Below are 65,134 nucleotides of genomic sequence, written 5' to 3' on the forward strand. Positions count from 1 at the left end.
ATGAGCAAAGCTGGCTGGAGCAAAAGCGCTTCAGTTTCTCTCCGAGGGGGTGGTGTCAGCCTTCCCGCAAAATCCCTTGTGCCTTTCACTGCTCCCGCGCAGTTGAACAGCACCTACTGAAGAAGCTATACTGAACAGAGAGTACAATGCTGATGGGAGATGAAAGCAACTGGTGCAATCAAGTGTAGTATTATTCCTGCTGTGTTGCTCTTGCAAAAGTGTTTAGAGTCCGCCTGGTAATTAGTGTCCTGATAGTGAGGTATATAATTAGATTATTTCTTAGCGACGCAATCCTCCTTTCTTTTTCTTTTTTACTATCCTTATCCTTTTCTCGTCATCCATGAGAGAACAGGTGGTTGTAAATTGTCCAGAATATCTTTTCGTAATAGTCCATCAAATCCCCCTTTTTTCGTGTTCATATGAAGGCAGCATCACTTTATGATAATGCTGGGCGCATGATTTGACTAGTTCGGATCAAAACTTTTGATGATGCGTACTTGTGTAGCATGTTGCTCCCAAAGGTAGGTACTGACCAGCAAGCAGGTTTTCTTTTCCTTCTCATTTTTTAATAAAAATCTGGACGCGTGGCTTGACCGTTCATAGGTTGATCCGGTTCGTGATTTCCAGGAGACGGCTAATAGCACCAGTGATTTGACATGTAACGAACATCACACACAGTGACACAGATTTTGTGAGCCTGAAGGTTCGTGGTAGGTCGGAACACGAGTGCAAGGGATGGATCAGTGGAAGTGTGGAACAAGCTAGTGAAGCTGGGAGCTGAGCTGACTGAGGTCTTATTTGTTGAAAGTTGCTTATGATTTATGTTAAAAGTTGTTAATTTTCATAAGAATTTTTTAAATTTATATTAACTTTTCAGAAAAGCTATTCTCAGTCAGTTTATTAGTTTTTAGTTAATTTCATTAAAAAATAGTTTTTTTAGCTTTTTCAAAAGTTAGTAATAAATTATTATATTTGTTTCAGCGAAACAGAATGAAGCAATAAACTATGCCAAACAAAATCTGAATCAGATATTGCTCATGGGACAGTGATCCGTATCCACGAATGCGCTTAGCTCAACCCAGATTCCAAACCAAGATAATAATATTTTTCTGTTTATATGCGTTGAACGTTCTCTGCTACAGTCTCTTTTTTTTAAAAAGAACTCACAAGACCCCACAAGTTTGATTTGGAGGAGCTCAATTGTCCGATTTATTTTATACTGATGGAGTAATAGCAATAAGAGAAGGTAAACAAACGGTCCATGAGGCTAGTAGTAGTCGAAAGCTCTCAGCAACAAATACCCCCATCAACCATGCTAATAATCCAGATTCACACTTACACAGCTTATCACCATCACAAAAGATACAATGAATCATATAAAAGCAATCCAAACAAAAGTAGGTGCGATAAACATGATTCCATTGACTTCACCGCAAACCTTTCATTTTTGGAGGACTGCAATCCTGATAAACTATCCTAAATGTAAATTTTAATTAACAGATTCAAGCCTATTGAAAGAGCTGCAGCTGTATACGAAGTTCAATGTCAAGGGGTTGCCCAAATGACAAACATCTCCTGCCACGAAAACGTCAACTTTTGTCTCATCAGAGACACTACATTCAAATGGATTAATGATGTAGTTTGATGTCAGAAAATGCAAATTTACATTCTACATTCTGCAATCCATACAAGTTTCTTTCAGAAACATTGAGATTGAGCTTAAGAGAACTAGATACAAGTGATCTTTTACAAGGGCTAGAGATCTCGGTGTATTGTTTGCTATACAGCTGCTTCCATCTTGTGTGGAAAATAAGCATTTTCCTGACTCTTTGAACACAATTCATTTCAGTTAATTACATGCCAGGTTGACAGCTTTGATTTCAGATCCTACCTAACAAACAGCGATACTAACAATTGGGAGAACAGAATAAATTCACTGACAATGACAGCGGGGGAGTGGATGCCTAAAAAGGGCACAATATCAACCTGTAGGAAATTCTCCACAGCAGATCCGACAGTCGCACCGGCTGCAAGTCCCCCGACGGTGATCAATGCAGCCTGACCTGCACAAAGGACCACAAAAGTGTTAAGATGTCATGCTAAATCTAAACATGAAGGTTGGCAGAAGAGCAGCGTTAACCTAAATGCAGAACCAGGTCTCCTCCCATTAGTAAGCAATGTCATAATAAGCACAAAAGCAGGTAGGAGATGTTTCTGGACTCTTATGCCAGCGAACCCCACATGCTCACTCACAATCAGCATTCTACAAATGCAATTCAAAACCAAGGTAGTACAGCGAATCAAATGGATGCAAGATCAAGTGACTTAACCTCAAAACTATAGCCGCACAATAGTAATTACAAACTAACAATGGTAACTAATTGTAGATCTCTAAACATGGTCATCTTATATTAGAGCTACTTTGAAGAAGCGAATCAATGTTTGGACTAATTCTGTTTTCAATCCGTAGTGTGTACAACACCAACTAGTGTGGAAATATGATAAGCTTATTATTACTGTAACTGGATAACTGTACTTATTTCTAATGTAAAAAGACAATGTATCCCTTTGAAGTTTGAACCAACCTGTATATTCACCAGGAGCCTGTATCTCTTTGAACCAACTTTTTACTGTCACGTGAAACCCATAAATGGTCCGTGGGCAATATAATTGTAAGGTACACACTACAGCACAATTGCCATGCAAAAGGATGATGCAGCATATTTTGACCTGGCATTCCCATGCATATCTTGGGAAACCTCTGAACCTTATCCAAAAGGCTGACGTTGCATAAGACATACTGGCATTGAATTATGACAACTATATCACCTTTTTGTACAACATATCTTGATTCAAGTAATCTCTGCTTAATCACTCTTACAGCCAACAAGGATTAAGTGGCACTGGATCTAAAACCTTTCTTAGTAGTAAATGAGTAATGGAATATGTAGATTTTGTTACTCTATTCTGAAAAAAATGTTTCTGATAAATTAAACGATTCATGGGCAATTAATACTTCGTAAGAAAATTACCATGCCAACATTGCTTCAAAAAGCAAGATGATAATAAAGGTTTCATATATAACGAACAATATGTTACACATGTAGTACCAGGATGAGTATAACTGGTTTTGCAAAAAAAGAGAGTGAATAATGTAATTCATAATGTCACTGATGATATAGGAATCATTGCAACTTCAAAATTTGGAGGAGCATTCCTATGCTTCTGCAATACAAACTGCGCAATTCCCTAAAAAAAACTGCACAGGTTTGAAAGCTGTACTGTACAGATTCTAAGGACAAATGCTCAAAATGTACCAAGCATAAATGGAAGTGGTGGATCAATTTACCTAAGTTCATATTTTTCTTTGCCAGGAAATACAGTGATGCACCGAATCCTGTTGCTAGGATAAATCCAGGCACATCAGGGCTAGTGTACGTAGATGGTAAAGATGTTGAGCTTCCGATAGCATAGGTGAAAACCATCAGTGCACCATAAACGCTTGATTGGATGCCCAAGCTGCTCGAAGATGGTGCCTCAAATGTAACAGGTGCATTCTTCATGGTTGCCTGCATCCACTGTGGGACTGTGCCTGGTCCTGCACTTTTTACAGTTTTAACATCAGCATAGCGGATGCTGCTATCAACAACCTTTCCGGCCCTCCGCTGTGATAAGCTCTGCATAAGCAGCATGTCATAGGCAGCTTCAACCTGAAACGTAGCAAGAATGGGTGTCAAACAAGGAATTATGGACGCATATGAAATTGGATGTCTTAGTTCATGCGAGGATCATGGATTAGAACATATAAATCTATAAGGCTACAACAGATGCTGCCAAAAAACTTAGCTGCCTTCGTTTCATAGAAGTTCCAATTCTACTCGTCAAGCCATCTTGAAATAGACAGTTAACAAATTTGGTAAGGACATGAGGAACAGCCGCAAGCAAGTGTACTTATCAAGAGGACGACTTGCAGAAGAAAACAAGAAAAAACTGCAGATAGTTCGTTGAACAAGAAAGGTTATAAAGGTCCAAAATCTTAGTAAGTTACGTAAAAAAACCGAGCACTTAGTTCATTGGAACAAGAAAGTTTATAAAGGTCCAAAATCTTATGAAGTTACATAAAAAAACCGAGCAGTAGAAATTTTTGAAAACAAAGTACAGAGTTTTAAACTCCTCCCGTTCGTGCAAAGCAGGTTACTAGTACAAAAGTGGCAATACATACATGATCATCTCCACCATGGATATACAAAGAACATTACCTCTTTGAGGCTTTAAGTTAAGGCACTGCCTAGCATTTTCAGAGATCATGCATGACGCACTGCACATCAAAACAAGATAGTTTAACCAGACCCGATTTGCATGAACCAACAAACAGCCGGTCCATCACCAAATTAATGAGCTAGATAAGGTAATCACCTTTTCCCATTATATAAGGAATTATTCATAAACAAATTTTGCTTCTGCATTTCAAAGTACTAGGATATATCACAGCAATCCACATCGTTTCACGCAGTCCTGATTGATCAAGGTGGCTTCTAATACTAAATTAGCAGCTTCAATCGGAGGTACCAAGCAACCAATAAAGAATAGCATATTTCCCCTGAGCAGCTGAACACAACAACAAAAGGCGGACGCTAAGGAATGGAGAATTCTCCGGGACCTGGGCAACGGCGTCCTGGTCGTCCTTGCAGGAGGCGAGGACGGCGTTCTTGGCGCGCAGGATTTCGTCGAAGGACGCGCCCTCGGCGACGCCGAGCAGCTTCAGCGCGCCCTCCACCGTCATCTCGAACGGCGCCGGCGAGGAGTCGTCGGCGCGGGAAGCCGCCAGGCGCGGCGGCCTCCACCGCGAGCGGGGGAAGGCGCAGCACCTCCCTGCCGCGGCCGTGTACATGCGGAGGAGCGGGCCGCTGCGGCCGCCGCCGCTGAGGGAGAGGGCCGTCGCCGTGGCCATTATTTCCTTTGGCTGCGCTCGCTTGGAGCCTCTAGTCTAGTGTGCGTGCGCTGTTGCTGTGTGCGTCGGCTTCTGCCATCGCGGATGGTGGCATTAAGATTTTTTTTCAAGGGTGGATTCGGCCCCCTTTTTCTGGAGGAGTACGTTTTCTTTGGATAAGCATCTAAAATAGAGCGTCTTTATCCATTGAAAACGGCTTTACTCTCGGCTTTGCGCCTTTGAATGCTACAATGGATTGCTCCTCTTTTTGGTGTCACAAATGCACAAGACTGAACCAGCTAAAAAAAGTAGACTGACTTCTTGGATCATTTGCCAAGAAGCAAGAACCTGAGACTACTATTAATGCATAGTATCAAGTTGCTATATTAAAACTGTCACGTCACATGGAGTGTCAAATTGATGTGTATAAATAATTCCTATAATGCATAGTATCGTATTGTTATTTTCTAGATCTCTAAAACAAATAATTGTTATGTGTTTTGTGAACAAATTCTTCATATCATACAACACAATGCAAGCTACATAGTTTCCAAGTATTGGATATCGCGTCCAATCTATATCGATACAATTTTCTTCCCTCTCATCTTTAATTCCTTCTCGCCATGGTTTTAGTGGGTTTATGCATGGGTAGATATGCCTAGTCTTGCTTTGGGATGTTGGTAATCATAATTGATCAACTATATTCGATTATGGTCTTATACAACTATGATAAAAATTGGTGAAATAACATTTTGTTAGCAATATGAAATTAGTATTTGAGCAAGTGGATGCTTGAGGTCGAAATAAGTTGCACGAGAGTCGGGTTGATGATAGTTTTGCTCAAATCGATTAAGGATCAACTCATGATGGGATCGGATCATGCTTTACAATACAACCACGAGCCAAATTATGGACACGACCTGGCTTAATAATTAGCAATCTTTTCAACGTAATGTAGGTCAGTTGAGAGTATAGAGAAAGAAAGGATGATACTTCCTGGAACTACATGTCGCAATATGGGGGCTCCTAGAGTGGATGGTCTACTCCTATGGCGGCAAAACCTTAGCGGACGAACATATGTTGAAAGATACTTTGTAACGGTCTTGTAGTGATTCCTAGCAGCACACCCCAAAAGTGTGTAAGTGTTTAGTCAACACGAGCAAAGCGGAGAATCATGATTTATGGGTAAAGTATACAACATCTGCAAGTGTAAAATTAATTAATCAGTCGTGCTCACGGTCAAAAGTTGTGACAAAAGTCACACATGATTAGAACTTGATTGTTTGGTTTGGTTTCGGTCAACCTTGGTGTCGGTGTATCTGGAACCGGGGGTCCCTGAGTCCCGAGGCCAGGCCAGCCGTCCGCCACGTGTCACCATCCCGCGAGGTCCCTCCTGCGGGGTGAGGAAAGTCCAAGTTCCGGGAGAAGGTGCTCGGGGCCACAATCCCTGGTCCCCGAGCACCCCAGTTCCCCGATGATCCGCAGAGTCTAAGTACCGGGAAGAAAGTGCTCGGGAAGGTGCCCGGTCACCCCCGAGCATTCTAGTCCCCCGACGATCAAAAGAGCTAAGTTCCGGGAGAAAGTGCTCGGGGGCTGCGTGCGGCAGCCCCCGAGCGCCCGGTTCCCCGAGGGCCAGTGTGAAAGTGCTCGGGAGAGAGTGCTCGGGGCTGCATGTGGCAGCCCCTGGGCTCTCGGTTCCCCGAAAGATCTGTGCAAAAGTGCTCGGAGAGAGAGTGCTCGGGGTTGCACGTGGCAGCCCCCGAGCACTCGGTTCCCCGAAGGTTCGTGCGAGAGTACTCGGGAGAGAGTGCTCGGGGAGGTAAACAGTGCCCCCGAGCACCTGGTACCCCGAGGACAAGGGTAGGCATTCTCGGGAGAGAGTGCTCGGGGAGGTGAACAGTACCCCCGAGCACTCGGTGCCCCGAGGGGCCCGCCGATGAGGTGTCAACCAGTCAGAGGTCCGAGGCCGCATTTAATGAGCGTGCGCGGCCTGACATCCCCAACTGCTCCCGCCGCAGTGTCAGTCCCTGCCATGCTTTGGCAGAGAGGCGTGGGGCCATTAATTGCACGGGTCCCGTCCCGTATCATCCGGTGTGTCTCGGGATAACGTTGCCAGGATCAAGACGTTCCGTCGGCCATCCCGCTGTGGCAGAGGAACAAGACAGGGCAGGCACGCCGGGTTGCTCTGTGGCTGCCCGGTGGGCCCTCCTTACTGCGCTTGTTGCCAGGGCGTTTATGGTGATAGGTGACCGGGCGTGCGCCGCGTTTTCCACCACCCGGTCACTTCACCCAGAAGAAGTGATGACGCCTTTCCCAGTCATGGCGTCTTGGAACTTGTGCCCCCTCCTTCCCGTTCGGGGCATGTCGCAGCCAGCGAGTGCATAAAAAGAGTCGGCACACAGAAGAGACAGACGAATAAACCGAGGCCCGAAGAATCAACAAGCCCCGGATCAACAAAGAAGAGACCGTAAGCATCGAACACAGAAGCACCAAGAACCGAACCATAGTTCATGCCCAAGAACAAGGAGCCTCAAGCTCTTAGTTAGACACAATATTCTTGTAACCAGCACACCCTTGAGGGACTTCCTCAGGGCAGTTATTACATCCACACAGGAGTAGGGTATTACGCCCCCGTGCGGTCCGAACCTGTCTAAATTTCTGGTGCATTTACTTCTTTCTGCACTAGATCATCATCCCCATCCACCGGTCGTTGCATTTACTCTCATTCATTTCTCCGACGAACTTATTCAGGATCATCCCCCTGGCCGAATCTCTAAAAAGGGGTCTCTCGGGATCCCTGCGATAGGAGTTAATCCTCCGACACTTGGTGTCGAGAGTTAGTCTCTGACAATGATTCCGGGGTGTACCAGTCGAAGGGCGTGTGAACAATGCTGAAGGTGTGTGTTCATCAGTGTGTGTTGAACTCAAGAACACCGGGGTTATCCAGGTTCAAACCTTCCGAAGGATAGTAGCACTACATCATCTGTATTTTGTTATGAATGCTTGTGAATCGGTTAGTGTCGGAGGGTTAACTCCTGTCGCAGGGATCCTGAGGGATCCCTTTTTAGAGATTCGGCCGGGGGGATGATTCTGAATTTGTTTGCTGGAGAAATAAATGGATGTAAATGCGATGGCAGGTGGGATAGAATGATCTAATACAGAAAAGAGTTAAAGCACTGGAGGAATTTTTAGACAGGTTCGGGCCGCACTGCGCGTAACACCCTACTCATGTGTGGATGCTATAAATGCCCTGAGAATGTCTCTCAGGAATGTGCTGGTTACAAGAATGTTTGTCTATTCTAGATTCTCGGACTCCTTGTTCTTCGGTGGTCATAGCTTCTATGCTTGTACGAAGGTGTTCTTCGATCTCTGAGCAAGCGCCAGAGAGTTCAAGCGCTCCTCTGTACCAACTCAGACTCAATCTCGATCCCCGCCCCTTCCCCCCTTCTGTCCGCGCCCGCCGGCTCCTTAAATATCCGCCGGCGGTAGCGTGCCCCGAATGGGAGGGCACGAGTTCTAAGGCGCCATAAATGGAAAAGACAGTCATCATGGCCTCTGCGCAAAGTGACAGGGGTTGAAAATACGCCCCGCGCCCGGTCTTCAGTTGTCATGATGGCGCTGGCAACGGGCGCCGTGGAGAGGGCCCACCGGGCAGCCGCAGAGCAGCCCGGCGTGCCCGCCCGGTTTTGTTCGCCTGCCACAGCAACGCGGCAGACGGAACGTCTCGGGCCTCGCGATGTTATCCCGAGGCGCGCCGGATGGCGCGGATGGGACCCGGGCATTAAATGTCCCCACGCCCTTCTGCCAGAGTATGGCAGGGATTGACACTGAGCGTGGCGGGAGCAGTTGGAGGTGACAGGCCACGCGCGCCCTTAAATGCGGCATCGAGCCTTTCACTGGCTGACACCTCATCACTGGACCCCTGTGGGGGCCACTGACAGGGGGCTTCCTAGGCCGTCGGGGAACCGAGTGCTCGGGGGTCACTGTTCATCTCCCCGGGCACTCTCTCCTGAAAACGCCCTCTCTTGGTCCTCGGGGAACCGAGTGCTCGGGGGTCACTGTTCACCTCCCCGAGCACTCTCTCCCGGATTTGACTGTTCGGTTCCTTGGGGAACCGAGTGCTCGGGGGCCACTGTTTACCTCCCCGAGCACTCTCTTCCCGGTACTCGGCTTTCCTGGTCGTCGGGGGGCTCAGGTGCTCGGGGGTCACTGTTCACCTCCCCGAGCACCCCCTTCCTGGTTACTTGGTCTTCGCAGATCATCGGGGAATCTGCATACTCGGGGACCACTGTTTGTGGCCCCGAGCGCCCTCTCCCAGAACTTAGTCCTTTTTACCTTGCGGAGATGACCCCTGCGGGAGGGCGCCACATGGCGGATTGCTGGCTTGGCCTCAGAATTCGGGGACCTCTGGTTCCTGATTCACCGACAGTTAGCCATCCTCCTTTACAAACCGGATCCTACTCTCTTTATATACGAGAGAGAGGGAGAACTTACAAGTAGGTCTTGATTAGCATACGCATGCCTAGCTAGATATTCAACTCTTGGATCATATCCTGGAGAACCGGATGAGCCCAACGCCCTGAGAGCTTTCAGTGTCTGTCCCAATCGTGAAACGCTTCCACACCTGCCTTCGCTTGCCGCTGGGCGCTGGCCCATCCCATCGTCGTGCATTGTGGTCGTGCGTCCCATTTGCCTGGTCGTTCTGTAGAGCCTATCTCATCAGTCGTGCGGTGTTGCGCCGGCCCATAAGGCCCCATCCATAGTGTTTAATGCTACGGGATGGGGCAGTACCCAATTGCGTTGGTCATGACTTTGTTCACAGGATAGGGTTTCTGGGGAAGGAAAATACTTGAGTAGATAGCAATAAATGTGATTAGATGGGTTAGGTAAGGATTGGCTCCGCGACTAGCCCTTGCTGGTCGCGGGATCTCATAAATTCACGCAAGCCTTGCACTGATCGTGCGAGCTTGGATCTAATCGCGCATTGGGACAAGGTTCATGAAATATCCCCATGTCGGTCGTTATACCCCTCGTGAGGCCCGTTAGCTAGGACACCCCCTTACTCAATATTCCGACAGTAGCCCCCAAGCTCCCCCGTGGTTGTAGTCAGGTCTGGTCGCACCACTCGGACCCTGAGGGAACATAGTCCGCGTAGAGAGTGGTCATCGACACCATTTAGCTTTCAGAGTTTGACTTTGAACTTCACGTCACGTGGGGAGGTTAAGCGCCTTGAGAGGAAGAGAGAGACATTGAATGTTTCGGGCCCGAGGGGCTTTCGGTTCCTCATGTGTGCCCCTTTGGACTTCGAGCAGTTTGGATGCCAAGTCGGTTGACATTCCTCGTCACTTCCCGGGGAGAGGTGTCTATGATGGAATGTCTATAAAAAAAACTAGGGTACTGGTGCCTAGGCGTCGACATGCGTGCACAGGGTGACCAAGCCACGACCATGAGTCCCCTGGGTAGTAAATGGAAGGATCGCGAGGACGTTTTCCACGCTGTTTCCGCCTTCCACCCCAGGTGTGAATCAATGTTTGGCTGGGCTATAAAGCAGGGTTCACCTAGCTGGCCACCCATCGATGCCTTTTGCAAAGTAAGAAGACAACACTCCCTGAAGATCATGGTGTTATCCTCCCATCCTTCGTCGGGAAGGTCGATGTTTGGAGGATTTGGCAAGGTCGAAGCCGCCTCCGACGCCGCCTCCGCTGGCGATGGTGCCCCTGAGAGCAGACAATCTCAAGAACCCGCTCGCACGGTTGGAGCTGGCCACCCTCGTGCTTCTCTCACTACAGAGAGGGCCTCCCCTGTTGTTCTCATCCGATCACCGGTCCAAGCGGTCACCCTTGGCGGAGGTTATAGACATCTCCAACGATGAGGAATAGATCGACTGGGACCTTCTATAGGAGATCAACGAAGAGCAGGAGACAGAGCGCGGGTTCGCCGACTTCGGTTAGCAGCTCCAGCAGGGTCTCTGCGTCGGCCATCCTGCTTGGCCCCTACGCAGGTCGTTGTCCAATTCCCGGGGTGACCAGCTGCCACTCCAGGGAAGAGTATAAGAGATTCCTTGACTCGATCAAGGGTAAGTATGGGTCCACATACTTCTGAACCCTTGGAGCTGGTGGATCCCCACGTCTTAAAAAGGTTAGGCGGAATCTTTCTACCAACTATCCGTTAGCCACATGAGTCAGCGGGAGAAGAACAAGCATGTAACAGGATAGTTAGTCTGACCAGATGTAACCATCCAGTCTATAACCAATCATTTCCATGAATGAAAATGTTCTGACCACTTCTTATGGCCTTGCCGATGGCCGAAAGATTATACGGGGCCCTTGAAAGTGCATCTAGGCCCCTTGTGGGTTTTGGCTAACTGATAACAAACGATTAAGGGCTAATGAGTTTATCAAGTTTATAAACAGGTTTTAGTCCTATTGAAAAAGGTTAAAAGAAGTCGACGTCCCTCAAAAAGAAAAGAGAAGCGGCATGAGAAACTCATAGGGGTTAATTTATTTTAATTTTTAATTTGAGTTTAGGAATATCGTACTATAAAGAGAGATGCTTTTTGTAGTTTTGCTAGTGTCTCAGTGCTCAAAATATCTTGTGAAAACTAAATTTTGAGAGACAACATCACTCACGGACATCGGGAAAAAGAGCGGAGTTGTCTGAGCCCGGAGTCTTCGGGTTAGTCCGGAAACTCTGGATTCTGGTAGGTGCCCCGGAGTCTCTGAGTGAAACTCCGAGAAAATGTCTCAGTTTGGCTTTAATTCTGAGCCCGGAGTCTATGGGTTAGCTCGGACACTCCGAACTATGTAAGTATTCTGGAGTCTCCGAGTGAGACTCCGAGAGAGAGTCTTGGTCTCGCTTCAAAGCCTGAGCTTGGAGTCTTCGGGTTAGCCCAGATACTCCGGATGCTGTTAGTGTCCCGGAGTCTCCGAGTGAGACTCCGAGAAAGAGTCTCGGTTTGCCATGGGTGCTTTAGCCGGAGTCTCCAAGTTGGTCTGGAGTCTCTGGATCCTGATGCTTCCGGACTTTCCGGGCATCCTCCGAACTAGTGTTCTAGCCGTTTTTTCTCAAGTATTACCCGGAATCTCCGGGTGAGCCCAGATACTCCGAGTCAGTGTAACGGCTAGTTCTGACAGATTAGATGCGTGAGTTTATGTGGTACCCGGAGACTCCGGTTGAACCCGGATACTCCGAGTCTGTCTGAATAGCACATTAATGGCTAGTTTTTGGGGGAAGGGTATAAATACCTCTTCACCCCCTCCATTTATTACTGCTGAACTACCAGTGAACAAACTCTCTCTAGAGCATTCAATAGCCCTCCCAAACCCCTATAGTGCTTGATTTTTGCAAAGATTTGAGAATTAGGTTTGGAGAGTGAGATTTGGAGCAAGAGAACAACAAGAAAATCTTTGAGCATTTTGAGTTCTTGTCAAGCTGTGATTTGCGTTCTTTTCTCTTGAAGCTTTGTGCTTTTAGACTGCAAGAGGTCACCCGTAGAGCATCCAATCATTGTGGAGTGCCACGGGAAGTTTGTATTACCCGCGAATTGAGTAAGAACCCTAACTCGATCTTTGTGGTTGCTTGGGTGAGGATAAGGTTGAAAAAGATCTAGCTCTTTGTGAGCTCCTCAACGGAGACATAGGCACTACTTTGTGAGGTGGCCGAACATTGGGAATAAATCTTGTCTCCATTTAATTTCTTGCAATTTACTCGTTCAAATTGTTATTTGACGATTTGCCTCAATATTGTTGCTTGCGAGTGTTTGAGTGCAGGTTATTGTTGAAAATAGCTTATACATCTTATAGAGACAGTGGTAACTCGTAGACTACATTAGACTTACTTAAATTTACTTTGATTTCGAGTTCCTGTATAATCCGGATAATCCGGGTGAACTCGGATACTCCGGAACCCGGAGTATCCGGATTGAGCCGTGGTCTTCGGACAATGTCTGATCCGTTGCAGAGTTTTAAATTTCAGAAATAACTATTCACCTCCCCTCTAGTCGACATCAAGGACTTTCAGCCCTGCAGTTTTTGGATCATCTAGTCCGAGCCTCTGTTCGTAGTGTTTAGAGAATTTTCCCTGTGTTGTCACAGCGCTAGGCTCTGATTGTTCCGTCCTGCTCGTCAGTTAGGCTCTCGAAGCATAGGATAGTTCTTTGCATGGCAAGTCTCTTGGTGGCGACCAATGCTCGACCCTAGCGAAGACTTGTGACCTCGCAGTCATTATCCCGGACTATTAGTACCTTTACCATTGCATGAACAGCGATCCCACGTTGTGCTAGAGTCCACGACCAACTCGACATTTTAACTTACTGGTCGCCAGGTCCTGTAGTAGTCGAAGAGTCAATCCGGCGGGGGTCCATTATTGGTTGTGATATCCGTCAAAACAAAGAGTCTAGTCTAACTTACAAGTCTTATTCCACGCTCGTCCGGAAGCTTCTGTAAAATAGAGAAACATGCCCGTCTCCGAGCAACCCTACACGTAGAACTTGCGCAACATGGCTATGTTACAGGAGTTGTGTAATTCACGATCGTCCTCCATGGCTAGCTTGACCGCACCAGGTCGAGTGTCATCGACTACTTTGTAGGGCCCTTACCAACTCGGGGAGAGTTTATTCTAACCAACCTTATTCTGAATTTGTCTAAGGACGAGGTCGTCTACGACCAGTCTCTGCTCCCTCACCTTGCAGTTGTGATAGCATTTGAGGCTTTACTGATATCAAACAGATCCGAATCAGAGCACGCTCACGAAACTCTTCGATCAGGTTTACATCATACTCACGTCGTGCCACCTAGTCGTCGTCTGAATAGTTGGCCACTCGAGGCGATTGAAAGGCGATCTCAGATAGAAGCATTGCCTCTGTGCCAAAAACAAGGAAGAAAGGGGTCTCGACAGTAGCCTTGCTGGGAGTTGTTTGCAGCGACCTGAGTACTGTGGGTAGGTCATCCACCTAGCGTCTTAAATAGCTAATAAGTCGATCAAAGACCTGGGTTTTGAGCCCTTGCAATATCATCTCATTTGCCTTTTTGACCTTTCAGTTGCTCTAGGGGTGTGCCACTAACGCATAGCAAACTTTGATCTCGATCTCTTTGAAGTAGTCCTGAAAAGCACTACTGGTAAACTGAGTCCCGTTGTCCGTAATTATGCAATTCGGACTACCTAACTGCACTACTAGCCCCCGTATGAACTTAATTGCTACTGCGGTGATAATCTTCCTGACGGGCTTAGTCTCTATCCACTTAGTGAATTTATCGATTGTCATGAACAAGAATTCAAAACCGTCTGGGGCTTTAGAAAACGGTCCCACGATATTGAGCCCCTAGGTAGCGAAAGGCTAAACAGAGTGGTACAGTTTGTAATGCTTGGGCTGATAGATTGGTTTGTCAGCTATGGTACCGACATGACTCGCCCCATTTCATTAGCTTGTAAGCATCATAGAGGGCAGTGGGCAAATAAAATCTTTATCACAACGCTTTTCTGACCAGAGTGCGGTACGAAACGTGACTGCCACATATGCCTCCATAGATATCAGAGAGTACCGCAACTAAGGTAGCGTATGCACTGAAATTCACTCAAACTATACTTAGTCAAGAAAGATTTTGAGGACTTTATAAAAGACGATGCGTTCTAGCATGTGTTCTCCGTCGATTGTCAATAAAGTTGTCTAATAAAAATAAAGATTTTGTGTAGTTTTTGCTACGATTTTATTTACTTCTTAACCCTTGAACGACGTTTTCATTCAAATAAATTATGAATATTATTTATTTTACTATTATCTAGAAAAGTACTGTTTATTAAAATTGATTTCTGACTAAATATACAGCTGCTAGGATTGAATTGTTTCTCGTCGGGTCTCGACACCAGGAAAGAAAAAGAAAATAGTTTATTCGGCACGGCAGCATATGCCGGGAAAAGTTCTTGGAAAAATAAATCCCCCTCCGCCGTCCCCACCTCCCAGTGACACGCACCTCGACGCGGGCAGCGCATGGCGACACGCTTCGCCCACCTCCTCCCTCAGTCCCTCCCGTGATCTAGGCCGACCCGATCCGTCGCCCATCCACGTACGCCACGAGCACGAACCGAACCGCGGCAAGGCATCTCAGCGGCGAACAGAATATTTCGCGGTCGGGCTCCACCGGAATCTAGGGTTTCTCCCCCCACGCGTTGCGCGCGCGCTGCCGCCGATGAGCCCGGCCGCGCAGCCGCCGGACGCCGGCGGCGGCGGGGAGCCGGAGGCGTGGTACGGCAGCATCCAGTACCTCATCAACATCTCCGCCGTGGGGTCCGCCTTCTGCGTGCTGCTATTCCTCCTCGTCAAGCTCCGCTTCGATCACCGCCGCATCCCGGGGCCCTCCGCGCTCGCCGCCAAGCTCCTCGCGGTCTACCACGCCACAGCGCCGCAGATCGCGCTCCACTGCGGCGCCGACGCCGCGCAGTTCCTCCTCTTCGAGCGCGCGTCCTTCCTCGTACTCGCGGCCGTCGCCATCGCGGCCGTCGCGGCGGCGCTTCCGCTTAACCTCCTCGCCGGGGACGCTGCCATCGCCGACCAGTTCGCTACCACGACCATCTCGCACATCCCCAAGTCCTCCCCGCTCCTATGGCTCCACCTCCTCCTCACCGCTGCCGTCGTCGCCATCGCCCACCTCGGCATCTCCCGCATGGAGGACGCCCTCCGCATCACCCGATTCCGCGACGGCAACGGCAACCCCAGCGACCCCAACTCCAGCTCCGTTGCTGTCTTCACCATAATGATCCAGGGCATCCCAAAGACGCTGGCCGCAGACAAGACCCCGCTCAAGGACTACTTTGAGCACAAGTACCCTGGCAAGGTCTACCGTGTCATCGTGCCCTTCGATCTCTGCACGTTGGAGTATCTTGTCGAGGAGTTGGGGAAGGTTCAGAACAAGATTTCGTGGCTGGAGGCAAAGTTGGGCGCCCGTGACCTGTTTGATGACTTTGCGCACAACGAAGCTGCTCGGTCAGAGGAGCATTGGTTTGTGAGGAGATGCAAAGAGCTGTGGGCGATTGCCACAGAGAGGTTTGGGTTTACTGATGAAGAGAGGCTGAGGAAGTTGCAGACAAAGAAACTTGTGCTTGGCAGCAGGTTGTCAGATTATAAGGAAGGGCGTGCGCCCGGTGCTGGCATAGCTTTTGTGGTGTTTAAGGATGTGTACACAGCAAACAAGGCTGTGAGAGATTTCCAGATGGAGAGGAAGAAGACACCGATTGGCAGGTTCTTCCCAGTGATGGAGCTCCAGCTTGAGAGAAGCCGATGGAATGTGGAGAGAGCACCACCAGCATCAGATATCTACTGGAATCATCTAGGTCTTAGCAAGACATCTTCAGGGTTGAGGAGGATTGCAGTTAACACCTGCCTAATTTTAATGCTCTTGTTTTTTAGTTCACCCTTGGCAATCATCAGTGGGATGCAAAGCGCAGCGCGGATAATCAATGTGGAGGCTATGGATCATGCCAAATCATGGCTTGCCTGGCTTGAAGGCTCAAGCTGGTTCTGGACCATAATCTTTCAGTTTCTTCCCAATGTCCTCATTTTTGTGAGCATGTATATTATCATCCCGTCAGTGTTGTCGTACTTTTCCAAGTTTGAGTGCCATCTGACGGTGTCAGGGGAGCAGAGGGCTGCATTGCTGAAGATGGTTTGCTTCTTCCTTGTAAATCTCATTCTGTTGCGTGCACTGGTGGAATCTTCGCTTGAAAATTGGATACTTAGCGTAGGGCGATGCTACTTGGATGATGCAGATTGCAAGCAGATTGAACAGTACTTAAGCCCATCGTTTTTGTCAAGATCTTCACTTTCTTCCCTGGCGTTCTTGATCACATGTACCTTTCTTGGAATATCTTTTGACCTGTTGGCTCCAATCCCTTGGATAAAGCATATAATGAAGAAATTTAGTAAGAATGATATGGTCCAGTTGGTGCCTGAAGAAAATGAGGACTACCAAATGATGCAGAATGGTGAAGAAACTAATAATTTGACAGCACCTCTAATGCCTGAGAGAGAAGACAGTGGCTTTCTGAATGGTATTGAGGGGCATGATCTTTCTTTGTACCCGATAAACCGGAGCTTCCACATGCCAAAGCAGAAATTTGACTTTGCACAATACTATGCTTTTGATATTACAATATTTGCACTCACAATGATCTACTCTCTGTTTGCTCCGCTTGTGGTTCCTGTTGGTGCAGTATATTTTGGCTACCGTTACCTTGTGGACAAGTACAATTTCTTGTTTGTCTACAGAGTTAGAGGATTTCCTGCTGGCAATGATGGCAAGCTGATGGACAGAGTGCTGTGCATCATGCAATTCTGTGTGATCTTCTTCCTTGCTGCAATGCTGCTCTTCTTTTCTGTTCAGGGTGATTCCATGAAGCTACAGGCTATATGTACACTTGGGATGTTAGTGTTCTATAAGCTGCTGCCGTCTAGAAGTGATCGCTTCCAGCCATCTTTTTTAGAAGGGATGCAGACAGTTAATAGCTTTGTAGATGGACCTACCGACTATGAAGTTTTTTCACAACCTGACCTGGATTGGAATCTGTATCAATCCTGAAGGAAAGCTCAAGATCAATACATACTTTTGTTTCATTACAATGACATCTTTTATCACTTGAGGTCCCTGGTGCACAACTTAATCACTCATTCTTTGTGTACAGTTTTGTAGATTTAACTCCTCTTTGTCTTTTAGATGTATTTGTTTTGTCGGAAATGACAAGGATATACACTTTAGATCATGGACCTGGTCTATCTAAAATTCATTAGAAGAAAATACTTCAAATTATCCTACACGATGTAGTCATCTTCTTGAAGTTTTAATGATCGAAGCCCCTATAACAAGAAGATTTATGTCACATTTCTGCTTCTCGTCTTTTATGTGTTTGGTATTTCTTATTGTAAATGTCTGAGGCGTATCCGTTTTGAAGTTGTGCTACTGAAAACTACTGTGTATCATGAGTTGACAGGCAAACTGTGACATGACTTTTGAGATTTAATCATGCTTGACAAACATTTTTAGCATGTGCAAACTCGTAAGGAAACATACTGGTAGATCTGAACCCAGTTCTAGGTTTATTCACCCTTTTCTTGTTCCTTCTGCATCTTGTTTGCACTTGGTAATTTGCTATGTATCCACTGTCCACACCGTTTTCCCCGACTCTGCTTAGTGATGCTTTCACAGCTGCTATGGATATACTGCTAATCCATGTTCACGTCTTGTTTTGCCTGGTATACACTGATTCGGCTGTCCGATGTAAGGTGATTATTTGGAATTGTGGATTCTATTTTTTTTTCCTTGACACAAGGTTACTTTTCGTGGATCAGCAAAAATCAGTTCTGATGTTCGTGTCCATCAAGATTGCGGATGACGATGTATATTGTATAGCCAGTACTGTAAAAGTGATGATGTATATAGCCAGCAATATAAATCAACTCTTTAAATTTCTCCTGTTTGTTAACGACTTATGGTCATGTTAGAGATGATATCATGATACATAATTTCAGCAAGTATTTGTGCAAATTTGGAGCTTCGGGCACCAGCTTGCTAATTTCAGTTTTCTAGCAGTGGGACCCAGCTGCAATCGCCTCAGCACGACCCGTTTGCATTTGTTCCATCCAGTGTGATTCAGCAATTTTTCTCTGTCGAATTTGATGCAAGATGGTCGCATTCAACGTCTCTCTGGTCAATGCTCTCTTGCAAGAGAGGTTTGTTGATCATGGCAACAAAAAAAAGAGTGGTTGATCAAGGCAATTGGAAAAGAGATAGGCATAGACAGTGTTATGGATAGTTAGAAGAGAAAACACATAATTATTGATCAAGATATCAGTAAAATTATCTATTAAAATAGCTTTGCAAAATGATTTAAATATGTGGATCTACATCCATGACCTTATGATCGAACATTTTTTTACCAACAACTGCCCTCTTGGTGAAAGAGTCTTACTACTAGGGCTGACATTGGATCAAATTAGGTCTGGGTGGACCATAACTATGTCTGACATGAAACCCGATAACTCCATCTCAACTCATACCTAATTTACTAATCGGGTGGAATCTTAAGCCCGAACTCAAGCCCATCGGATTGTCCTGTGTGGGTGGCGTGGCAGTTGCCGGCGGCGGTAGAAGGGCCGGGCAGCGGCGGGGTCAGGCGATGGTGGTTGAGATATTATAACTGTTATATTATGGGTATCAGCTACTTAATCTATGGACTGATATAGGAGGCACATGAGATCCCGGGATCAGGATCCTACACAAAAAGGACCACATCCTCATCCCCATTGAGATGAACAAGATGTAACCTCTTCCCACATAGTGATGTCCCTCTCGGCAAGTCATCTCTTAAACTGAACAACCCAAGTCCCATTATCCTAGCAATTAGGAACCAAGTCCTTTTGGTAAGCACACAAATAGAAAAGATCAGGGTATTAGGTTTTCAAAGGGGTCTCACCAAACCAAACATCCTTCTAGAAGAAGACATTCCCACCATTGTTGACCATATAAAGGGCTCCCATTTGAATAAATGTCTAACTTTATGAAGCCCTTGTCAAAGCTGGGAAGTTCCATTGTGCTTGGAGGTGGAAAAAAATCTCATCTCACATATATTTCGCTTTGAGTATTTGACACCAAGTGGCTCCCGATCCCTCGGGCGCCTTTTCACTTATATCGGCATCCTCTTCACTTGACTTTGTTAACATGCCATCTCCATCTGTCTTCCATGCTCTGCTTGACCTCCACGTGTTCAGCTAGAATCACCCTTGACTTCATCCGGCCTCCTTAATCGTTCGGCACCAAGCACTCCGCTTGACCTCGATCATCCCACCATCAACCACCAAGTTGCATCCATCAACTGCATACCATGAGACAAGCAAACACATATCTTCGACTCTAATTCCAGTTAGTCCATAATCAATATGCTCAAATGATGTCCTAAATCAATTCAAATCACATCAAAGCTCATACAAAACTGAAGATCATCGAGCCAAATAAATACTAATGTCAATCACTCATCACAAGTAAATCAAAGTATATTTTAATTTGGTTTCTCAGAACCTGAGAAGATTTTCAAGATCCACTTGGTGAGCAAACACTCATTCATGATTTTGGTGTTCAAGATGCACATACCCCCTTAGTCCTTAGGCCGACAGATGGTCTCCTATTTGGCCATATGGTATTTGTTAACATTTTCGGCCTTCCTCTAGAAAAACCTTCATCTTATGGTGTTCATCCTACTATGAGTGCTAGCAGGCAGGTAATAAAAGCCCATCATATACATAGGGAGGCTGGTGAGACAAGAGTTAGTCAAAGTCAATTTACCCCTTGAGGTCAGGTTTTTGCCTTTCCAAGGATCCAATCTATTGACCATTTTGGTGAGAAACCCTGAATGAGCAGCGAGCCACAACTTGTTATCAGAAATGAGGATGCCTAAATACTTCAAAGGTAGATGGCCCAGCTGGCAATTCAGCATGTTGGTCAATCTTTCTTGGTCTCCTTGATCCATCCCAAAAACATACACCTCACTCTTATGAAAGTTGATCTTGAGACCTGAGAGCCACTCAAAGCAATACAAATGAATTTTAAGTTGAGGATTGAAGTGTCAAAACCATCAATCATTAAAATGGTGTCATCAGCATGCTGTATGTGAGTGACCCCTCGCCCCCCAGGCAGCATGTGATCAACTACACCACGAATTAGACCCTTATCAACTGCTTTCGCCATAAGGGCATTGAGAGCATCAGCTGCAATATTAAACAAAGCAGGAGATAGAGGGTCCATTTGCCTCAAACCTTGTTAGGTCTTAAAATATGAGCCCATTTGACCATTAATGTTAATGCAAACTCCCCCCCCCCTCCCCTCTTGACAGATTGCATTACCCATTGGATCCACTTGGAAGGGAAGCCTTTTCTCTTCATAACTTCCTTTAAAAAAGCCCACCTAACCTTATCATAAACCTTCTCAAAATTAATTTTAAGCAACACACCTTGTTGTTTTGCCTTTTTCAGCTCATGAATCACTTCATGCAAGATTACCACCCCTTACAAAATGTTTCTCCCCTTAATAAAGGTCAGTCTGTTACTAAGGACGTTAGTGAAGCTCTTAAAATAACCATTCAGGAGACAAATAGGTCTATACTGTCTGATATTATTAGCCTCTTTAACCTTAGGGATTAGAGTTATGACCCTATAGTTAAGTTTCTTTAAATCTAGTTTACCAATATAAAGGTCATTGAACATCTCAAAGATATTATCTTTCGCCCATTGCCAGAAGACCTTGAAGAAGTAGGAACTGAAACTACTATTAGGTCCAGAGGTAGAATCTCCTTTTGTTCCTTTAAAAGCCAACTTAATCTCCTAGGTAGAGAAAGGTTGAAGCAAGGTAGTGCTATTTTACTTTGACAACCTTCGTTGGTCATCCCAAAACATATCATGGGAACATCTAAAAACATATTATAGGAACAATTAAATTCTACCAGGGAACAATACAGCTGTATCAAAAACATTTTCTTTCAAAAGAAGGTGGAGTAGACGGCTACCACCATTTACTTAAGAAAGAGGGTGCGTGCTGTGGGTTCGCACCCCGGCGGGAGGACTTTCCAACTGAGTTGAGCTCGGTTCGAGCCATGAGAACAATTCAAAACATATCCTGGGGACATCTCGTAAACATATTAGAGGAGCAATTAAATGCTACAAGGGAACAATGCAATTGTCACACGAGAACAAGTCAAAAGATATTATGGGAACATCTTAAAAAATTTATTAGAGGAACAATCAAAATTTATTAGGTAAAAGTGCAGTTATGCCACAGAAAATAATTCAAAATGTATAAGAGGAACACACAAAATCTACTACATGAATAATGCAATTGTACCAAAAAAAACACTTAGAAATATAACATGAAAATATCCTAAGAAATATAACATGAAAATATCCTAAGAAACTAAATTTAAAAATAAAGTGTAGGAAAGTGAAAAAAGTTTCATAGAAACATCAAGAACCAAAATAAAGAAAAAACACTAACATGTATTATGGAAGAAAGAAATACAATATGCATAGAAAAAAAAGCTAAAAAAAGAAAGAAGATGCCTTGGCTAAACATGCATATTATCTAGGCCCAATACCAGTAAAGAAGAAGAAAATCAGTAGCCAACGAAATAATTGGGCCGGCGAAGGACTTCGCGGCCCGACGATTCCCAGCCGTGGGCTGCTGCGCGCGCGGAGGCGAGGGGGCGGCGCTCGGCTTCCCACCGCCTGGGCGGACCGGATGATTGGCGGCGCACAGCACCTCAGCTCCCTGTCTCCCACTCGATCCGGCGGCTTCTTCTCTCACAAAGAAAAACTCGATTCGGCCGCTCCGTGGCCGCCGCGAATCTCCTCCTCCCACCAAAGAGGAAGAGCAGCAGCCGCCAGACTCTGGTGGTTCCACCGAAAAACGGCAGGTCACACTTCCCCCGCCGACGCGTCGATTGGATTGGATTGGTGATCCATCCCAATTTAGGGTTGTTTTGTTTCGTTGGTAAGGAACCCTAACTTGCTTGGATGCAATTTGTTCTGGGAGATAGATCTCTTACCTGCTCTGTGAGCTATCGAATCCAAATTTTCCAAAAAGGAAGAAGGATTGGGTGTTCAACTGAACACCCATGCCCAATGCTAAGTCCGCCCCTGCCCTGGTGATGATGTGGATGTAGTTCTATGTGGAAACAATTATTTGTGATTGGTGATGTTAGTTCTGAAAGGTCTTATGTGTTGGTGGACTAGTTGGGAACTTGGGATAATTAGGCGGTAGCCGGTTTCCAGTTCATTGTGTCTCCTCTTGTCCGATTGATTGGTCATGGTATTGAAATCCACTCATTTTTCTCACAGATAGGACACCGGATTGCTACGGGAAGGATGAGCAAAGGACCAGTTCCATTCCTCAATATTGGGAAGAGAGCAAAAGGCAAGCAACTTCCTCTCAAAAAACTTTGCAGACTGTAGTTTTCTATGGCAGTGCTTCATGCTGTTTCATGCATTCGGCCAATCAATTTCTGGTGTGCTCTGTGTCTCAGTAATTATCTTCTGTTGCGGCTGGTTATAAGAATGCGGTGTTTGTCTGTATTAGAATCATGGGATGACTTTAGAAGAAATTACACTTGAATGGCTTTGCTGGGTGCCAGAGGATATATATGACTGTAATCGGTGATTGGATGCCTGATGCTCATTTTTTCCGGTTATTGCATTTTTGCTGTGTAGCTCCATAGAGAACTATTAATTAATGCCATCACTGTGATGTGCGTAGATGGGTTATGGACAGATAAACAACAACTCAATTCTGTGCGAACCCTATCTATTACTGAACATTCTATAGGATGGGAGACTTCTGTACAGTACATATACATTTTATGCTCAGTTTTGTGTGCTAGCAAACCTTATATATGTTAATAATTCCCGGTATCAAATGCTTGTCTTCTACTCTTCATAGATCTTTTGTACAAGGACTACAGTTTTGACCAAAAGTTTTCTTTGTCAACGTCTAGCAGCTCTGGCCTGGTAAGATACCCATGCTTTTTACGTGTCGTTTAGCTCCTTCCAGAAATCCTATGAATTCATTTTGCTCATAACTTGTATTTTTGTCGTAGGGTCTCACGGCCACTGGTGTGAAGATCAATGAAGACTTCATTGGTGACATACGGACACAGCATAAAAGCGGTAGAACCACTGTTGATGTCATAATTGATAGTGATTCTAAAGTAAGGTCCTTGTAAACTTTGTTTTGTTTGTCTGCATTTTAATTTTCTTTTTGAAGCCTGACATTATAACATAAGTTCTTTGTTTCTGGATCAAGGCTGTTAATTTTGGTTCCACTATCACTAAATATCTTGCATGAGTCATTAACATATCTTTGCATCAGAAGTATTACTACCTCATATAGTCATATGGTAGGAATGCTTGTATTGGTGATAGTAAGCAGCAAACGTACAGTGCTAATAAGTTACGTGGGTAGGTGTAGTTTTAAATTTAGCTAGCGGTAAACATCTGAAAGTGATGCAGATATATTAAACAGGATGTCCTTTCATTTTTAGGCTAAGAAGATTTGCCGACTTAAAGAACCAATGGATATCTGAATGTGAGTTTTAGACAGGTGCAAGTTGCTATGTCCTTTCTAGCGGCTGCACTTGTGCACCCATCGTATTTGCGTGCTGCTTCTGCTTTAGTTATTTTCTTCCTTTGCCATGTCAGCTCTGGACATCCTTCATTTGTGTTTCTTACTGGAGTACTTTCTTTTGCAGGTGTCAACCACAGTCACTGTTGATGAAGCACTCGCTGGTTTGAAGACTTTATTCAGCTTCAGGGTTCCTGATCACAAGTCGGGGAAGGTTAGTATGTTTTGGTATAAAAGGGGAAACATCAGCTTTACTGAAACTTGGAAATTAGTAGTGCAATATGTGCAGGAAGTCTTAAACAAACTGTATTTGACTCTTCATAGTGTCTTTATTGATTACCTCACTGGCTTATGATCCACCAATTTACTATAATATTTCAAACTTTGATGTTTGCCAGTACTTACATTTTTTATTGACAGCTTGATCTGCAATACATTCATGATCGTTTTGCACTGAATTCTACCATTGGTTTGGCATCTACACCTTTGGTTGAGCTGGCCGCAACTATCGGCACAAGTGAACTTAGTGTTGGTGCTGAGGTTGGGTTTGATAGTACTTCAGCTTCTGTTACTAAGTACAACTCAGGGATCGGGTACAACAAATCGGATTTCTCTGCCTCCCTACTATTGTAAGTTCTGCAAGTATTTGCCTTATTCTTTTGACATACAACACCAGCCATTTATGCATTGCTCCTAACATTGTAATCAGTTGCATCACTGATGTCCACTTACAAAAGTAAATCATCTGTTTATATGTAGTTTGTTATTATGTCTTCTACATATCTGAAATGTTTGCAAGTATAACAGATGAATAATATTTTCAGTGGCAACCTCTGTTTAACCTGTTCACTAACAAATATTTCCACATTTTTGTTACATAGGGCTGATAAAGGGGAGACTTTAAAGGCGTCATATGTTCACCTGTTCAATCCAGCCAGTGGAGCTGCAGTGGCAGCTGAGGTAACACACAAGTTGAAAACAAAGGAGAACTACTTCACCATTGGGAGCTCACATGCCCTTGATTCTTCAACATTGCTAAAGACGAGATTCAGCAACTCTGGGAAAGTTGGACTTCTCTGTCAGCATGAGTGGAGGCCTAAGTCGCTTGTGACTCTCTCGGCTGAGTATGATCCGAAGGTGGTACGTTCACCTTCAAGATTTGGTGTGGCCGTATTGCTCAAGCCTTGATGATTCGGATCACCTCCTGTACAACAGTACAAGCGTTACATACTGCCTCCAAGAACATATGCTTTGGAGCTATACCTAGAAAAGCTCTCCCGTTTTTAGCCTTTTTGGTAACAATCTTGGCCAAAGGAGTATTGTCTGGGAGTTGGACTTGTTTTGTGGAATGCTTCCATCAGAGCCAACTCCGCACCGAAATTTTAAAATACACAGGTTTGTATTAGCGCAGAAGCTTTACTCTCTGCATTTTTTTTCCCGTTTTGCTACTCAACGTATAATGACTTTGGAGGTGATTCCACGCAAGGCTTGAGACCATGACGGTTGTTGACAAATCTGATGATAAGGGAACGCGTGTATCCAGCAACTTCAGAGTGAACGCTGGAATTTTGTGTTGGGTTGATTCTTGTGAAATTCATGTACTCCGAGCGGGGTCTAGTTTTTAATTATGTTTAGAAAGTGAAAGAAAATTTTATAAGATTCTATCTTTCGAAAGATATGTTCTTCTCGTGTGACATATATCTTATGGTGTAGATTAGGATCTTGCCAGGGTCTTTAGTATGACGGTCGTATAAAATTTTCTTCCCTGAAATATGTTGGGTTTTTGTGAAAAGAGGGGAATGCGACTAGACTGGATTGAAGCTTATCGGCAGTTGGGGCGGAGGCCTGTGCTGCGTGTCCTCTCGCCATGATGCGAAGTCCCTCCAATCCATTGCCTTTTACGCTCTCACGCACGGGCACTGGTCACTCACACTGCCGCGCTCACGCGTGTGCCCGCCTCACTTCGCTTGGCCAGACGCTGCCCACATCCCCCTTTCCTCTCCTCTTCTCGCCGCCACCTCCTGCTCTATCGGTCTATCCCTCCGCTTCCTCACGGCGTTTCACGACAGCCAAGTCAAAGATCGAGTGACTGTTTGTTGTGGTCGGTAGGTAGTGTGCGAGAGAGATGGGGGCCGTGTCTACCGCGACAATGGCGAGCTCGCTTCTCCTCCGGCCGCGCGCGCTCCCGCCTCCTCATAGCCGCCGGGCTTTGGCAGCTCCGCGGCTTCAAGCAACCACTCAACAGAACCCGGGCCTTTCGGCGAGAAGCGACGGCGAGCGGAGGCGGCCGGCCGAGACGCGACTCTACTCGCTGGCGCCCTACCCTCTCCTGCTCGCCGCGTTGCTGCCTGGAGGTATGCTTGCTATGCCACCGCTGAGCATTAGTACGCCCCAGGTGCTGATGGCTTGCTCTTTTGGTCGTGATTTCGCTTGCTCGTGAACAGCTGAGCCGGTGACCGCCGTGTTCGCGCCGATCGTGGAGCTGGTGAAGACGTGGGACCTCCCCGGCTGGCTCGTGCACTGGGGCCACCCCGGCAACATGGTACGTCTCTTCCCCTGCATTGTTCACAGCTCACTTCCTTCCAGTCCCAGTACACTAGTAGAGGCAATTGTCTATGATTCTATACGACTGTATGCAGAAACAGTATGAAAAATCTCTACCCATTGGGTGATGCAACGTCCGTAAACGAGTGTAAGAGATCAAATTCTGTGTCTAGCAGAGCAACCATGTAGCTGAGCTGACAATGCTGAATTAATTGTTCAGAGCCAATCTGGTCTGGTTGTTTCTGATGCTCTGTAAATTCTCTGCTCTTTCTTTCAGGCTGTGGTGCTCTTTGCAATGGGTGGGTACGGGACATACTTGGGCTTCAGGATCAAACTATCAGATGATCCTGTAAGTAGCATTCACCCATATCCCAGAATCATTTATATGAAAAAATGTATCTTTTCTGCTATGCACTTTACCTTCCACTGAGAATACTAGTAATTTGGGCATGATTCGTACATACAGGAAGAGAAAGCCAAGGCCAAAGACCTCCACCCAAAGCTCCTCGCCGGTATGTTCTTCTTCTTCGCCCTTGGCGCGACTGGCGGGATCACCGCTCTTCTTACCTCAGACAAATCAATCTTTGAAAGGTACAGCTCTTAGAGCTCAGAAGACCGTTCTTCCATGTGCAAACCTAAGGTTCACCTTCTCAATTTTTCGCAATGGATTCGCAGTCCTCATGCAGTAACTGGAGTCATTGGCCTTGCACTCCTGACCATTCAGTCTATTCTGCCAACATTGTTCGAGGTAACTTGAGAAGATATATCAAATGACCACATCAGTTCAATAGTTTGCATTGGGCATTCAGGTCATAGAAACTACTGATGATTCACATAGATAGCATCAATGACTTGATTTTTCTAATGCCAGGGAAATGCAGGGCTTAGGACTACACATGGTATTCTCGGCAGTGGCATCATGACTCTGTTTCTAATCCATGCAGCACTCGGCCTGCAGCTTGGGCTCAGTTTCTAACTTTTGGCTTGAATATCTGGGGGTTTGCTTCTTTCTGATTTTTTTCGGACACTTGAACTCGCTCTCAGTATGATCACAGGAGGCATCCCCGTATAACTCAAAATAATGTAAGAGAAAGCAAATTTATTCTCCTTGTCTTTGTTAGCAACTGCAGTCGATGTTATGATAACATAATATGGTATTGAATTATGATATCCATGTAGAGATAGACACGCATGTCTCTTAACCAAACAAAGAGCAAGAGAAGTATTGTAATCTTAAAAGGTAGAAAACAGTATGCTGATATTAACCAAATGTTAGCACATCGTTCTAAAGAACCAGACGATGGTGTTCTAGTCTGTCAAAGACAGAAAACCTTGTCGCGACTCTCATTGTTTTAACAGTAGCCGATAATGTCGGTATACAGATATGCCATGCATGATGTATACCGATGCAAACTCCAAAAAGAAAAAGAGTGCTTCTTATTTACGATAGTAAAGCATCAATACATGAAATGTATCATACGGGATTTTTTCCTCAATCCTCAACTTTCGTATACCCATAGCAAGGTATGCCAGTCCCTCCAGTCAGGAGGCATTTGAAGATGAATACCTGTCAGGCTGTCACCAACATAGTGGCAATGCTTGCATGGATTTCTCTAAGGCTGCATTCAACTGCAGAGTAGCTTGTTCCTCCAAGCATATCCAAACAACACAATTATGACCAACAAGCAGAAAGATGAGGCGGCCCCAACAAATGGCCAAAAGGGGCCTACAGCAGTGTTCCCGTCCCCATTGTGAGCCATGTTCATGGCAAAAGACGCAGCTATAAATTGTTGGAATTGATCTCAGCCCTATCCCTAAAGTGACCGAGATAAAAGGAGGTCCGTTTTTCCCTCCGTGCGCTCTGATCGGGAGCCCTAACCAACAAATGGTGGTGGTCCCACCTTGTGCTTCGCTATATAAACCAAGAGGGAGTCCCGTAGGACATGTGACTATATTCGCACGTTAGGCTAATCTTCCCCCCTACAAACTCTAATCTGATCCTAAGAGAAGGCAGTAAACAAGGTGAAGGCTGCCGCCGGCGTCACCATTGACAATATTTGCATCTACACCGACACTCTCCGACCTCACCGTCAACCTCTAATGTCATCACCGAACGCAGGTACACATATATGTGCTTCCGTTTTAAGTTGGTGTTTGATTTAGGGTTAATGACCTACTTGATTAAGGTTCACTTATGTATTAACATAAATGTGTTGATGGCTATGCCAAAGGATACAATGATCGGTGTCAGATGGAACCGAATATACCCTCCGACCTGTTAAATTTACGAAAGAAGAATTATCTGCATGATCAGGATAGGAATTACCATAAGGACTCTAGGCCTCTAGCCAAACATCATGTTAGCTTCCATCAGTCCAACGAAACTGCAACCATTTGCCACAAAAATACCAAGGAATACACTAGACTTTCCATTTTCATTAGTTTGCTCCATAATAAACAAGAATAAAAACCTTCTTGATGATAATCATAGTGTTGAACAAGCACAAGTTTTTTTAAAAAAAAAACATGTGAAGTATATTCGTAACATCAAGGAATGCCTGGGGATAAATGATGCATGCAGTACGGATTTGGGAAGGAAAGAACCGACCAACGTAATTCTGTTGTGAATTCCATCCAGCTGCCTGAAATAGGCTTCAAGTAACATCTCTAGGTCCCCCCCCCCCCCCATCTCTATCTAATGGCAGAGTCGTAGAAACGCCCATCCTTTGCTTAATAATAGAGTTTGGTCCAGCCAGGCTTGTTTCTGAAGGAAAATTGCTATTTGAAGCAGCAGAAGCCAGTAGAGCTTCATCCTGCTGACTTTTTATTTGCTTCCTCGATAGGTGTAGTTGTGTCATGTTTTCATTGTCATCCAAAAGATGCTCTACCTCATCTCTGACCTGGAATTTGGGAACACCGCTATCATAAGTACTATCACCAAAGTTTTGTAGAGTGTTATAAAGAAAAGGAAGGCTTTGCGGAGTATGAGAAATATGCCATGATAAATGATCCATTGGTTTATGTTTTTCCGTGCCTTTTCAAAGATCCAAACATAACCTAAGTACTCCCACCAGCCGTAAATAAGTGACGGTTTGCACATCAACACAATCTTCAAAACGCAGCTTCAACCACTAATTTCTATTGTATGATATTTATGGAACCTAATAAAGTTATAATAGTATGAAAGCACTTTTTCATACAATTCTACACATCATTTTCATAAAGATATCGATAGTGAAAGTTTAACAAGTTTTACTACATGCATCTCAAAACGTCAGTTATTTTTGGACTGAATGGGGGAGCACTTGTTGTGTGTCTTGCTAATCAACAGCAGACACCCATACTGCAAGTGTCAAGCGAACAGTTACGTTCAACCATTCGTTGCAAACAATAAACATCCAATGTGAGCAATACTTAAGATTTAAGAAACATGAAGTGACCAAATATGTATCTCTAACAATACCTTGTGCACACCAGCAAGCAGAGTAGTGAGATTTCTTTTCAGGCTCCGAACACGCTCAAGATTCCTAGTGCTCACATTCTTAGTCAATTCATCCAGCACAAAAATGGCATGCCTATTAAGATCAGATACGCTGGACTTAAATGGCAAGCATACAGCTTCCAGGGCCAGCTCCAACACCTGAAACTCAAAAGGGAGCTCAGACTCAGCATCAGTTTTAGCATGCCTGTCATCCTGATTATCCACATGTCTGGCGCTAACAACCACCAGACTCTTCAATGGAAAATGCCGCATTAATTTATCCATGAAAAGGAGAACCACCTGTTGTATAATTTGCGATATAATGAGCATATATATATATATCCCAGATAACAAATACAATGAGCAGAAGGAACTTCTGAGCAAATACAAAAATCTAGCAAAGAATTCTGTAATACTGAAATAACAGAACCTAATAAAATTGCATCTGAAACTGAACTGAATTGGATTTATTGCAATGGCTCTCAGATCACTAATATCAGTTGGCCTCAAACCTTCAAGAATTTGTACCATAACTGATCTAATTAACATATCATCAATTAAATTAGAATATGAGATCACACCTAGATAGCATTCTTGATCTAGTGTGCTCTGAACATGGCATATACTTGGGCAAAGGAACAGCACCTGTATAAACAGATGAATACACAGCAGATGAACCAAAATGTCTATCAACAGCATAATCCAAAGATGACAGAAACATCTCAGAGACAGAAACATCCCCATGGCATGCTGCGGTCTAAATCAGATCTTCAACTCTCATAGCACAAATAGATCACAGCATGATGTTCCTGCCCAAGTATAGTGCTCCAGACAGTGACATCAAAAGAATAATGCTAGATCCAAAAACTGATATTGATCTTGCCGAACAAGTTCAAAACCAGGTCACTGTCTAAACTAAACAGAGCATCAAGAATGCATCTATTGTACTCAACATTCTAATTTAATCTCATCAAATTGGATCATCACAGAGCATGGTATAAGAGCACTCTACAGTTCAGATCAGAGAGGGAAACTCACAGAGAGAGTGAAGCAAGTGAATCAGTCACAGAGGATAAGCACGGCGATGAAGCCGCTGCCCCAGAAATCCAATTCGCCGTCGTTGACGCCGATGTGGAAGACGGAGGTACAAATCCTCACCACACCGCTGACGGCGCGTGCGGGCGAGCCTAGACAATCGCAGCACCAAAAGCTCCAAACACAGGACTCCCTCACGGACTCCTTCCTGAATCAAATCACAGCCCAAGCCCCGCACAGGTGGACTAGCCGATGATTCACAGAACCACCGAAGAAACCAGTGAGGAAGAACAGAAGTAAGAGGGGAAGAAAAACTCATGCGCAGCAGAGGAGGCCGGTGTCCCCAAATAGCAGCCGCGCACCGGCGCCTTCCAGCCCCCGTTCCCGAAGGAAACGGAGGCAGTTGCGCCGGCCGCCGCCAGAGCACAGCAGCCGCCAGCTTCTCTCCAGGGCGCCCAGCTTTCCCAGGGTTGTACCGAGCACAAGAAAACCTAGGCACCTCCTTTAGCCGGCCAGCCAAGAGGCTCGGCCCAAAAAGAAGAGGAAGGCCCGACAGAATGAGCCCATTAGAATTTTCAAGAAAATACAACAATCCCCACCAAAATTTTAATGTTGGTAGCATTCGGTTTAATATACAAGTTTTGAGTATAGTGTACCTTTCAGGTTTGAACATTATACCTAGTCATATAGACTTTGGCTCAAACAGACAGAGGAGGATTACACCTTGATCCTCTATCTTGGTGTAAGAGCTTCCATCCATATAACACCCTGTACTAGGCTGCTTAGCCTTTAGCTCTCGGGATGGACGTTACGGTCATGTCCGAGCACCTTCTATTCATGAGTGTCTCTTAGAGAAGTACCCGGCTTCTCTGTGATTGCGACCATACAATCACACTCACATAGGTGAATTCTCCTAGATGTCCTGTAGGACGACATCTATTGCCATTCGGCGCTGAATTCATTAAGAGCTATTAGCTCAGCCTCTCCTACAGAAGAGCATGACGACAAATGGGATCGATTTGCTCTTATATCCACACAGCTTGTTATCCTAGAGCCTAGTTCAAGGGATCTCCGATCTCCTAGGATAGGTTACTGCCGGTGTGGACCTTATCAGTGGGTAATAATCCCATTCCTCTTGACGCAGCTTGAATGACTGTTCTAGCCATTCCTTTTGTGAAAGGATCAGCCAGATTCCTTTCAGACTGAATATAATCCACAGCGATTATACCCGTCTCTAATGCATGCCTTAGCGACTTAAGTCGCCGTTTTATATGCTTCGAAGACTTCATATTGTCCTTCCTACTCTTCACCTTAACCAGAACGGTTTGATTATCGCAGTAGGTGAGAACAGCCGGAATTGGTTTATCCAATATCGGCAGGTCAGAAAGGAGTTCTCTAATCCATTCTGCCTCTACAGCTGCTGAATCTAGCGCCACTAGTTCAGCCTCCATCGTGGAGCGAGTAAGGATGGTCTGTTTAGATGACCTCCATGACACTGCTCCGCCTGCTAGAGTGAAAACATATCCACTTGTAGCCTTCATGTCATCCGAGTCACTGATCCAGTTGGAATCACTGAATCCCTCTATGACTGCAGGATGGCCAGAGTAGTGAATCGCAAGGTTCTTTGTCCCCTTCAGATACTTGAGAATCCTTTCCAATGCTATCCAATGATCATCTCCTGGGTTGGACGTATAACGACTCAACCTGCACACTGCATATGAGATGTCAGGTCTAGTTGCACTGGCCAAGTACATAAGAGAACCTATCACCTGCGAATACTTTAACTGGTCTTTTCCATGACCTACATTCTTCTTCAGCTTAGTATTTGGATCGTAGGGCGTGGCTACAGGCTTACAGTCTATAAGACCAAAACGTGTAAGCACCTTATCCACATAATGGGATTGACTGAGAGTTATCCCATTCTCGCCCTTTAGGAGCTTGATGTTTAGAATTACATCAGCTTCTCCAAGGTCCTTCATATCGAAGTTCTGAGATAGAAAGTACTTAGTCTGGTTAATCATTTCTATATCTGTCCCAAATAGCAATATGTCATCCACGTATAAACACAGAATGACACCTCGACCCCCACCATAGCGATAATACACGCACTTATCGGCTTCATTTACACAGAAACCGACCGAAGTTAGTGTAGTATCAAACTTTTCATGCCATTGCTTAGGGGCCTGTTTGAGACCATACAGAGATTTGATTAGCCTGCATACTTTACGCTCATGTCCTGTTACCACGAATCCATCTGGCTGCTGCATATAAATTTCCTCATCCAGCTTTCCATTAAGGAAAGCGGTCTTGACATCCATTTGATGCACAAGGAGATTATGCGAAGCTGCCAGTGCTAAGAGCACGCGGATAGTCGGTAATCTGGCTACAGGAGAATAAGTATCGAAGTAATCCTCTCCTTCCTTTTGCGTAAAACCCTTAGCCACTAATCGGGCCTTGTACTTTTCTATAGTACCATCAGGTCTCCGCTTTCTTTTAAAGATCCATCTACAGCCGACCGGCTTGTATCCAACTGGGAGGTCTGCCAACTCCCAGGTTCCGTTAGAGATGATAGAATCCATCTCACTACGGACTGCTTCCTTCCAGTACTCCGCTTCTGGTGAAGCGTATGCCTCTGAAAGGTTTCGTGGTTCATCATCCACGACATAGGTGACAAAGTCATCTCCCAGTGATTTTCCCGTTCTTTGCCTCTTGCTCCTCCTAGGTTCCAAATCATGAACCGTGTCATCAACACTCTGAGGAACATGGATATCAACTGAAAAATCATGGGATCTAGTCTCCTTTGCTCTCATGGGAAAAATGTGCTCAAAGAATGTCACATCCCGAGACTCCATTATGGAGTTAACTGCAATGTCTGAGATCTCGGAATGGACCACCAGGAATCTATAGGCTGTGCTCTGGTGTGCATACCCTAGGAAGACACAATCGACAGTCTTTGGTCCCAATTTTCTTTTCTTCGGCAGGGGAATATGAACTTTAGCCAAACAACCCCATGTTCGAAGATAGGACAGATTCGGTTTTCTCCCCTTCCATCCTTCATAAGGGGTTACCTCGCGATTCCGAGGAGCGACCCTGTTCAGGACATAATTTACTGTGAGAACAGCCTCACCCCACCATGAGTTAGCCATACCATAACTTTGTAATAAGGTGTTAACCAAATCACAAATTGTTCGGTTCTTTCTTTCGGCTACTCCGTTGGCCTGTGGTGAGTACGGTGGTGTGAATTCATGGATTATACCACTTTCTTCACAGAATTCGGAGAAATCCCTGGGAATATATTCCCCACCTCTGTCAGACCTCAGTCTTTTAATTGTCTTCCCCAGCTGGTTTTTCACCTCGGCCTTATAGATTTTGAAGTATTCTAATGCTTCATCCTTTGTTCTGAGCAAATAGATATAGCAGAACCTGGTAGCATCATCTATGAGAGTAAAGAAGTATCTCTTGCCACCTTTTGTTAATATTCCATTCATCTCACACAGATCAGAATGGATCAACTCAAGCGGCGAGGTGCTTCTCCCCTCGACCGAGATAAACGGTTTGCGGGGCTGCTTAGCTTGCACGCACACCTCGCACTTGTGGCTCTTATCATAGTTATATGAAGGAATAAGATCCATCTTGCTCAATCGCACAATTGCTTCATTATTAACATGACACAAGCGAGAATGCCAAATATCAATGTTCTTATTAGAGTACGAAGAATAGAAAATGTTTGCAGAGCTATCAAGAATAGAAATGCGGAACATGCCTCCGCAATCATAGCCTTTCCCTACAAACGACCCACACCTGGTCATCACTACTTTATTCGACTCGAAGACTAATTTTATTCCTTGCCGGCACAGCATCGATCCACTGAGTAAATTGCGGGTCATGGCAGGTACAAATAGCACGTCCTTCAGGACAAGAGTCTTGCCAGAAGTCAACTTCAGGCTCACTTGTCCTACTCCGCGCACTGCTGCCGAGACCCCGTTCCCCATCAGTACGGATCCACCATCTGCGCCCTGAAGAGAAGTAAAACACGTCTGATCAGCACAAATAAGCCTTGTAGCACCTGTATCAATCCACCAACTTGTGGAGTCAGGTGAATTTGCCATATAGGCCTCAGGTGCATACCCACTAGTGGAGTCGCCTTTGCCAGTATCATTGGCCATTGCGACCGCCACATTTACTTGGGCTTTGGCTGCCTTCTGCTGCTCAGGTGTTGGCCCCTTGTCTTTACGATTGCGGCATCTGTTGGCTTTATGATCCAACTCGCCGCAGACGTAGCAGATAATCTCGGGTTTTTTCTTCTTCTTCATAGCATTGAACTTCGATCCCGAAAAACCAGGCTTGGTCTTTTCTTTCTTCGCATTCTTGCCAGGATGGTTCTTGTGTTCGACAAGGTTTGCTTGAGCAGACGCCTTTCCCCCACCATAGCCTGCCTTGGACTTCTCCTCGACATTTATCGCTGCAATGAGCTCATTAAGAGTCAATCGCTGCTTCAAATGCCGACGTGCAGTGACAAAGTCACGCCAAGAAGTAGGCAGCTTGACCAAAATGGCATTAATCTGAAAATTCTCCGGGAGGACACAGTCATACTGGCCTAAGTCCCGCACGATCAGTTGAAGCTCATGGATTTGTTCCATGACTGATCTGCCATCTCCCATGCGAAAGTTCAGATAGCTTGCCACCATGAAGGACTCGTTGCCGTTGTCGCTTTCAGCATACTTGTCATTCAGCTCCGTCCACACCTTCCGCGCTTCCCCGAAGCTCACGTACACGTCGAAGAGCCTGTTCGACAGAACGGCCAAGAGACGTGCCAGGGCAGAAGCATTTGCCTTCTCCCAACGGGCCCTTAACGCGTCAAGACGCGTTCTTTCAACCTCGTCTAGCACGGCTTCCCCTTGGGGGGCGGGCGGCTCTTCGGTGAGGACCCAGAATAAACCGAGCTCCATCAACCACAGCCTCGTCCGGGCCTGCCAGCGCTTGAAGCCGGTCCCATCAAAGCACTCAGGCTTAATTGCGTCAGAGGACGACGGAGGAAGAGCAGAGGAGCTAGAACTAGCCATCTCATAAGCAAAAATTGGATTTCTGGATTGTTGTATAATTTGCGATATAATGAGCATATATATATATATCCCAGATAACAAATACAATGAGCAGAAGGAACTTCTGAGCAAATACAAAAATCTAGCAAAGAATTCTGTAATACTGAAATAACAGAACCTAATAAAATTGCATCTGAAACTGAACTGAATTGGATTTATTGCAATGGCTCTCAAATCACTAATATCAGTTGGCCTCAAACCTTCAAGAATTTGTACCATAACTGATCTAATTAACATATCATCAATTAAATTAGAATATGAGATCACACCTAGATAGCATTCTTGATCTAGTGTGCTCTGAACATGGCATATACTTGGGCAAAGGAACAGCACCTGTATAAACAGATGAATACACAGCAGATGAACCAAAATGTCTATCAACAGCATAATCCAAAGATGACAGAAACATCTCAGAGACAGAAACATCCCCATGGCATGCTGCGGTCTAAATCAGATCTTCAACTCTCATAGCACAAATAGATCACAGCATGATGTTCCTGCCCAAGTATAGTGCTCCAGACAGTGACATCAAAAGAATAATGCTAGATCCAAAAACTGATATTGATCTTGCCGAACAAGTTCAAAACCAGGTCACTGTCTAAACTAAACAGAGCATCAAGAATGCATCTATTGTACTCAACATTCTAATTTAATCTCATCAAATTGGATCATCACAGAGCATGGTATAAGAGCACTCTACAGTTCAGATCAGAGAGGGAAACTCACAGAGAGAGTGAAGCAAGTGAATCAGTCACAGAGGATAAGCACGGCGATGAAGCCGCTGCCCCAGAAATCCAATTCGCCGTCGTTGACGCCGATGTGGAAGACGGAGGTACAAATCCTCACCACACCGCTGACGGCGCGTGCGGGCGAGCCTAGACAATCGCAGCACCAAAAGCTCCAAACACAGGACTCCCTAACGGATTCCTTCCTGAATCAAATCACAGCCCAAGCCCCGCACAGGTGGACTAGCCGATGATTCACAGAACCACCGAAGAAACCAATGAGGAAGAACAGAAGTAAGAGGGGAAGAAAAACTCATGCGCAGCAGAGGAGGCCGGTGTCCCCAAATAGCAGCCGCGCACCGGCGCCTTCCAGCCCCCGTTCCCGAAGGAAACGGAGGCAGTTGCGCCGGCCGCCGCCAGAGCACAGCAGCCGCCAGCTTCTCTCCAGGGCGCCCAGCTTTCCCAGGGTTGTACCGAGCACAAGAAAACCTAGGCACCTCCTTTAGCCGGCCAGCCAAGAGGCTCGGCCCAAAAAGAAGAGGAAGGCCCGACAGAATGAGCCCATTAGAATTTTCAAGAAAATACAACACCACCTGGGCAAGAGGTTCCAGCAGCAGGACTTCATCAGAGGTAACAATAGCTCTTATGAATTCTATATTGATTACTGTAGGCTTTTCTCTAGCTGCAAAACAAGCAAAATCCACTGCTGATCTCAGCGACAACAAACATGATACATGATAAACTAAAACCTTTCTGTGAAGAACACATCACGAAATGCTAGAACTAGATACCATCACGACATGATATACTAACTAATAACCACTCACTAGGAGTTCACGCCTCTATGAAGATTCAATTTTGTGGCGCTCACAACCCACAACTAGCATCTTGTAAGGCAGAATAATGTCAGCCACTGCGCAAGTGATCTAGTCATGCTTTAGTTGTTCTTAATCCGTGCACTTAAATGGAGAAGCCAAGGACCAAAATTTCAGACCATCAACTCACCAAGGATGCACCAAGGATGCTGGGGGAGCGAGACAGGAGGGTGCAGATGACGCGGAGGTCGCGCGTGTGTACGCCGGAGCGTTCAGGGACGAAGGCCTTGTCGCACATGAATACCTCGCAGCCGCCCCATCGATCCATCCTCATCCACAGCCTGGCGGGCGCCTTCTTCCTCCCCCTGCCGGTGAATGACGCCGCCGGCGCGAGGGGCGGCTTGGGGAGGGACGGGAGGCGGCGGACGGGGCGGGAGCGCTTGGACGACAAAGATGAGAAGGAGGAGGAGAGGAAGGGAGGCGGCTTGCTGCCACCACTGCCCGATCGCCTACCCATCGCAGCGGCATCGGCGACAGCGACGGCAAGGCGGAGACCATAGCGGGGAGGGGGCGGAGAGGTAGCGGTGGGGTTTTGGACGGTGCGGGGAGACGGTCGGAGCGGCGGAGGCAGCCGAGAGCGAGACGTTTGGTCGCGAACGGCGCGCGGTGGCTGCCGGAGCCGACCGCCGACGATGTCGCTGCTTCGTTGGGTTATTTTGAAGAAAAAAAATTGCGTTGGGTTTATCGAGGCCCAAACTTACTAAGCATTTCAAGCCCAATCTAAGATGAAGCTCATTTGGAGGCCCAAGCAATTATGCTGTGTACAGTCTACTTCCTCATGAGGAAAAAAAACTACTCCGTACTATGGTGTGTGCTACGCTGTCGTTCATGTAGCTCTAGCAGCACCTGGCTCATCTTGAACTCGAGTATTATCTTTTCGATTTAATAAAACTTAAAACGTTTTAAGTTACTGACACCTTGGCATGCTAAAGTTCAAGCTGCTACTTGATATTAGCACATACAGTATCACAGTTCTGCAGCGCCAGGAATCCATGCGAGACGCTACACTCTTTTCCCAGATTCTCCAGCACGAGCACGTTCTAGCTGTGCACACTATGTTGAACAACGATGCTATCCTCGTCAAAGCGAAGGACGGAAAAAAAAATTGGAAAAATGCCACTGAAAAAAGTGTCACTGTTTATATGTCACTAACATAGTGATATTTTCACTGTTCAGTGGCATTTTTCCAAAATGGCAAAAAAAAAAAAACAATGGTGATATGCTGTTTCAGAAAACCCAGGAACTTCTGAAACTCTGGGTGCTTTCAGTCGTTTCAGCCATCATAGACCACAGGCTGAATCAATTTCCTTCAGTTCGGGGAATTTAACTTTTCTCCACCCTATCGGATTTCGCATGGCCAAATGATATTCTTCCAAAGTTGCTTCCTTTTTTGCCACTTTAAGCCCACAATCGAGAGTAAAAATTCATTTGACTTTGTTTTCTTCTTCCTCTCTCTTCTTCACTTGAGGGGATGAATTGGCCAGGCACCGCTGCCACCATGGGCAGCTACCTTGCCCCAGGGCCGGATATGAGGGAGTGCAGAGTGATCGATTGCACAGGGTCCTCACTTAATTAGGGCCGGCCCCCGTTATCTTGATGACTACATGGATTAGTAACTTCAATTTCTTGCGTAAAAATAATTGGAAAGAGGTGTCTTAACAAGCTTATGTGATCAATAGCTAATACTTTCTTGTGTGAGATCATTATCTAACGTTAGTAACTACATGTGTCAAATTAAATCAACTAATTTACATTCTTATTACTTTCCTCTTGTTTCCTAATTTGCTTGGGCCCCAGATGCTCTATGTACTCTCCTTTGTTCCTTCTAATAATTTTTATGGTGTGGGAGTAGTGAGAGTAACCATTGGGCATTGCCTCATTTGAATTTGCATTTACTTCTTTGGTTGTTAGGCCTCATAATTTCTAGGAAAAATAGGCTGAACACAAATAAATTTATGCTTGTAATGCCCACATATTTGGGCTTTATTTGGCATTATGGTGACCTTTCAAAATAAGAGTGGTAACGGGTCAGATCGGTACCGGTTGAGCCAAGAACGTACCCAATCCGAAACCCAAGATCTCAAACCTGACTTGATCACGAAATGGTTATCAGGTACAAAATGACCCTCGGCTTTGGCCCTGGCCCCGGCGAGAACTCGAGACCTGACAGTGGATCTGAGACCCGAGATCTGGCTAGATCTGACATGGCCATCTGACCCTGTGCAGGAGACGGGCGTTGCCATGGAGCTGACATCGGTCAGATCCATCACAGACGAATCCCCCGTGGTGATGGCGGACTGGTTGCTGGTGATGACGACTTACTTGAGCATGTGGAAATGGGAGGATGAATGAAATCAATGAGAGGAATAAGAAGCTGTTTCGGAAATCCGAAGGAACCTGCGTACTCGAGCATGAGCTCCTCGAGCATGTCCTCTGTATCTCTGCCCGATGCACGAGGTTGCCGAGTGGTCAGTGCCAGACAGGGTCTCAGTGTCGCGCTGTCGTGGAGCGTGGCGTGGATCCTCCGTAGTTCGGACCTGAGCGCCATCAGCTCGTCGTCATTGATGGTGCCTGTCTTGGACACGCGCCTGAATTGCTTCAGCATCGACGACATGAGCTTCTTGGACCGTGTGAAGGATGGTCCTAGGGGCTGGCGCTCGCGGATGCCCGAACACTCTTGGAGATTTTAGAGAAGGGGAATGAACAAAACGTTAATGGGCTTGGGAGAGTTTGGGCCCCATGGGGCACCACATATGTAAAATATGATCCGATCTCAAACCCAACTCAGGTTGGGCCCCGACCAGATGACCCCGCGGGGTGGTTTCTGCATCGAACCTGTCCCTGCCAGGTCTAAAAACCACGGAGCTCCGACCCAACCCGGCCTGTTGCCACCTATATTTCAAAATCAATTATTGGGGACAATTAACTTTAAAAATACAATACTACATTCTATAAAAGACTCCTCGAGCGACTGGAAGACAACACATTCTTAATGGTCGAATCACTCATAGATGATGTACCCCAAGGGAGTGATCAAGAAAATAACTTCTTGACAGCACCATTTAGTACCCCTCCTTTATTTATTGAGTTTTTTGTTTCTTCTGATCTCTCATATCTCACACACCTGTGGCTTGTTCTTCCTTGTTCAGTTCAAGTTCAATCATTCTCCTCTGACCTCTACAAAATGATATTTTAGAGGAGATTGCATATTGTCGGTGTATCAGGAACCAGGGGTCCCTGAGTTTCGAGACCGGGCCGGCCATCCGCCATGTGTCACCATCCCGCGAGGTCCCCCCTGCAGGATGAGAAGAGCTTAAGTTCCGGGAGAAGGTACTCGGGGCCGCAGCCTCTGGTTTCCGAGCACCCCAGTCCCCCGATGACCCGCAGAGTCCAAGTACCGAAAAGAAAGTACTCGGAAGGGTTCCCACTTACCCCGGAGTACCGTAGTCCCCCGATGATCCAGACAGCCAAGTGCTCGGGAGAGAGTGCTCGGGGCTGCACGTAGCAGCCCCCGAGGACTCGGTTCCCCGAAGGTTTCACCAAAGTGCTCGGGAGAGAGTGCTCGGGGCTGCACGTGGCAGCCCCCGAGGACTCGGTTCCCCGAAGGTTTCACTGAAGTGCTCGGGAGAGAGTGCTCGGGGCTGCACGTGGCCGCCCCCGAGGACTCGGTTCCCCCAAGGTTTCACCGAAGTGCTCGGGAGAGAGTGCTCGGGGCTGCACGTGGCAGCCCCCGAGCACTTGGTTCCCCGAAGGTTCGCGCAAGATCGCCCGACGACCCGAATGGTCCCATCGGCGGGGTGTCAGCCAGTCAAAGGTCCAATGCCGCATTTAATAGGCACGCGCGGCCTGACATCCTGACATTCTCAGCTGCCCACGCCCTAGTGTCAGACCCTGCCATGCTTTGGCAGGGGGACGTGGGTCCATTAAATGCACGGGTCCCGTCCCGTATCATCCGGGTGCCTCGGGATAACGTTGCCAGGATCGAAGCGCTCCTCCTGCCACCCTGCCCTGACAGAAGAACAAGACAGGGTGGGCGCACCGGGCGCCTCTATGGCTGCCCGGTGGGCCCTCTTAATGGCACCAGAGGATGTCCACAGTGGCGGGTGGTCGGATGCGCGCCGCATTTTTCCACCGCCCCTGTCACTTCGCCAAGACGGAATGATGACGCCTTTCTCCGTGGCGCCTTGGCACTCGCGCCCCCTCTTTCCCATTCAGGATAAGTCGAGGTCGGCGCGCCTATAAAAGGAAAGGATGGAGAACACATGAAGACACGCGAAGTCGAGCAGAAGACAAAAGTTCAACCGAAGTCGACAACTGATCCCAAGCAGAACCAAGTCCAGTTCAACTAAGCCAAGCCCAGATCAAGAAACGAAGAACATCACAAACCAGCTCGAGCAGAGCTAGAACACGGGAGCCTTAAGCTCTCTGTAGACAACACACCCTTGTAACCAGACACATCCTTGAAGAATTCCCTTCAAGGAAAGATATTGCACTCACACAGGAGTAGGGTGTTACGCCCCCGTGCGGCCCGAACCTGTCTAAACCCCGGTGCATCTATCTCTTTTGCACTAGGTCGATCATCCTCCACCACCACCAGCCGTAGCATTTATTTCCGTTTTCATTTATTTCCCCGACGAGCTCGTTCAGGATCATCCCCCGGCCGAATCTTTAAAAAGGGGTCTCTCGGGATCCCTGCGACATGAGTTTATCCTCCGACACATATGAATATCTAATTGAAGATTTTCTATCAAGGAACACTAGTAGGATGACGTGTGTCAAGGAACAACGATAGGATTAGTAGTTAAGAATTCTAAGATGCGCTTTCTGGAAAATTGTAATTCTTACCAAATAATTGTATTGCTGCTATGATAAATAAAAACTTGTATTTAGAAGTGCATTTTCTTATACATGAGACCTAATTTTGATTTTCGAACTGGGTCTCCTGTCTCTCAGGTACGGCCTAGCCTTGCCCTGGCCTTGTGCCCTTGCTATGGTCCTCCTCCTCCATCCCTCTAACGTTTCCTTCTCCGCCCTCTTTGTCGTTCAGCCGCAAGCACCTTTTGATGTTTGGGATGAAGCCAGATGGCACCCACCAACCGAGCAAAGAGATTTGGCCATGGAGGATGCAACCGTCTATGTGACCGGATTTGAGGGTATGACAAGATTCGATGGGGGCATCTCGATGCCTCAGCCAGAGGACCTTATCGACAAAGTCATGGTGGTGGCCTGCAGATGATAGCTCCGTCACAACCACTGTTTAGGGTGGCACGAGGCGGAGGCACATAGCGCTAGTGATCAAGGTCAATGTAGATAGCACGAGAGGAGGTGCGAAGGCGGGGGAGGGGAGGGGATGAGGAGAGGTGGAGGTGGATGGCAGTGTGGGGCTAGGCTCCATGGCCGACGAGCTCGGGCAGACAACAAGGAAGAAAAAGGCCAATGGCATTCATATCTTTTCACACTCAAAAATAGCAAAGGAGCACGTTTTCTTCTCTCCCTCGTGGCATTTGAGCAAGAGTATTTGAGAAGTATGGCATTTGACCATGTGTCATTTGGTAGGGTATTCAAAAATTAAATACTCCTCAGAGTTTAGATGGTAATATGAAAATTCTACTAGCGTATGCAGATGTATAGTTTATCCGAAACATTTATTTATGTTGAGACTCATATTGGAGAGATAAGTTAAAAAAAGTCATAGGTTGTGTGCATAAGAACCTGCGAAATTACATTTACCAAGCGATGGCCATGCCAGAAAATCACAGTGATCGCAGGCTCGCAGTGCTGCAGCCTGTGGGGCAGGCCAACGAGGCGAATGACCATTGCTTCTCGCTGCTGCCAATCTGCTACGGCACCGGTCGTAGAGAGCGATTCGGTTCCACCAGCAAGCAACAACAACGTTCGTTAGGAGTTTACTGATGTCTGCAGTCGGCGAACTGCACGAGCCGACCACCACAATCTCATTGGCCGCGGAGAGTGCCACGAGAAAGGCGTGGTTCTTGCTTAGCAAAAGTACTGTCTCGAAAACCTCTACTGCGTGTCTGGGCTTGGCCAAACGGAACGTAATGCAGCAACCAATCATACCCTGCCCATGCCGCTGCGCACGTCTTACAGATGCAAAGGTTCTGCAAAGCTATCGCGTCGTGGACGATCGATACTGCCTCGGCAGCTAGCCCTTTGCGGCCATGAACCCAACCACAGAAGCTAAAGGTGGAGGCAGCAGCACCCACGGAAGGGTGATTGGCTGGAGACACGGCGTCCCGTGGCCCGGCGCGCGGGGTGGCGCACGCCACACGGCATAATCTAAAAAGACGTGTTTAGTTATTTATAACAAATGTACATCAAGGTTAACTCAAGAGTAAATTTCAATTTAAGCTTTCCTCCGCAGCCTGTTTAGGCTCATGTATCTGCTCGTATAGACGGAATCACTTATCAGTGTTACAGAATCACATTTATATAAATAATTAATCACAATCTTAACTCTTATATTCGCTCATACGATCTCAGATTTGATCAATTAAACAGAAATATAACTTATCATGTATAGATAGAGACAACCAATCAAATAATATTATTTTTAATAAATATAATTCAACTCAACATTTACTATCTATAAGAAAAAGACTTCTGCTCACAACCAATTACTCTCTTACTTACTCTACTTCGATACTTAGGTCATATTTGTTTCGGATTATAGAAGCTGGATTCTGATCAAAATCCAAAAACTGAAATAAACAGCTGGATTGTAAAAGCTGGATTGTGATCATAATCCAAAAGCTGAAACAAACAGCTGGTTGAAAAAGCTAGATTGTTACAATCCAACACCCAGATTGTAACAATCCAGCAATCTGCCTTCCACCAAATTATAACAATCCACAATCCAACTTTTACAATACAGCTTTTACAATCCACAATCTACAGCTGAAACAAACATGACCTTACAGTAGGCAGATATAGTATCAGCTCACAACTAGTAAATTAGGAGAAAAGCTAGGTTATGAAGGGTGAGGGTACATACATCCCTCCTTAAAAAAACAATACTAAAATTAGACTCCGATAAACAGTAAATTACTGTAGCTCCGATGAACGGTAAGAGCCCTGCACCCTCTCACTCCGACGCTGGCTTCCCCCCACAGTAAATGCATCGCGATCAGATCACTGCTATCGTGACAGAAATCTGTACACTCATATGAGCAGCAAGACATGGATGGAATGGAGCACGTAATTGTCATGTTCCACGGAGGAACAGCACAGGGGGCGTGGAGTACATGTGAAACACAGTTTCGGTGTTCCTCCTTGGATGCTGAAGAAATACTAGTACACGCGAAACGAGGAGCTGCAGGGTGCAGTGCTACCGTACAGTGCCTCTTTTTTACCATGTCTGTTATTGTTTACTAATTGTCATCATTTTTTTATTATAGCAATTTTGATCCTATATTTTTAAAAAAATTTATAGATATCTAAAACTTTTATATTATTAGATTTATCATAAAATATATTTCATTACGATTGTATATTTTTAAATTTTTATAAAAACATAAAATCAAAATCACTAGAATAAAAAACTGATGAAAAGAGCCGCTTCTCGAGCGCCTCGGGCTTCGTCGCCTCGCGCCGTGTTGCGCTCTGGCCTGACCACCGCACTGGCGGCTCCAGGCTAAAGATACGGAGAACCCTACCCCTTCGAGACGGCGGACTGGACATGTGCCCCACATGGCGGTGACTGCCACAGGGAGGTGCCATCATTGGGATGGTACGGGAGGATTGAGTGGACGTTTGACTAACCTTCCGGCGCCGAACGTGCCCGGCTGGCGGCGGCGCCTTGGCGCGAAATTTTGGCGGGAGGGCTTCTGTTTTGGTGGTTTGAATGAAGGGCCCGAATATGCAGTGGAAAGATTCCGTTTCCGCGCGCGCTCTCTCTCTCTTCTCTACTACTGACACACTCTCTCTCTCTCTCTTCTCTCTCTCGTTCTACAGTCTTGTTACCCGTAGATTTCATTTCACACCTGCAGACATGTACTACATTTTTACCATGTTGTTCAACGAGTAGTACTACGATGTTACCAAGCAGCTAGTAGAGTAGTGGTACCTTGTTAGTGCAGTCATGAGTCATGACGACGACGTATACGTACGATGCTACTCGACACAAATCTTACCGTGTTGTCCTACTATCCAGTTGCAGTTTTTTCTGATCGAGAAACTATACAGCCGCACAGTTTTTACTGTAAGTGTTTCGTGTATGCTACAGCTGGTTGCAGGCATCGGATGCCTTGAACAAGACCTGCAGAAGCCTGACACATTTAGCAGAAGCATAAACCTGATTGCAGCTATAGCTAAACACAGCTCAAAGTTCGAGGCCATGCATGCATGAACCGAAAAGGCGGCTTTTATGTGCATGCATTGCAACTTTTGGACAAGGAGCAAACAAACAAGAGCGAAGGTCGTCAGAGAGTAGGGCCAGCCGGTATGGGTAATAAAAATGCAGTCAGTTCAATAGCATCGCAGGTGCGCTAGCTTGCGAGTTGCGGCCATGCCTGATCGTGCATTGGTTGTGGACCGCTCGATCTGAATTCGTGGTTCGGGTTTCCAAGAACACAAGCTTTGGTTTCAGGTCTCGATTGATCGGTGCCGTCTCATTTTGGAGATCATGGAATGGGCGAACGTCCATGCAAGCTTGATGGCAAGGCACAAGGGTGTTGCCAAGCTCACTGGCATGATTTCATAAAAAATAGTCTCTAATGAAGACTTCAGGTAAGTGGGATTCGGTTAAAAAAAGGGTAAAAAAAGATGGTACTAAGGCAAAGGGTGTGATCAAGCTTACCGGGGTTTCAACCCGAGTGTCGCATGACTCTAGAAAATAGTCTCTAATGAAGACTTCAGGAAAGCGAGATTCGGTTAAAAAAAAGGGTGTAAAAAGATGGAAAGATTTTGATTGGGTTCGATCAGCCTTTCTACATGTTGGAGAGGGAAGCTTGAACTTGTAAGGGTGAAAGAAGGTAGCAATGGTTGGTTATGTGACGATTTCTATATGTTTTGTAATTTTATGTTTTTCGTTCTATGTTCATCTTAGTTATATAGAGATTAGGAACTCGCTTTTTAGTATTTGTATCATTTTGATACGATAATAAAAGACAATGTAATGATGACAGAGCCAGAACCATGGGTAGTGATGGATTGAAGTAAAATCTAAGGCCTTTTTCTACCAAGGAAACAGGTACTCACCAAAGCAAGGGGAATCTCTTTGAAACTCGCATCATTCCAATAGGACACAGGCCATGTCTGATGTCAGTATGCCAAGATGCCGCGATATGATTTCCGCGGGTACGATATCCCCTGTTGATCAGTACGAGAGGTTGCAATTTGCAAGTCTTTCCGCCCCCGACATACTTTTGCACGATCACCGCTACGAATCTACGTACCTCGTTGCGCAATCTTCAATTCAAGTCCTTGGTTGCTCATGGCTGGTTTCCTTTGCTGAATATCACAAACTCGTAGGATTTTGTCTGGCTTATCGAGATGATCACTAGTGACTCGATCAGGACTCCTTTACCATAAATTTGATAAGGATATTAGGTACTCCCTTTGATCTTAAATATAAGTTTATTTAGTTTTGTTCTAAGTCAAGTCTTTTTAGCTTTGATTATCAATAACAAAAAATCATATAGATTGATAATATAAAATTGATGCAACTAAATTCATCATGAAAAATACTATCATAATATAAACTTATTTCTATTTAAAATATTATTATTATCCAAGTGTAATATTAGAGACCACATCGGTATCCTGCTAGACTTATATTTGCGATTAGAGGAAATAGTTGTTCTCGGTGGCGGAGCTTGACTACAGATTAAGAAGACGTCAACACCTTAAAAAAAGGATGAATTGCATTAGAAATAGGTGGTCGTTTTCATGTTTAACTAGCTAATTAAGTTAAATATTTAATAATTTCTCTAAGGATTTATAATTTTGAGAAGGGGCCATGGTCCCTCTTGACCTCACATAGCCTCGCCCCTGGTTGTCACTATACACTATCTAAAACCTGAAAGCACGGTTTCTTGTCAAAACAGTCAGAGAAAAAACTTTAGCACTGGAAGTCAAGTTTTTACGATGAATGGACTTCATTTGAACCCTGAGAAAAAGGAAACTTAAAGACCACTGGGCCATCGGCTGCAGTAGAAAGAAGAGAAGCAAGGTCGCAGGCAAGCTAGGAATGGCGCGACGGACGCATAAACAAGCATGCATGCATGGCACACTGACATTGCATCGCAGAGGGGTCCGTCTCTCTCGCGGCAGGGCAGTAGGTCCATTGGATCCCCCGACGCCGATGCCGCACGTGGTGACGCTTAATCAGAGAAGCATATCAATGGGCATGGGCTCAGGGCTCCCTCCCTCTCTCCATGGCCGCAGCTTTTGACGTCTCCCCTGCGTGGGGAAGGGTGCACGCGACGAAACAAATAATTGGTTGCCGCAGCCAGCGCGGAGGATGGGACGATGCTGCGTGCGACCGTGTGTCGCCACGGCAGCCTCCTTTGTTTTTCCTCTCGTCGCTTCCTCCTCCTTCCTCGCCCAACTCGGCCGCGTCATCATTAGAGGTTGGGCTTTGTTAATCTGGTGCTTCGCAATGGCTTGGCCCCATGGGGGATAGCTCGGAGTTTTCTACTGCTCTTCCGTACGTGCTCTCGCCGACCCCAAGACGAGATGCCTTTCAGTGCTGTAGTAATACGAAAGTCAGAGCTCGCAACGGGAAGATTGCTGCATGTTTAGGCGCAGAGATTGGGATCCTATGCTACGATCGCGTGCCTCGATCGGGTACGTGCGAGGGAAGCTTGTTCACTGGCTGAGTTTGAACCACTAGGACTGCTTTTTGTTTAGTCGACAAATGCTGTCTTTGCAACTAGATATGACATACTTCTGTTGGTTGAAAAATTCAGTGGAAGAGTACGTACAGAATCATTGCTAATGCTCTGGGTCAGCAGTTGCTGATGCCTGTCAAATTCAAGGTACTATTTGCAGAATGTACGTACACTGCCAAGTGTGGAAACTTCGTGGTTTATAAATTGTTACCGTGTTATTTTTACAAGCTCAGCCAGCTACATCTACCGTACTGAATACAATACTGTTGTAGTAGCAGTGCTGCTACTACCACTGCGTCGCTCCTGCAGAATCTGCTTGGTTTGACGTGGTAGCAGCCCTGGCGAAGCTGAATTCGAGGTGGTTCACTGTGTGGAAAGGCCCGTCGATCGTATCGGTCGGCGAACGAGGAGTTCAGTGATATATACTGATATCGCCGCGAGCATAGCATGGCAGCGCAATCAAGACCCACGCATTAAGGGTGTTTTTGTTTATCCGCCTATTTTATTTTCTGGTTCAACGGATGCTTAAAGTCTAAACATAAATCTGTTTAGTTGCTAGATCTACAGTTGCACTCTAGCCTGGTGAGTGTAAATATACGATTTTATCCTTTTATGTAAGATTTGAGTTTCACTCCGTAACATGATCTGACTCTGCATATGCCCATACAAATGAACTCACTTATACCATCATAATCTCAACTCTTGCACTCGCTTATCTTGTCTCAGATTCAGTTAAAAAAAAACTCGGTTTATGTCCAGACAAATACAACTCATCAATTTTTTTCAATAAATATGACACCACTAAATCTACTTCTCACCGATCTGTTTTTATGATATAGGTTTACAAATTCTCATCTGAAAAACAAACACCCTAACTCGACTCGCTTCTACGCAGCTGGGAAAGGCTGCGTACGTACCCACAGCAAACAGCGAGTGCTAGCAGTAAAAAAAAAAAGTCGATTTCATTGACCATATTTGAAGAAAGCTTTTGCGAACAAGCACGAAGCACAGCGGTAAAGCTCATTAAGTGAGCTGAGCCTGTGAGGTTTAAATCCCATATCCCACATCCTGTGTGTGGCCAACCGGGCAATATATTTGAAGAAAGTTTGGCTGCCGGCCGTATCTTCTCCATTCAATGCAAGTTGCGCTAATCACTGCGTCCCCCGTATCCTGACGACCGAAGCCGTATGGTACGCAGTGTCGCTGCCGTCGAATTAAACGTCTAGATAAGTGTCCCTGTTGGAAGTGTAATGAGCAGTACGGGAAAAAGATATGGAGTAGCAGCAGGTGAGGGTACAGGGCGACTGATTGCATCGCGTAGCGCTTTTGGATTGTAGGTGGTGGGTTTGAATTCGAGTTTACAAGTGTCGTACGAGTCTCATTATTGCCGCGCACGGGGGCACTACCTATCAGCAGTCGAGGGAGTGTACTCCACTATCGGAGAGCCTTGAAACTCATACTGCGTCGGGAACACAGAGATTTTGAGCAACATGCAATAATTTCACATGGATCGATACAAATTTCACACGAATCCTACGAAAATCCCATGTTTCAAACCGGGGTCTCAAAAGTCGACGAAAGGAGGAAAGCTTAGAGACGCACGAACACTGTGGGGTTTTGGTACGTTCGTCCCACTGATGACCTTACCTTAAACTAGGCAGACGCAATTTTTTATTTTTTATATAATATTTTATTAATAGCTCTTTTAGATTTAGATTTTTAGAAAGCAACCCTTTTGATTACAGCAAAGTTTATGGTGTACCAATTGTACATGTTACGTAGTATGATCATGATTATCACGTTAAAACAACGGTGAATCTTTTTACATGTGACAATAATGTGGTGACTTGTATCACACCAGCCACCCTATCGTGACCGACTATCACGTTAGGTAGCTTGGCATGACCCTCCAATACCCGAGCCTCTCTCTCTCCCTCCCTTCCCCTCCTTCCTTAGCCGAGCTCGAGTCCCAAATCCTGCTTCAAATCAAAGGGTGTTTTGCGGGGGTTGTCTCTTGGGAAGGTAACTCCTCCATCCTATCTGTTCAATTTCTTTTTTCCCTCTTATTTTAGATAGTTTTATGGTAGCTAGAGTTTAGTGTTGAGATGATGAAAATATTGAAAATAGCGTGTTTATGGGTAGATCGGAGGCCAGATATGGTGCAATGAATGTAAAATACTTGTATAACTTGTAAAATTTGTTGTATGCAATTTTTAAGGGCTAGCATATTAAATGCTATTTTAATTTTAGATATTTCCTTTGTATTAGTGGATTATTGCAGTGTAGTTCAAATGAATTGGGTAGTATTTAAATACTTATGATTAATGATAGTTAGGATATTTTAGTTTAGTTTGTTGATTATGTTTTGTATTATTTAGATATGGATAAGTCTGAAAGGTTTGATGGTATGAAGTCTCAGAGATAAGATAATAGAAACTATACCACTGTAAAAGAGTAGATGCTCCAATGCCTCTAGCTCTTTTCATCTGTTATATTATTATTTGAGGGTAAAAAGTGCTTCACGTTCGCTCTTAAACCTATAAAATCATCATATTAATTAAAAAAAAATAGAACATTCATTGTTATGAATATATAACAATCTGACTTTAACCAAATAGTTCAAATCAAATATGATTAATAAATAGCTAAATTCGAAAACTAAAAAGTACATATATTAATAAATAGTTAAATTCGAAATTAAAAATAATGAAAATTTAGTCGTTCAATTTTCATATAATTTGGAAAGCAAAATAATTAAATAAAGAGTCTAAATAAAATAAAATTAAAATTGGTCATGGCACATAGCATGCGATGGTAACGATCGGGCTCGGGCTTGTGGGAATTAAACCCGCCGGCCGCGCGCGCCCCGCGTCGTGGGCTTGTGGGAACGCCGACCCCGCTCGCCGATGGAACGCTTCCCCTGCTGCTAGCAGCCTAGCACTAACTCTGGCGCGCGGGGAGGACGACGGTGCTGCGAGGAGGACGATGGCCAAGTGAATCGGATGGAGACGTTCGCTCCAGCCCGATGTCCCATCTCCCATGTAGCCACGCATGCACGGCGATGCACGGACCACCGTGCACGGACGGCAGCACAGCGCGCTTCCTCGGCCGAGTAATGACTCGAGGGAAATGCATGCATCATGCATGGCAGATTGGCAGGGGTGAGGGCGATGCATGGTAGGGTAGCTTATAGCTAGCACTGCGAGCCTAGGAGCCTAGGAGCTGCAGCGCTCTGGCCTCTGGGCGTCATATCAGGGAATTGAAAACCGGGGACTGACGATTAAGGTTCAATTATGGTCCACTCAGAGCACTGCGTTCATTTTTTTTTTTCGAGTGGCATTCCCATTTTACACTAGAGTGCAGTGTCGAGAGTCGAATCATCTTCTTTTCAAGTTCAAAATGTCACAACTAGAAATGTAAAGCCTCAGCCTTAGTGCCAATTTCTCTCTTGTTTTTTTTTAAGAAGCAGCCGTATCCTAGAATCGATCAGGAAGTAAGGAAATTGGAAAGGAAATCAGAACGCAATTGCTAAACTTTAGCTAGACAAGACATAGCCTTCTCTCACCCAATGTTTCTCTCTCCGCTCTCCATTCGCTTTCTCCTCTCCAGCGAGCTCTGGCCACCTTCTCCGTCTCCGATGAGCCTGTCTTTTGTAGCTTCGACGAACTCCAGCAAGCCTTTAGAGTTAGGGTTAAGGGTTTGGGATTCGGGAACTAGGATTTCGGATGTGTGGGGGGTCTTAGAAGAGAATGTCGCGGGCGGCAGTTGGACAGGCGGTGGGCTGCGGCTTAACGGTGCAGCGAGACGGCGAGGGTGTCGCCAGAGCTACGGGTGACAGGAGGGCGATGAGCAGGGTTGGCAACAGGGGAGAGGACGACGATGGGGAACGTCAAAACGAGAGGGGTTAGCGTGGGAGCAGGCAACGGGGACGAATCCAGCGGCGGGGAGCCGCTGAAGACGTGACAGGAGGGTGGGGCGGGGGCGAGCTCACCAGCGGAGCGGAGTCAGAGAAGGAAGAAAAAGATCGATCATTGATTGAGATAAAAAGAAGGAGGATCAACCGGCCCATAAATCGAGGGAGAATTAGGGAAGATTTGCCCATATGACAGCTAGACACGGCCAATTAGAAATGAAGTGTCATCTTTTCCTAGTTTCCCTACGACCTACCCCAATATTTTGAGCACCACATCCCTATCCTCCGGGGCAATTGATTTTTTGCCATTCTACCGGATGGCGTGTATCCAAATGCCACTCTACTAAAATTTCTCGTACATTTGCCACCAAACACTGTTCAAACCTGGTTTCCCGTCACGCACAACAACTTTACCGTTGTGAACAGTAACTATTAGCGTAAAAAAGACGGAAAAAAATGTCTCTATTTTTATACATGCTCTATAATTCATAAGCAACCGATCTTAAATATATTCACCTAAAAATCTTGTGTAGAATTCAAACTAAAATTCTTTAAAAGATGTTGCTTTTGCAACTTCTAGCAATTTTTTAATCCTCACAAAAATTCCAAACATATGAAAAAAAATCACTCATATTCTATAATGTGATGTAATAAAAAAGTAAGTTGTGAGAGATAATTTTATAAATTATCAAATCACATTATAGGAATATTAATTATTTTAGATTTTTTGAATTTTTGTGAGGACTTAAAAGTTACTAAAAATTACGAAAGTAGCACATTTTAAAAAATTTTAGTTTAAATTCTACTTAAGAATTTTAGTGAATTCAATTAAAATAGGTTACTTAGGAATTATAGAACATATAAAAAATAGATAAATTTTTACACTTTTTTAGCTTATAGTTACTGTTTATAACAAAAATTACTGTATACAGCGGGAAACCAGATTTAAATATTGTTTAGATGGCAAATAGGAAAAAACGCTGATCAAATGGCACCATCTGGTAGGATAGCAACAATCAATTGCCCCTCATCCTCCCCTCTGCCGGTCGGCCCCCACCGCCACCCTCGGAAACGCCAAAACCCCCGGGGAACCCCACGCGGCAACAGCTGCAGCGCCACCCGCCCCCGCCTCCTCCCCAGCCCCAGCCGCCGCCACCTCTCTCTCTCTCTAAATAGCATCGCCCGCCCGCGCGGGAGACCACCCGTCCCCCGCGCCTTTTCCCGCTAGCTAACGCACGGCACAGCACCGCACCACAAGGCGCGCTCTGCTTCTCTCTGCAGCGCTAGCGAGCCCTCGTCTTCCCCTTCCCCATTATTCCCGGGATACCCCTGTGCTGCGACTGCGGCCCGCCCCACCCAACTACCGCCTCCTCCTCGTCGCTTCCGAGTCTCTAGCAAGCCGCGAGGTGCAGCAACCAGGGCCGGGGCCAGGCTATGGGGAAGTACATGCGCAAGAGCAAGGTGTCCGGGGAGGTGGCCGTCATGGAGGTCCCCGGCGGCGCGCTGCTCGGCGTCCGCACCCGTTCCCGCACGCTCGCGCTGCAGCGGGCGCAGAGGCCGCCGGATAACGGGGAGGTAGAGGAGGCAGGGGAGTACCTGGAGCTCAGGAGCAGGAGGCTCGAGAAGCCACACCCTCCGACGCCGGCCAAGGAGGCAGCGCCACCGGCCAGGAGGGGCGCTGGGAGGAAGGGCTCCGCGGCGGCCACCGCGCCGGCGGAAGACGAGGTCGAGGTCTCCTTTGGGGAGAACGTGCTCGACTTGGACGCCATGGAAAGGTGAGATTTTTTAAACAACTTCCCCTGTTCTGTTCTTCGTTGTTCTCCAATTCGTTTCCTGCGATTCGGGGGATTGGTTAGGTTTTATTTTGCACCTTCGTAGGTTACGATATCTTTTCGATTCTACTCCATTAGAGCTCCCGCGGGGTATATAGGGCTTCGAATTCACAGCGTAATGGAGCGAACATTTGGCGCCGAAAGTTATTTTCCCCATTTTTCTTTTCCCTGCGACTGTGTGCATCAATGTTTCGGTGTATTTTTGGAAAGTATTGGAGGCCGAGAAGTCCATCCACTCTTTGGCAAAATTTAGCAATGCAGTCACTCGTTGGAGGGCTTCTCCTTTGTTGTCCGAAGAATTGAAACGTAGCAAAGACCTGCTCAGTTCTCTGGTTTATATCAGTTGCTCATGCGTCGAAGAATCACTTGTAGAATTAATAATACCTATTTAGCTTAGTTTCTGTTGAGTAATTAACTTAAATGTTCCAAAGTTTATTCACTGCAGCCATGCTGCTTCACTTGATTTGTTCTAGTGATTGGAGCTAGATTTCGTCGCAGCAAGCAGTGCCCAAATGTTTCCGTGAATCTCTATCTCGTTTAAAGACCTAGACCACGAAACATGCCCAAGTTTTTGTTGGAAGTCACCAGCAATCTGCAGTAAGTGGAGCCTTGGATAGTTGCACCCAAGCCAAATTAAAGCGCCGTTGCACTTGATGATTCTGTTAAGTAGTGGAGCCTCCTCTAGTGTCAGTGGCTTCGTCCTTTTCCATAGCAGGTGGGAAAAAAGTTCCTCCTTTCCCCCTTGTCCTCCCCCTTCCCTATACCAGCCGCCCTTTGCAAAACGCCATTTGTATTTTTGCATTGGCCTTGTGCTATCTGATTGGTGCTCAGTTGGTGGTGGGGGGTGGGCACTGGGCAGTGACCCTCCCAATCCTTTGCCAATCAAAGGCCCCGTTCGTCCCTTTTGCAAGAAATTTCAATCGCCCACCCCCCGAAAGCACCACTCCTGTCGCACTCAAGATCCCATTCCTTGCGTGGTTGCTCACTTGCCACCACGTTGTCTGGAAGGCAACTAAACGGTATGTCATTGGCAAGCAATTCATCATTAGCCATGTACCAGAGTGTCACCACCATTGAGTGCTTCCTGCTATTTAGCTGCCTGGGATCATTGTGCCTTGAATGGACTACCTTTCTTGAAATGCCAATACGAAATGGAGTTCCTCCATTCCTACTCTGATGCATCGATCACTATATGTTTAGTGCAACCCCTTCAGGCGAGGGATGAAGACCAGGACTTCGCTGGCATTTGCAGTTTAATGTTTCAGGATCTTTTAAAAAAACGTTTCAGTGTCATGAGATGTCTAACACTATTTTAGTCGTATCATCTGGTGTGCGCGGGCCTGTCTCCGACATGTGCTTGTTGAGAACCCTATTTAGTTCAGTTGTCTCTCTTAGGCCCAGTTGTTGTATTAAGTGTGCTTGCTGCACCATAAATCAAGTACCTCATTGTGGGGGCATATGCCGGGAAGGAGACGAGCGTGCAAGTATTATATGAGGAAGGAGATAGTGTGCTCAATTAACTGTCATTTGTTGTCATATCGGTTCACCGATCCAGCTTTCAGCTTGCAGGTGCCATGTTGAGTTTTGAAGCTCTCGATTTAGGGATTTGGGATGGTGACAAAATCTAGGAGCAAATTTTGTTTGCCGTGAGTACGATATGCATATAGTGTCCCCCATGGAAGGACTATGGTTTCTGGATAGCGTGACTGTGATCCTTAACCTTCCTTGATGCCTACTTCTGGGCGGCCCCATGGGACTTCAAGTGTAGGCTCATCTATTTTAAAGTTAGTAGGAGCCTACTCCACTCATGTGACTATGTTGGCATTCTCTAGCGTTCACCATTCCCTTAATTTTGTTGGGTCTGTTTTGGTTTCTGTTGGTCTTTGGCGTCATGTGAACTAAATTATCAGGAGAGGAAATGTACAGTTGCAATGTTACTGATGCATTTTTTTATCTGTTTCTTTATTTCGAGTATATTTTTTCATATGCTTCTTGTGACTGCAGGAGTACCAGAGAGACAACGCCTTGCAGTTTGATTAGGAACTCAGAAACGATAAGCACCCCAGGATCCACAACTAAAAGTAAAACCAGCAACTCGATGACTTCCCGCCGCAGAATGGAAGCCTCATTTTGCCGTTTTATACCTAGTTCTCTTGAGATGGAAGAGTTCTTCGCAGCGGCTGAACAACAGGCGCAACATACTTTCAGGGAGAAGTAAGACTCACTTCCTTCTTTTTGCCACTTAAACTTTCTGTTGAATTTGGTTTCCCCTTAGAGAGAGTAAGGAGAAATGTGTTTATGGTAATATATGAGTGTTATAATCTCAAGATATGATCGACGCATTGGCTACCACTTAACTGCACTCTTCTGATCAGGTACAACTTCTGTCCTGTGAACGACTGCCCACTTCCTGGACGGTACGAATGGGCGAGGCTAGACTGCTAGATTATCATCACAAGAGCTCCACTGATCTGATATGTCTTCACGAATGACCATCACCGTGGCGAAGGCGCAACAGGACTGCATTAGCTTTCTTCTCTGTTGTAAAAATTTAGAGTAGTTAGCCTGTAGTAGCTCAATGATCTTGTGTAACAAACAGGAGCGACGATGAGTTACACCCTGATCCCCAACCTCACTGTAACCGTTAACTGCTCATGCTGTAAAGAACCACCTCATGTAGGCCTAGCTTAATCATCTGTTCCTAGTTGTTGAATTAATGAATCAGAGTTAGATTTGCATGGCTATTGCCCTATCTTTTCAACTGTGACTTGTCCATGAGAAAAACTTATGCTCTAGTCTGAAGAAATGGTGTTGCAGCACTGGAACGTACTGGCCTCATCATGGCCTTGAAAGGCCATGGCATCTGTGGGGCTTCACAAGACCTTTTCTACCTCTTCCATCAGTTAGACATGTTGTGTATTCGTGCTCTCCTTTTGAACCACAAACTGGTTTGGGTTCCCGTTCGGAGTTCAATCTTGTGGTAAGCGTCATGCATCGTGTGTCCTTTCCTTTGTGTGGTCACCGGATGATGCCATGATGTTCTCACCGTCACCGCGAGCGACCAATGCTTCAGCTGTGATGAATCATTTTTGGCATGTTGTAGACTGCTGCTGTCCATTTTTTACACAGGTAACTGGTAAAGTTCGTCTTTTCAGTCAACTAGCCAACTAGGGTAGTGGGGGATTTTGCAGCCTTTACCTGTTTTTTGCTGCTTTCTTGTTTAATCAAAGTTGGCATCCAGCATTGCTGCCTGAAATTGCTGCTGGTTGCAGGCAATTTGTTCTGTCTGACTTTTAACTTTCAAGGTGGCAGACTAGCTTTGCAGGGTTGCTGCACATAAAATAATTTGATGTAACTTTAGCTTCAACCACATTAACATCTTATTTTAAGTTGTATATGTATCGATTTTTCTCTCTTTGAGATCAGATGTCACTTTTTTCACGAAAAAATTGCAGCATGTTCTCTCTACTCTTAGGCCAACTCTAGCAGTGATCGTAAATTTGCAGAATCTAGTGCTACAGTACTTAGTAATACTGTAGCGCTGTAAATTATCTCCAACATATCTACTGCTACAGCGCACTACAGTGCAGCTACAGTGTTGCGGAGAGGGAATATGGATCTGTAAGGTTGCGGAGTACTGCAGCATCTGCAACACTGTAGCAGTACTGTTTACAGAGGCTGCTTGTGGGATCTGGAGGAGGAAAACACCATCGGGTTGCTGTAGCAGTACTTTAGCAGTACTGTTTACAGATGTTGACAGTGGGACCGGAGAGAAAAAAAGAGAAGTAGAAGATAGGAAATAGAGTAGCCGTTGGAGATGAAAAAAATAAGGAATGCTGTAATAGTATTTTTGAGGATGAAAATTTGAGATAGCTGGAGATAGCCTTAGAGCTATAAAAGGCGTATCATCGGCTTTGCTATACAACAGGTACACTGTAACAGTACTACTACTACAAATAATAGATGCTTTTGTCATGCTTGGTTGCCTGTATTGACCACGTGATCTTTTCTGCGTTGGATTTGCAACTGCAAATTGGTGCCTCCGGCGTCAAAATCTGCCGCAAGCTTCCAATAACACTGATACTGTTAGAAGAATCCAAGGTGCAAGTAGATGCATGTACTACTAGCACTTCCGTTTGTTTATTCTGGTGTAAGTTACAGCTGGCAAAATATAGGAGCGTAGCCAGGGGCGGAATCAGCGGAGGCTCAAGAGAGTGCTGATTTACTTCATTCACCTCCTTTGCTCTTTTTCCTCTCCTTCATTTGCTCTTTGCACTCACCACTGTCGGGCGATGGTCCAAAACCCGTATGGAAACAACTGTTCTACTGGCTCAAGGGTGGTTGATGCTTTTTCTGTACCTCTGCATGCCTTCTGATACAGCAGGCTGATCATCATTTAGAAAACTGATGCAAATGTCACAATTCAATCGCATTTGCACCTGGAGCCAACAGGCTGATTCAGTTAACTCTTGTGTTCAGATGTTACTGTCAACAAGCTACCAGAGTGCAAATTAAGGCTTTGAATAAACTAGGGCGCTGATTGTGCTGTAGCAACTGAACCAGAATCCGTAATTATACGATTCAGTGAGCGAAAGCAAAATGTAATCAGTTAACAGTGTCAATCCAGCAAAGCCATCGGGCATGGTCTTCGATAAGATCAATGGTCCATGGCGCCATTACACTGACAGTACGAGTCGCAAGATTCTATATGACCTTTCGACATTCAAGGCCTGAGATACCTTGACAAGAAGAGGCACTGCAGCCGGGCCAATAAACACAACCTTCAGAAGACGAGCACTGTAGGGAGAAGAACAATGTCACTTTCTCTTTATTGGTGTGTCCTTCGTTGCAAAAAATGTTGATGTACCAAGAGTATTACTTCATGCATGGACAGCACATTAACAAGGCTGAGGAGTATAATCCTCAACAAGAGAGGAAGGTTTTTTTACCTTTAGATACATGTAAATACTTGCACCGTGGAATCTCCGGGCAGGTCTGCAGATGTTTTACCTCCGGGCCATCGAGGCTGTGTGCTCTGAGCGACTTCTTCTCAGCATGACAGCATCCGTCTCCGTAGAGGAAGGGGAGGAGGAGTGGATGCGAGGAGACGAGCTCGTGGCAAGCCCGTGACGAAATGGCAACGCGACACGGCCAAACTCCATTACCAGTCCGTCCATGATTCTACACTCGAAAGTTGGAACAAAATCGATGGCATCAATGGAAGGAGGAGGATGTGAGCAAGTCATGTAATCCTGAGTTCCTGCTCGTTTCCAAATTCTGTTAGGAGTAGTGTTGAGCTCAGCTTTGGATGCCTATCCACCTGAGCGTTTCTGCTTAATTTGCGCAAGCGCGTGTGTAGTGGCGCGGCGTGATTTAGGCTTGTGGGATGGCACATGCGGTAGTGCAAATCATGGCCGTGCATGCAGGAGCTGATTGAGCCCTGCTTTTTTTGTTTTTCAGGGTCATGACGCGCATTGGAATTAGCTCGGCCTTTCCGTTCTTTTCCCTTCCAGTTTTAGCATCGAGTTGTATGATAAATAGTTGCCTAAAATACAGAAAAGCCGTCATGGTAGTGCAGCACCAAAAAATCCCAGTGTCCAATTCTCTGTTCTTGCGAATTCTTGAGAGTTTGTGGTGATCGGTTCATCCTCGCCGGAGTTTCGATCATCGCCGGAGAGAAGTTCCAGCTGACATTTGGTACCAGAGCCGTGACGAGGAGGGATGGACCACCATTCCGCTCCGCTGGGCGGTGGCCGTGAAGGGCGACGAGGTCGCCGTGTCTCGCCCTCGCCAGCGCCGCGCAGAGAGCGCCGCGAGGTCGTGATCCACCGCACCGTCGGGAAGACATCCGCCGCCGGGACTCAGTTCCCCATGCTCACACGCACCAACTACCAGGAGTGGGCGATGTTGATGCAGGTGAACTTGGAGGCGGCAGGGTGGTGGTACGCCGTCGAGCCGTAGGAAGGCGAGGAGATCGTGTACCGCCATGACCGGCTGACGCTCGCCGCGATCCTGCATTCCGTGCCACCCGACATGCTGGCCGGTCTCCGTGAAAGGAGGACGGCAGCTGTAGCGTGGGCGGTGATCAAGCAAATCCGCGTCGGGGTCCAGCGGGTGCGCGAGGCCAACGCGCAGCATCTCCGCCGCGAGTTTAGCGCCCTGGTGTGGAAGGAGGCGGAGAACGTGGAAGATTTCACGAACCGCATCACCGGGCTCGTTGCTGATCTGCGACTTCTCGGCGACAACGTCACCGACACCGAGGTAGTGCGGAAGATGCTGCAGGTCGTGCCGGAGCATCTTGCTCAGGTGGCGATCTCCATCGAGACCCTGCTCGACATCAACAACATCTCCGTCGAGGAGGTGACTGACAGGTTGCGCGCCGTCGAGCAACGGCGCAAGCCGGCCCCTGTCCTCAACAACCAGGGCCGGCTGCTTCTCTGTGAAGAGGAGTGGCTCGCCAGGCTTAAGCTCCGCGAGTCCGAGGAGAAGGGCAGCAGGAGTAGCTCCAGCAGCGCCGGCGGCAAGAAGCGCGGCGGCCGCGGGCATGGCCGTGGGTGCGGCAAGGGCGAGAGCTCCGGCTCCGCGTCGCGCGACGGCAACAAGGCCCAGTCCGGTGGTGGACAGGCTCCCAACCGTGACCAGTGCAAGCGCTGCGGCAAGTATGGCCACTGGGCCAAGGACTGCTGCAGCAAGCCCAAGGGCGAGGCCCACATCGCGCAGACTGAAGAGGACTCGGAGCCCACACTACTGATGGCGCGAGCCATTGTCTTCCCCAATGCACTGCCGCCACCACGCGCCGCCGCAGCTCCATCTTCGTCCGAGCGCCGGCCCTTGCACGTCGTCGAGGGGAAGGTCTTCGCCCAGCTCGATGGCGAGACGGAGCGCGATGACAGCCTCTGGTACCTCGACAACGGGGCGACCAACCACATGTCGGGCTGCCGGGACGCCTTCATCGACATCGACACGGCGATCCGCGGCACCGTCAAGTTTGGCGACGGATCAGAGGTCGCAATCGAGGGATCCGGCACCGTGCTGTTCGAGGGCAAGAGCGGCGAGCACCTCCCATTCACGGGGGTGTACTTCATCCCGAGGTTGACCACCAACATCATCAGCCTCGGCCAACTCGACGAGGGCGGCTGCGACGTCCACACCAAGCATGGGGTCCTTCGGATCCGCGACGACAAGAGCCGGCTGATCGCGCGAGTCCAGCGCTCGGCGAACCGGCTGTACCTGCTGCGCGTGAAGATTGGGCGGCCACTCTGCCTGGCCGCGCGTGCTAGTGACAGCACATGGCTGTGGCACGAGCGCTACGGCCATCTGCACTTCGACGCCCTGCGCAAGCTCGAGCAGCGGGGCATGGTGCACGGGCTGCCCCACGTTGAGCACGTCCACCAGCTCTGCGCCAACTGCGTCACCACCAAGCTGAAGAGGAGTCCGTTCCCGTCGCAGGCGAAGCGGCGGGCGGAGGGGCTGCTGGACTTGGTCCATGGCGACCTGTGCGGCCCTATCACGCCAGCGACACCCAGCGGCAAGCAGTACTTCCTTCTGCTGGTTGATGACCAAAGCAGGTACATGTGGGTGGCGTTGCTCGCCACCAAGAGCGACACGCTCGCCGCCGTCAAAAAGTTCCAGGCGAAGGTGGAGGTGGAGACAGGCCGGCGTCTGCGTGTTCTGCGCACTGACAACGGGGGTGAGTTCACCTCTCTTGAGTTCGAGGAGTACTGCGCCGAGCACGGCGTCGAGCGGCAGCACACGGCGCCGTACACGCCGCAGCAGAATGGCGTCGTCGAGCGGCGAAACCAGACTGTCGTCACCATGGCGCGCAGTCTGCTGAAGAGCCGGAACATGCCAGCGATGTTCTGGGGCGAGGCGGTCGCCACCGCCGTCTTCCTGCTGAACCGGGCGCCAACCAAGGCCGTCGACAGTATGACGCCGTATGAGGCCTGGCACGGGCGCAGGCCGGATGTCCACTTCCTGCGCACGTTCGGGTGCGTGGTGTACGTCAAGGCGACGAAGCCACATCTGAAGAAGCTCGACAACCGCGGCACTCCAGTTGTCTTCCTCAGCTACGAGCCAGGCGCCAAGGCATGGCGCTTCTACGAGCCGGCGACGCGTCGCGCCGTAGTGTCCAGGGACGCGGTCTTCGACGAGCCGACGTCCTGGAGCTGGAAGGACGAGTGCGAGGACCTGGAGGCCGGTGCGGACCTCGTCGTGGAGTACCACGCGATGGAGCTGGGCGCCGGGCGCGTCGACGCCGACACCACTGCGGTCTCACCAGAGCCCTCGGTGACACCAGCCCCTGCAGCAAGCCCTGGCGCTCCCGTGGCGGGCACACCAGTGATGTCGCCCGCGGCACTGACTCCTCCTCTCGCGACTCCAGTACCGGCACCGAGTCCTCCTCCCGCAACTCCAGTACCGGCATCGACTCCACTGCCCCAGCCGAAGTTCGTCTCGCCACCTCCGAACGCAGAGGAATACTGAGACACCGACAACGACGACGTCGAGCCGAGGTATCGCACCATCGACAACGTCCTTGGAGCGGCGTCACCGCCTGGCTTCGCTTCGCGACAGGTAGCTGCTGAGCTCCAGATCGAGGAGGAGCCAGCCACCTTCGCCGAGGCCGAGAAGCACCAGTCCTAGCGTCATGCCATGATTGAGGAAATGGACTCCATTGAGAGCAACCGGACATGGCGTCTGGTGCCCCTTCCGCCTGGTCACCGGCCGATCGGGTTGAAGTGGGTGTACAAGGTGAAGAAGAACGCCGCCGGCGAGGTGATCAAGCACAAAGCGCGTCTCGTCGCGAAGGGGTACGTCCAGCAGCCGGGCGTGGACTTCGACGAGGTCTTCGCGCCCATGGCCCGCATCGAGTCAGTACGGCTGCTGCTGGCACTCGCCGCCCAGGAGGGGTGGCCGATGCACCGATGCACCACATGGACGTGAAGTTCGCGTTCCTCAACGGGGAGCTGGTCGAGGAGGTCTACGTCAAGCAGCCTCCCAGCTTCACCGTCGTCGGCCACAAGGACAAGGTGCTGTGCCTGGACAAGGCGCTCTATGGACTGCGTCAGGCACCGCGCGCGTGGAACGCCAAGCTCGACGAGACACTGGTGGCGCTCGGCTTCAGCCACAGCGCGTCGGAGCACGCTGTCTACGCTCGCGGCGAGGGCGCTTCTCGACTGCTGGTGGGGGTCTACGTCGACGACCTCATCATCACCGGGAACGACGCCAGCGAGATTGCGAAGTTCAAGCGGGAGATGAGCGCCAGGTTAAAGATGAGTGATCTGGGCTTACTCTGCTTTTATCTTGGCATTGAGGTGCATCAGGGGGGCGATGGGATCGCGCTGTCTCAGGCGGCGTACGCGCGCAAGATTCTGGAGCACGCGGGCATGGCGAGCTGTAACCCGTGCCATACTCCCATGGAGCCCCGCCTGAAGCTGTCGAAGACCAGCACAGCTGTGCCGGTGGACGCCACTGAGTACCGGGGCCTCGTCGGCTGCCTCCGGTACTTGGTGCATACCAGGCCGGACATCGCCTTCGCCGTCGGCTACGTCAGCCGGTTCATGGGGAACCCCACCATCGAGCACCTCAACGCGGTGAAGCGGATCCTACGCTACATCGCGGGCACGATCGACTAGGGCTGCTACTACAAGCGTGACGGCAAGGAGCTGAAGCTGCTCGGGTACAGCGACGCCGACATGGGCGGCGACATTGATACAAGGAAGAGCACCACCAGTGTGCTGTTCTTCCTTGGCTCCTGCCCCGTGACTTGGCAGTCCCAGAAGCAAAAGGTCGTCGTGTTATCGTCCTGCGAAGCGGAGTACATTGCAAGGACGATGGCAGCCTGTCAAGGTGTATGGCTGGCGCAACTGCTTGCAGAGCTGAAGAGCGAGCAGCGCACAGCCTTCCTGCTGAAGATGGACAGCCAATCGGCAATAGCCCTCAATAAGAATCCCGTTTTCCATGACCGAAGTAAACATATAGATGTGAGATTTCATTTCATTCGGGAATGTGTCGGAGATGGGAAGATGGACATTGAGCACGTCCGCATTGAGGAGCAGATCGCTGACATTCTGACGAAGCCGCTCTCGCGAGATCGCTTCTGTGAACTGCGTGTAAAGCTGGGCATCGTCAAGATCGGCAAGGAACTTCAGGCTTAGGGGGGTGAAATGTGAGCAAGTCATGTAATCCTGAGTTCCTGCTCGTTTCCAAATTCTGTTAGGAGTAGTGTTGAGCTCAGCTTTGGATGCCTATCCACCTGAGCGCGTCTGCTTAATTTGCGCAAGCGCGTGTGTAGTGGCGCGGCGTTATTTGGGCGTGTGGGATGGCACATGCAGTAGTGCAAATTATGGTCGTGCATGCAGGAGCTGATTGAGCCCTGCTTTTTTGTTTTTCAGGGTCATGACACGCAGCGGAATTAGCTCGGCCTTTCTGTTCTTTTCCCTTCCAGTTTTAGCGTCGAGTTGTATGATAAATAGTTGCCTAAAATACAAAAAAGCTGTCACGGTAGTGCAGCACTAAAAAATCCCAGTGTCCAATTCTATGTTCTTGCGAATTCTTGAGAGTTCGTGGTGATCGGTTCATCCTCGCCGGAGTTCCGATCATCGCCGGAGAGAAGTTCCGGCTGACAGAGGAGGTGGCGGAAGCCCCCGCGGCTGGAGAACCTTCACGCCCAAAGGGTTTTATATACATCCGTAACGGGTGC

General features: G+C 47.0%; 7 protein-coding genes across 8 annotated transcripts in view; 5 read left to right on the plus strand and 2 right to left on the minus strand.

Annotated features, from left to right (window-relative positions):
• LOC133911538 (probable protein phosphatase 2C 28) overlaps positions 1 to 416 on the plus strand; it is a 4,014-nt gene extending 3,598 nt beyond the window's left edge. The window contains exon 5 of the mRNA XM_062353815.1: positions 1 to 416. This exon is cut by the window's left edge and continues 153 nt beyond it. Within this exon, the coding sequence (XP_062209799.1) occupies positions 1 to 120 (120 nt within the window). The 3' untranslated portion in view covers positions 121 to 416.
• Positions 417 to 1,624: 1,208 nt separating this feature from the next.
• LOC133911539 (protein CHAPERONE-LIKE PROTEIN OF POR1, chloroplastic-like) lies at positions 1,625 to 5,038 on the minus strand. The gene is made up of 3 exons (XM_062353816.1): positions 4,661 to 5,038; positions 3,350 to 3,710; positions 1,625 to 2,063 (listed from the first exon to the last, which is right to left on the minus strand). Exons 1-3 carry the CDS (start codon positions 4,949 to 4,951, stop codon positions 1,888 to 1,890), a joined length of 828 nt encoding a protein of 275 aa, XP_062209800.1. The 5' UTR covers positions 4,952 to 5,038; the 3' UTR covers positions 1,625 to 1,887.
• Positions 5,039 to 14,906: 9,868 nt separating this feature from the next.
• Positions 14,907 to 17,633, plus strand: LOC133911537 (CSC1-like protein At4g35870). The gene has a single exon (XM_062353814.1). It carries the CDS (start codon positions 15,115 to 15,117, stop codon positions 17,497 to 17,499), a length of 2,385 nt encoding a protein of 794 aa, XP_062209798.1. The 5' UTR covers positions 14,907 to 15,114; the 3' UTR covers positions 17,500 to 17,633.
• A 4,555-nt stretch (positions 17,634 to 22,188) lies between these two features.
• LOC133911541 (mitochondrial outer membrane protein porin 6) lies at positions 22,189 to 25,754 on the plus strand. Its single transcript, XM_062353820.1, has 7 exons — positions 22,189 to 22,452; positions 22,800 to 22,875; positions 23,398 to 23,465; positions 23,555 to 23,665; positions 24,206 to 24,292; positions 24,499 to 24,707; positions 24,960 to 25,754. The coding sequence occupies exons 2-7, from the start codon at positions 22,827 to 22,829 to the stop codon at positions 25,264 to 25,266; spliced, it is 831 nt and encodes a 276-aa protein (XP_062209804.1). The 5' UTR covers positions 22,189 to 22,452; positions 22,800 to 22,826; the 3' UTR covers positions 25,267 to 25,754.
• Positions 25,755 to 26,006: 252 nt separating this feature from the next.
• On the plus strand, positions 26,007 to 27,742 carry LOC133911542 (uncharacterized). The gene is made up of 6 exons (XM_062353821.1): positions 26,007 to 26,432; positions 26,523 to 26,620; positions 26,900 to 26,971; positions 27,089 to 27,213; positions 27,298 to 27,370; positions 27,494 to 27,742. Exons 1-6 carry the CDS (start codon positions 26,204 to 26,206, stop codon positions 27,596 to 27,598), a joined length of 702 nt encoding a protein of 233 aa, XP_062209805.1. The 5' UTR covers positions 26,007 to 26,203; the 3' UTR covers positions 27,599 to 27,742.
• A 1,468-nt stretch (positions 27,743 to 29,210) lies between these two features.
• LOC133911540 (putative magnesium transporter MRS2-H) lies at positions 29,211 to 38,677 on the minus strand. 2 transcript variants are annotated; one of them, XM_062353819.1, is made up of 4 exons: positions 37,982 to 38,677; positions 37,559 to 37,647; positions 30,086 to 30,262; positions 29,211 to 29,522 (listed from the first exon to the last, which is right to left on the minus strand). In XM_062353819.1, exons 1-4 carry the CDS (start codon positions 38,295 to 38,297, stop codon positions 29,277 to 29,279), a joined length of 828 nt encoding a protein of 275 aa, XP_062209803.1. In that variant the 5' UTR covers positions 38,298 to 38,677; the 3' UTR covers positions 29,211 to 29,276. The 2 variants fall into 2 exon arrangements, with proteins under 2 accessions (XP_062209803.1, XP_062209802.1); XM_062353818.1 differs by having other exon boundaries at positions 30,086 to 30,403.
• Positions 38,678 to 53,769: 15,092 nt separating this feature from the next.
• LOC133911543 (cyclin-dependent kinase inhibitor 5-like) lies at positions 53,770 to 57,152 on the plus strand. Its single transcript, XM_062353822.1, has 3 exons — positions 53,770 to 54,378; positions 56,440 to 56,649; positions 56,811 to 57,152. Exons 1-3 carry the CDS (start codon positions 54,038 to 54,040, stop codon positions 56,878 to 56,880), a joined length of 621 nt encoding a protein of 206 aa, XP_062209806.1. The 5' UTR covers positions 53,770 to 54,037; the 3' UTR covers positions 56,881 to 57,152.
• The last annotated feature ends 7,982 nt before the right edge of the window (positions 57,153 to 65,134 follow it).

The sequence above is a fragment of the Phragmites australis genome, chromosome 3 (assembly GCF_958298935.1).
Source record: "Phragmites australis chromosome 3, lpPhrAust1.1, whole genome shotgun sequence".
Taxonomy (NCBI): domain Eukaryota; kingdom Viridiplantae; phylum Streptophyta; class Magnoliopsida; order Poales; family Poaceae; genus Phragmites; species Phragmites australis.

Excerpts from the sequence above, each read along its gene's own strand:
- LOC133911539 (XM_062353816.1), bottom strand. The coding sequence starts at position 4,951 with ATGGCCACGGCGACGGCCCTCTCCCTCAGCGGCGGCGGCCGCAGCGGC. Across the intron at positions 3,711-4,660 it reads ACCAGGACGCCGTTGCCCAG|GTTGAAGCTGCCTATGACAT; the intron begins GTCCCGGAGAAT and ends GCTACGTTTCAG. Across the intron at positions 2,064-3,349 it reads AAAGAAAAATATGAACTTAG|GTCAGGCTGCATTGATCACC; the intron begins GTAAATTGATCC and ends TCCTTTGTGCAG.
- LOC133911537 (XM_062353814.1), top strand. The coding sequence starts at position 15,115 with ATGAGCCCGGCCGCGCAGCCGCCGGACGCCGGCGGCGGCGGGGAGCCG.
- LOC133911541 (XM_062353820.1), top strand. The coding sequence starts at position 22,827 with ATGAGCAAAGGACCAGTTCCATTCCTCAATATTGGGAAGAGAGCAAAA. Across the intron at positions 22,876-23,397 it reads TATTGGGAAGAGAGCAAAAG|ATCTTTTGTACAAGGACTAC; the intron begins GCAAGCAACTTC and ends TACTCTTCATAG. Across the intron at positions 24,708-24,959 it reads TTCTCTGCCTCCCTACTATT|GGCTGATAAAGGGGAGACTT; the intron begins GTAAGTTCTGCA and ends TTTGTTACATAG.
- LOC133911542 (XM_062353821.1), top strand. The coding sequence starts at position 26,204 with ATGGGGGCCGTGTCTACCGCGACAATGGCGAGCTCGCTTCTCCTCCGG. Across the intron at positions 26,972-27,088 it reads TCAAACTATCAGATGATCCT|GAAGAGAAAGCCAAGGCCAA; the intron begins GTAAGTAGCATT and ends TCGTACATACAG. Across the intron at positions 27,371-27,493 it reads TTCTGCCAACATTGTTCGAG|GGAAATGCAGGGCTTAGGAC; the intron begins GTAACTTGAGAA and ends TTCTAATGCCAG.
- LOC133911540 (XM_062353818.1), bottom strand. The coding sequence starts at position 38,297 with ATGGGTAGGCGATCGGGCAGTGGTGGCAGCAAGCCGCCTCCCTTCCTC. Across the intron at positions 37,648-37,981 it reads TCGCTCCCCCAGCATCCTTG|CTAGAGAAAAGCCTACAGTA; the intron begins GTGCATCCTTGG and ends CTTGTTTTGCAG. Across the intron at positions 30,404-37,558 it reads TGCTGGAACCTCTTGCCCAG|GTGGTTCTCCTTTTCATGGA; the intron begins GTGGTGTTGTAT and ends ATTATACAACAG.
- LOC133911543 (XM_062353822.1), top strand. The coding sequence starts at position 54,038 with ATGGGGAAGTACATGCGCAAGAGCAAGGTGTCCGGGGAGGTGGCCGTC. Across the intron at positions 54,379-56,439 it reads GACTTGGACGCCATGGAAAG|GAGTACCAGAGAGACAACGC; the intron begins GTGAGATTTTTT and ends TTGTGACTGCAG. Across the intron at positions 56,650-56,810 it reads CAACATACTTTCAGGGAGAA|GTACAACTTCTGTCCTGTGA; the intron begins GTAAGACTCACT and ends TCTTCTGATCAG.